The following is a 68,664-nucleotide window of genomic DNA, read 5'->3' on the forward strand; positions in this document are numbered from 1 at the left end:
ATAGAACTATTGGTTTTGAGTTTATGTGGTTTTGTAGGAAACTTAGAGATCAAGGTGAGGTGTTTTCTACCTTTAGATCTATATAGAAAGGTTTTAAATCCTTGACAGGAACCTTCCAGGGGTTTCTAAGTGGGAGCATATGAAAAAGTTAGGTGATTTTCTGTAAATGAGTGTCCTTGTCAAGGTTGACTGGGGTAGTCACTTTCATGGCTTCGTTAGAACAACTCCAAAATCAATGTTGTCTGAGACCACTTGAACTTGGTAGAGAGGGTGCACATCTTTCAATCGGATCCATTCTTGCTTGATTTGGAGGTTTATATCTCCACATTCAAACATTTGAAAGTGCCAACTCAAACAGTGTGGTGACTGAAATTGTAATGCTGGTTAACTAAGGACAAGATGTTGTGGAGATCAATAGAGAATATAGGATGTAAACGTTTGATTTTAAAGGCATGTGGTTGTAGAAATGATGTTTTTCAGTTGAATGGTGGTAATTGCAGCCTTTGGGGTAGTCGGAAACATCATATTCATTCGTCTGAAAGTGCTTATTCGATCAACTAAAAACTGAAGAAGAAGATGCATAATACCTTGAATGGTACAGTTTTGACTAATTCTTACAGATTAAGGTTTTTTTAATATATGATCTGACAATTTTTAATTTGATTCTTATTCTTTTGATTTTGTTTGATTTTACTTGTAATTTCCTTCTAACTTTCTAATTTCGTGCAATTGCGTCCCTACCAGATTCATTTGTCAGCCTAAATTTTGAGCATCTTGTACAAGTTGATCCTTGATATCTGATTTGTTCAATTAGATCCCTAGATGACCACCAAACTTTTAATTATCTTCGATTTGACCCTGATTTCTCCTTATTCAAGTCCTTAAAATCACATGCGTTTTGCAAGTTAATTCTTAGTTTACAAATTATTCAATTAAGTCTCTATTTGCTTATCAGACTTTTCATTTTATGCAATTAAGCCCCTGATTTGTCTAATTAAACTTTTCAAAATCTAACTTTGTTCCCAAACTTCATTTGTTTCAATTGACATCAAAATTAACTTTCAAGAGTTACTTTTTCTTGCAATTAAACCCTCAATAATTTTAATTATACCTTTTAAAATTTCAATTGAATTGTTAAACATTTAAAACGAAAATTTTACTAATAGGCCCTTGTCAATCAAAATCTTGAATTACTAATTTGAACATGTTGATCTATCAATTTTCACTTGGTGTTCTAGTCTTTCATCATTAAACTTGAACAATATTTTTTAGAACTGTTCAAATGTATTTTCTTGTATATATTTTATTTATTATTATTAAAAAGATAGAAACAATATATATACATCAATTTTGAAACGATAATTATTTAATCCATGCTCCTTTTCTTAAACTTTTTTCATCTTAGACGTAAGCAAGAACCAAAAAAAAGAGAGAAAACGTCTCCTTTCTCTCTGTTTCTCTCGCTAACTAGGAGAGTATGGAAACACCTGGATGGAATCTTAGTATCTCCCTCTGTCTCTCTTCTTTGAAACAAAAACCCTAAAAAACTAAAATCCAAAAAAAATAAATTATAATAACAGAACAAAATCCCACTCTAGCCCCACTCTCTCTTCTCTGTCTCTCCCTCTGTCTCTCTTCTTTGAAACAAAAACCCTAAAAAACTAAAATCCAAAAAAAAAAAAAAATAACACACCAAAATCCCACTCTAGCCCCACTCTCTCTCTCTCCCACTCTAAACAGTCGGTAGTACCTGTCGCCTTCAAATGTGACTTTTGCACCACTGACAACATTCATTTTTCTTTTTCTCTATATAAATACTCGGTTTTTATTTTTCAAAAATGACTTCTTCTTCTTCTAATAAGGAGACAACGGAGGAGGAGCAGGTTACGCCGGATATTGTACCGGCTGGCGGTGGTGTTGGTGGAGTGGAGAAGATTGAGCCTGTCAGTAGTGGGGGAGAGGAAGAGAGTGGTGGTGAGAAACTTGACGATTCAATGGAAGAGGACTCAGTGAGTCCGGCTACTGTGTTTTGTATTAGGCTGAAACAGCCACGGTCGAATTTGCAGCATAAAATGAGTGTGCCTGAGCTTTGTCGCAAATTTAGGTCAGTTTTAGGTAGTTTATGAAATAATGGAAGTGTTTTATTCGATTCTTCAAGTGAGTCGTGTTTGTATATGGAAGTTGTTCAGTCTCTAAACTTCGTGGGTTTTAAGCGAAACTTTATTAAGGTTTAGTGTTTTCACCCTGTTGATTGGAGCACAGGCTATTCTTTTATTGAAATTTGATTTTTTTTTCTTCTGCAATTTGAGCTTATCAGATATCGCTATTGGTTAGGGTACTTTTACTTATCAAAATGTGTTTTTTTGAGTAGTTTTATGGAATTTGGGTTTTTTATTTGTTTAAATCTTTAGATACCTGGAGTCCTTCAAGTGGGATTTATGCTTTGATTTTGTTGGTTTTGATGCTCTGTAGTTAGTGTCGGAAGTGGAAGTGAGTTTAGGACGAGTGAGAAATCAAGTTTGGAAAATATATGATAGAGAGAGAGTTTTAGAATTGATTGGTGGATATGTACAGGATACAATGAAGTTATTTGGTATCTGCTATATAGAAGCTTGCTTTTGTGTTTTGATTAAATATTGAAAATCACCATCTTCACACTTGTATCAGGGTGATAAATCTTTCTATTTCTGCAATTTCTAGTGTTGACCTATTATGAGAATGGCATTTTTTGGCAGAAAAAACATGCATTCCAAACATACGATCTGCCATGGGAGGCCAAAATAGAACAGAAGGTAGCACAACGGGAAATTGTAGTTTTTACTTGCAGATTTTCTTATACACGCTTTCTAGTTGCTACAGTGTTTTTTCACTCTTACGTTCTGTGGTCATTCTCATCTATTTTACACTCGAAACATGATGCCATAACAATGAGCGTCACAAACTTGTAGCTACATGCAGTTGATTTGTGACATGGGTATTGTTAAAACATGATACTCCCAATGTAGGTTTTGAGATTCTATTAACAGCTGTCTAAAGTAAATGAGCTGTTGTTATTTAAAGCATCTTTGCTTGTCCATTCTACCATTTTACTGGTCCTTACCAAATTCTTATTTTCAACTTGTGCTTTTCCAGTGCTGTTGCTTGGTGTGGTAAGCTGAACGCGATAGCTTGTGCATCAGAAACTTGTGCAAGAATTCCCAGGTCAGTGGATTTTTGGATTCTAACATGTTTCAGTTTAATAGGGGAGAGCATTGGCTATACATTGTTGCCAATTGGGCTTTCCTATAAATACGCTAATGTGCTTGAGAACAGATGTTGAAACATGATTGATATTTGCTATAGTGAACTATTTCGGGTTCTTCTAATTAAAATATAAGATTGTACCCAAGATGGACTCACATGTTTGCAATTAATATTTTAATATCATCATTTGCTATTTTTTTTTTGTAGCTCCAATGCAAACCCCCCATTTTGGATCCCCATACACGTGGTTATCCCTGAGAGACCGACTGAATGTGCAGTTTTCAATGTCATAGCAGGTATTTTGAGTCACCTTGCACCGTTTACCATGTCTTTCTTTTTTCAAGTTTTAATTAGTCATGTATGCCGAGTGTATTTCATTCATCTATTATATGTTTGATTTCTCGCTGATTTATTACTTCCCTCTTTCTATTGGCCTCTAATTTCCTATTTTCGAGTTATTGAATTGGATCCATTTGCAGATTCTCCTCGTGATTCTGTTCAGTTTATCGAATGGTCCCCTACTTCTTGCCCTCGTGCATTATTAATAGCTAATTTCCATGGGAGGATAACTATCTGGACCCAACCTTCTCAAGTAAGCTAACTTGAGGGATTGTTTAAGCCAGATATAAAATAAGTAGATGCCTTTTTCCACTCACTTGTTCTTAACAACTAAGCTTTTCATGGCTTGCTCAATGTAAGAGGTTTGGGGCTGGCCCTGTTTTGGTTTTTACCCATTGATCTCTCTCTGTATTTATGCATACCACTTGCTTATAATTTTAAATTCTCTTGTTGCTTACATCTTATCTGGTCGTGCAGTGTCCATCTAATTTGGTGCGTGATGCTAGCTGCTGGCAGCGTGAGCATGAATGGCGACAGGACATTGCAGTTGTTACTAAATGGCTATCTGGGGTCTCTCCAGTATGCAGTTATTATGTTTTTGTTATCTGATTCTTAAATTATCCATGTATTATGCTTTGCACATAGGTGGTGGTGGTTTAGTAGTTATCTATATTTCTCGGTTCTCTAGTTTATCTCTGTTTTTTTAAATTTGTGTTGGTATTTGGTTATACTTCCGCTGTAGTCCGACTTCTCTTAAAAAATCAGTACAGGTGGCTTTCGTCAAAGTCTAGTACTCCCACAAACTCAAAGTCAGCTTTTGAGGAAAAATTCCTTTCTCAGTATTCTCAAACTTCAGGTTTGTTTTCATGACTTCTCTTTATAAGCGTTTGTAGAAGCTCAAGTGGGAGCTTTAAGCCCAGTTCCATTTTTAGCTTGTAAGGGCCATGCCTTCTGACTAGCAACTTAACATCCAGTGAATTATATCATGTGGCTGTTGCTTTGAGAAGAATAGTTCAGGTTATTTTCTGAACAGCTGTAAATTTAGAATAGTAATTTGGTTGTAGTTTCTGCTATGGTTTTATTCATTACTGGTTGTAGTTTCTGCTAAGAATTTATTCATTGTTGGATCAACATCTAACTACTGTATCGTGAATGTTCCTAGAAAGATGCAATGTATGGCAAGAACAGAGATTCTTAATTTAAGAATTTTTAATATCTGCCATTTTTTGTCCTAATTACAAGAATGAACTGGTGCTTTTAACCGAATTTTGACCACTGCTGCTAGTGCTAAGTATTCCAATAATGATGTTGATACTTTTGGTTTTCTGTTCTTTCTGCTTTTGACGTACCTCCACTTGACATATTAAAACAGCCCCAAGACCATCACTAACGTGCTTTCTGTTTTTCTTTCAGCTAGATGGCCGAATTTCCTCTGTGTTTGTTCAGTTTTCTCATCTGGTTGTGTTCAACTTCATTGGTCCCAGTGGCCCCCTAGCCAGAATAATACGTCACCGAAGTGGTTTTGCACGAGCAAAGGACTCTTGGGTGCCGGCCCTAGTGGGATTATGGCTGCTGATGCTATTATAACAGATAGTGGTGCAATGCATGTTGCAGGTGTTCCGATTGTAAACCCTTCAACTGTTGTTGTTTGGGAGGTTACTGCTGGCCCTGGAAATGGATTTCAAGCGACTCCAATGGCGAGTGCTAGCAATGGGGTCCCGCCTTCAGTTAAGTCACCCAATTGGTCAGGTTTTGCTCCTTTGGCTGCATATTTATTCAGCTGGCAAGAGCATCTGATGTCCGAAGCAAAGCAAGGGAAAAAGCATATGGATAAAGATTTCACCGACACTGTGTCACTTCATTGTTTGCCAGTTTCAAATTTTTCTGCATATGTGAGTCCTGAGGCTGCAGCTCAATCTGCAGCAACAACCACTTGGGGTTCTGGAGTCAGTGCCGTTGCTTTTGATCCGACTCGTGGTGGCTCTGTGATTGCGGTTGTTATAGTTGAGGGTACCTACCTGTATTCTGAATTGAAATTTTATTTTTTGCCTATTCCATATTTTTCCCATAAGAAATCCTCTTTCAGTATGTTTTTATATGGTTTGTGTGATTATGCTTTTGCAACAGTGTTCTGGGCTCTCATTGTCCCTCTATTCAAATTAATACTCATATTCTTACAGAGATGTGAAGCTAAACTTTCATGTTCGAGTCAGCTGAAGATCCCTTTCTATGCCCGCAGTTATCTGGATTCAATATAATAATAACTAGTTTTACGCCTGCAGGACAATATATGTCCCCTTATGATCCAGATGAAGGTCCTTTAATCACGGGATGGAGGGTGCAACGATGGGAATCGTCCCTTCAACCTGTCGTACTTCATCCAATATTTGGAAATCCCACTTCTGGTTTTGGTGGGCAGGCACCCATGCAAACTGTATGGGTGTCCAAAGTGGATACAAGCATACCACCAACTAATGATTTTAAAAATTTCCAAGCAGCTCCTGCAGTACCAATCTCAGATGCAAGAAATGCATCTGATTCTGGTTCTGGGAAGACGAAAAGAGTCACCTTTGATCCCTCTGATCTGCCCAGCGATGTTAGAACTCTTGCTCGAATTGTTTATTCTGCTCATGGTGGCGAGATTGCTATTGCTTTTCTGCGGGGTGGAGTTCACATTTTCTCTGGGCCAAACTTCACACTTGTTGACAACTACCAGATTAATGTTGGATCTGCAATTGCTGCTCCTGCCTTCTCTTCCACAAGCTGCTGCTCAGCTTCAATTTGGCATGACACTAGGAAGGATCGCAGTATATTGAAGATAATTCGTGTTCTTCCTCCTGCTGTTCCAATTAGTCAGGTGAAGGCTAACTCAGCAATCTGGGAGCGTGCTATTGCTGAAAGGTACTTAGTAAGAGTCATTTGTTTGGGAATTAGTTTGGAAATCCACATGTTAGTGGTTATGGCGTTTCCTTTTGTTAAAAATCAGATGAAGGTTGGATGTGCAGATAATTTCAACATTCTGCTTGGTCATGCTGATATTGTGTTTTGCCAGAGCAGGTTTTGGTGGAGCCTTTTGGTTGGTGTTGATTGGTGGGATGCTGTTGGCTGTACACAGAGTGCTGCTGAGGATGGCATCGGTAAGAATAATTTGATTCTCCAGTTTTACCGTGGCTTATAGAAAAGAAAATATATTGAAGAACAATTTCTTCCCAAGGATTCCTATTCTAGATTTCTTTGCAAGTAATATGAATCCATGGTAAGATCTTATGTTGATGGCTGGTTCTTCGTGTCTTTTCAGTTTCACTTAACAGTGTCATTGCAGTCTTGGATGCTGATTTTCATTCTCTTCCCTCTACACAGCACAGGCAGCTGTATGGCCCTGTATGTTTTTCCGCGCTATTACCATCTCATCATTATTTCTTTTGAGATAGTCTGTCATTATGATATTTGGAATTACAATATTGAAAGAACGCATCTAATTGTTTTTATGTTTGCAGTTCATTTCTCTGAAATTTTCCATGTCAAACTCTTTTTGTTATTTTTTTGGAAATAGTACGTGCCATGGTGGCCCAATCCCCCCCCCCCCCAAAAAAAAAAAAAAAAAAAACAATTTCTAATTTTGACAGTTAGCAAGGGCATCTAGAATATTCTATTGCTGCTAGCCTAAGTCTTGTAAAATATTCGACTTGGACTGGACGTAGAATGGTCTTGTGGCACATTACATAATTTATGACATGTAATGTGCGCCTCATAAGCATACATGGTATATCGTTGCACATTATAACCCAAAAATCCCATGCAAGACATGCATCACAATCAAATTAGGAAATAAGATAAAATAGCATACTTTATTTCTCATCCCATTTGATTAACCTATGACATTGCTTTTCCTTTAATTTTGTGGTGACAATTCAAAGCTCCTGTTACTGGCTGTCCCATTTTCTAGAATGCATTTGGCTGGGCAAGTAAAACTTGTTTTTTAATGATGCAGAGTCTGGACAGGATAAAATGCAGGCTACTGGAAGGTACAAATGCTCAGGAGGTGAGGGCAATGGTTCTTGACATGCAAGCCAGGTTGCTGCTTGATATGCTTGGCAAAGGCATCGAGTCAGCTTTGATAAATCCTTCAGCATTAGTACCTGAACCATGGCAGGCTTCTGGCGAGACATTATCTGGCATTGATCCCGAAGCAATGACTGTTGAGCCAAACCTTGTTCTGAATATTCAGGTTTGCTCTTTTCTCTCTATTATCTCATGTTAAGTTTTGGGTCCTGTTGAAGTTTTTATTACTGAAGATCTACTCCTACCAGCAAGATGTGGCTTACTCATGGCCTGATTGCCAGTGATAAGATGCATATATCTGATACATTAAATGTGTGATGATGGTTGATTGGCTTGGGCTGTACCTTGGCTTTTATGGCCTGGAAACTGATGCCTGAACAAACAATATATGTGTGGCAGTTTAGGCTTGATAGTCTGCTGTATCCACTCAGACTGAGCTGGTTGGATATTTCCCTGCCTCCAGTCAGCTCAAACTTCTGCCCTTGTTGATGCAGGCTTATTTGTTAATTTTCTCTAACTGTGGTAATTTCATGCAGGCTTATGTTGATGCAGTTCTTGATCTAGCTTCACATTTTATCACACGTCTACGGCGTTATGCAAGTTTCTGTCGCACACTGGCCAGTCACGCTGTTACAGCAGGCGCAGGCAGTAACCGCAATACGGTGACTAGTCCTTCTCAAAGTTCGGCATCACCCGCACCAAATCAGGGTTAGTATGCAGTGTCTAGTGTTCATCTTTATAAAGGAGAAAGATAAAATTCCTTTATTCCATAATTTTGTGTTTGCTAGTTTTGTGGTGTCTGCCTTCAAAAGCTTGTGGAGTCCTGTAATATGATCTTTACTGCTTAAGAGGTTACTGCCATAGTCTCTGGGAAAATTCCATAAAAACTCTTATATTCTTTCTCTCACTCTCTAATGGTTATTATGTTTAACACAGTCTTCTAATGCATTTTCTCCAGGTGGTCAAAGTGGCGGTACAAGTTCTACTGGAAGCACTCAGATGCAAGCTTGGGTACAAGGTGCCATTGCTAAGATTAGTAGCACAACTGATGGAGTGTCCACTGCAACACCAAACCCCATAAGTGGTCCATCTTCTTTCATGCCAATAAGCATCAATACTGGAACTTTTCCTGGAACCCCAGCAGTGAGGCTCATCGGTGACTGCCATTTCCTTCACAGATTATGCCAGCTTCTGCTTTTCTGTTTTTTCTTTCGGCGAACTCAACTACCTCGCTTTGCCGGAGGTACACAGAGAAATCCCACTGATACAAATGTGCATAAACCTCAGTCTGGTGCTCCTGGCAAGGTGGAGGAGATCAACTCTGTTTCTTCAAAGCCAGCACCAGCTGTCGTCAGGTCGGATGAAGGACAGGCAGTTCGAGGTAGTCAGGTAGTGCCTGGAGCTAAAGCAGTCGAAGAGGGACCTGCTGGCAGGCACAGGGTAGGCAATGGCAATGCTGGCCAAGGATACAGTTTTGAGGAGGTAGAAACTGGTGCACTTTAATTTCTTCTAGTCTTCACATGCTACAAATAATCTTCATTAGAATTTTGGTTTCTTATCTGGCTAAATGTATTCTTTCTGATCTATGAACTGAGAAAAAAAACTGCTTGACCTTCAAGTCAATTGCGTAGTTTTTAGGCATCCAAAAGGTTTTTTGATAATTCTTTCGGTTAAGGAAACAATCAATCAATCAGCAGTGGTACCCTAGATTAAGATAAAGGCTCACTCTTTGCCGCCATGTAGGTGACGGTCCTTTTCCTCATACTCATGGATCTGTGTCGGCGAACAGCATCTCTGGGACACCCATTGCCGGTTTCTCAAGTAGGAATCAGCAATATCCAGGTGCGGTTGCATTATATTGACGGCAATTATACTGTATTGCCAGAGGTTGTAGAAGCATCTCTTGGCCCGCATATGCAGGTATCTATGCTTATGATTTACTCCTGTAAATGAACTATTGGTTGTTTGGAAGTAGCTTTCTTTCTTTCGTGTTTCTTTTTTGATAGGGATAACCCTCCACTTTTCCTTCTGTATGTTTTTGGACAAACAACTGTTTTGTTAACTTTATGTAACATTTTGTTGTGGAATCAACAGAACATGCCACGACCCAGAGGTGCAGATGCTGCTGGTCTGTTACTCCGAGAGTTAGAACTACACCCTCCATCTGAAGAGTGGCACAGGCGGAATATGTTTGGTGGACCCTGGTCTGATCCAGAGGATATGGGTTCAGACGATACTTCTAAGCATAACTCCACAAATTCACTTGATTTTAGCTCACTGGAAAATTGTGATGTTTATTACGGAGCTCATGGCCTGTGGCCAAGGAAGCGCAGACTGTCTGAAAGAGATGCAGCTGTTGGCTTGAACACCTCTGCAGGCCTGGGAGCATATCTTGGCATAATGGGTTCTCGAAGAGATGTTGTTACTGCAGTGTGGAAGACTGGTCTTGAAGGCGTTTGGTACAAGGTCACTCCATTTTTCTTCTCCCTCTCTTATTTGATTTTTTTGTTTGTTTGGATCTTGTCAGTTATTTTTATTTTTGTTAGTCAGCCATCTTTTCTGTAGGATTACTGAATTAAAAAGGAAAATCCATTTTTTATGTGATTGGTAAGTTTGTGTCATGTTCCTAGAAGAAGGTACTCAACATAATTAAGCCTTGAAGTGAATTTAGTGGTTGCAAGCTAGTGAATTATATTCCCCTGTTATCCCCTACACACTGCTGCATCCATCACAAGATTCTTAAAACCCAATTTCCTTTACTCCCCAGCTCACATAAGAGGAGGACCAACCATGATTACTCACGGATCCCATTTTTATTTGAGTGGAGCAGTTCTCTGGGAGTGCTGAATTATATTTCCTTGGACACAAGGACAAATGGTCAAGAGGTGATTTACTAGGTTTTGGTACTCGTGGTTCATAATATGGGAATGGTCGGACATTATTTTCAATTTAATTGTGGTGCTAGGGAATGAAACAAGTGAACTGCTTTGTTTATGATAAGATATGTTTCTCTTGTATAATATGTTTCCATCAGAGATAAGAATCTGCGAAGGAATAAGCGCACTCATAAATTTTCTCTCTCTTGCCATATAACCATTCATATGTTTATTTCAGTTGCGAATCCTCTGCCCTCTCTGCATGCGTGGATCTGCCTGTAATCTATTATACTTATCTAACATTATTGCTATTAATGCAGTGCATAAGATGTTTGCGGCAGACTTCGGCTTTGGCCTCCCCTGGTGCTGCAAATCCACCAGATCAAAATGAAAGAGAGGCTTGGTGGGTCAGCCGTTGGGCCTATGGCTGTCCGATGTGTGGGGGGACTTGGGTTCGAGTTGTATAGACGAGACTGCAATCACAAATGTTAATTAGATGGAGCTTTCCACTTCCATGACAATCAATTCAAGGTGGTGCATGCACGACTGCAATGTTTATTAGCCTCGGCTTTCCACTTTCATGACAATCAATTCAGGGCAAGCTCATGCAGTAGCTGATGTTGAAGAAAGCAGCACTCTTTGATGGTAGTAAATTATATGTTCCTTTTTGTAGTTGCTGGTTGGAGCTTGGAAGTAAAGAGGGGCCGTTAGCCTTGCAGAAGTGGGAATCCGTCCGTTCTTCCTATGCATCAGCTGTCTGGTGTTTATGTAACAGCGTTTAAGTTCCTCAGCTCGACAGCAACAGTTTTGGAAGGAAGGCTTGTGTTTTGGAAAATGTTCAGGAGAGCTCCATTAGTGAAGGTTCCCAGCATTTCACATAAAACATTTGCTTTTCCTTTTAATGGAAGTGACATTACCTGTACATTATAGATACGAGAAATTGATCAGGATCGCAGGTGTGAATGTAATAGATCCATGTCTGTTTGAGACAACCTTATTTTTTCAAGTTGCAGCATCCAATAAAAAATGTCTAATCTTGTAAACCCATCAAAGAGAGTCACATCCTGTCTTTGTGCAAAATATGAGCTTGTTGTTTTCATCAAACTATCAAATGTTTCATTGGTTGAGCACATGACATGTTGTAGAACGAGAAATGAGATTCAAGAGGTTTCATTTAGGGATATGGCAATGGAATGGATGATCAGGGTGGAGCTGTATCTTGCTTACCCTGTAATATCTGCATTCATTGATTACCCTGCTACTTGTTAGAGAATAATATAAATCATATCCTAGAACCTCACCTAACAGTTTAAGCTTTTGAGTTAAGATGGTTCTTTGACATGGCATCAGAGTCTTGATGACCCAGTGGTCATGAGTTCGAATCTCACCATCCCTATGCTGCTGAGGATGGCATCGGTAAGAATAATTTGATTCTCCAGTTTTACCGTGGCTTATAGAAAAGAAAATATATTGAAGAACAATTTCTTCCCAAGGATTCCTATTCTAGATTTCTTTGCAAGTAATATGAATCCATGGTAAGATCTTATGTTGATGGCTGGTTCTTCGTGTCTTTTCAGTTTCACTTAACAGTGTCATTGCAGTCTTGGATGCTGATTTTCATTCTCTTCCCTCTACACAGCACAGGCAGCTGTATGGCCCTGTATGTTTTTCCGCGCTATTACCATCTCATCATTATTTCTTTTGAGATAGTCTGTCATTATGATATTTGGAATTACAATATTGAAAGAACGCATCTAATTGTTTTTATGTTTGCAGTTCATTTCTCTGAAATTTTCCATGTCAAACTCTTTTTGTTATTTTTTTGGAAATAGTACGTGCCATGGTGGCCCAATCCCCCCCCCCCCCAAAAAAAAAAAAAAAAAAAAAAAAAACAATTTCTAATTTTGACAGTTAGCAAGGGCATCTAGAATATTCTATTGCTGCTAGCCTAAGTCTTGTAAAATATTCGACTTGGACTGGACGTAGAATGGTCTTGTGGCACATTACATAATTTATGACATGTAATGTGCGCCTCATAAGCATACATGGTATATCGTTGCACATTATAACCCAAAAATCCCATGCAAGACATGCATCACAATCAAATTAGGAAATAAGATAAAATAGCATACTTTATTTCTCATCCCATTTGATTAACCTATGACATTGCTTTTCCTTTAATTTTGTGGTGACAATTCAAAGCTCCTGTTACTGGCTGTCCCATTTTCTAGAATGCATTTGGCTGGGCAAGTAAACTTGTTTTTTAATGATGCAGAGTCTGGACAGGATAAAATGCAGGCTACTGGAAGGTACAAATGCTCAGGAGGTGAGGGCAATGGTTCTTGACATGCAAGCCAGGTTGCTGCTTGATATGCTTGGCAAAGGCATCGAGTCAGCTTTGATAAATCCTTCAGCATTAGTACCTGAACCATGGCAGGCTTCTGGCGAGACATTATCTGGCATTGATCCCGAAGCAATGACTGTTGAGCCAAACCTTGTTCTGAATATTCAGGTTTGCTCTTTTCTCTCTATTATCTCATGTTAAGTTTTGGGTCCTGTTGAAGTTTTTATTACTGAAGATCTACTCCTACCAGCAAGATGTGGCTTACTCATGGCCTGATTGCCAGTGATAAGATGCATATATCTGATACATTAAATGTGTGATGATGGTTGATTGGCTTGGGCTGTACCTTGGCTTTTATGGCCTGGAAACTGATGCCTGAACAAACAATATATGTGTGGCAGTTTAGGCTTGATAGTCTGCTGTATCCACTCAGACTGAGCTGGTTGGATATTTCCCTGCCTCCAGTCAGCTCAAACTTCTGCCCTTGTTGATGCAGGCTTATTTGTTAATTTTCTCTAACTGTGGTAATTTCATGCAGGCTTATGTTGATGCAGTTCTTGATCTAGCTTCACATTTTATCACACGTCTACGGCGTTATGCAAGTTTCTGTCGCACACTGGCCAGTCACGCTGTTACAGCAGGCGCAGGCAGTAACCGCAATACGGTGACTAGTCCTTCTCAAAGTTCGGCATCACCCGCACCAAATCAGGGTTAGTATGCAGTGTCTAGTGTTCATCTTTTATAAAGGAGAAAGATAAAATTCCTTTATTCCATAATTTTGTGTTTGCTAGTTTTGTGGTGTCTGCCTTCAAAAGCTTGTGGAGTCCTGTAATATGATCTTTACTGCTTAAGAGGTTACTGCCATAGTCTCTGGGAAAATTCCATAAAAACTCTTATATTCTTTCTCTCACTCTCTAATGGTTATTATGTTTAACACAGTCTTCTAATGCATTTTCTCCAGGTGGTCAAAGTGGCGGTACAAGTTCTACTGGAAGCACTCAGATGCAAGCTTGGGTACAAGGTGCCATTGCTAAGATTAGTAGCACAACTGATGGAGTGTCCACTGCAACACCAAACCCCATAAGTGGTCCATCTTCTTTCATGCCAATAAGCATCAATACTGGAACTTTTCCTGGAACCCCAGCAGTGAGGCTCATCGGTGACTGCCATTTCCTTCACAGATTATGCCAGCTTCTGCTTTTCTGTTTTTTCTTTCGGCGAACTCAACTACCTCGCTTTGCCGGAGGTACACAGAGAAATCCCACTGATACAAATGTGCATAAACCTCAGTCTGGTGCTCCTGGCAAGGTGGAGGAGATCAACTCTGTTTCTTCAAAGCCAGCACCAGCTGTCGTCAGGTCGGATGAAGGACAGGCAGTTCGAGGTAGTCAGGTAGTGCCTGGAGCTAAAGCAGTCGAAGAGGGACCTGCTGGCAGGCACAGGGTAGGCAATGGCAATGCTGGCCAAGGATACAGTTTTGAGGAGGTAGAAACTGGTGCACTTTAATTTCTTCTAGTCTTCACATGCTACAAATAATCTTCATTAGAATTTTGGTTTCTTATCTGGCTAAATGTATTCTTTCTGATCTATGAACTGAGAAAAAAACTGCTTGACCTTCAAGTCAATTGCGTAGTTTTTAGGCATCCAAAAGGTTTTTGATAATTCTTTCGGTTAAGGAAACAATCAATCAATCAGCAGTGGTACCCTAGATTAAGATAAAGGCTCACTCTTTGCCGCCATGTAGGTGACGGTCCTTTTCCTCATACTCATGGATCTGTGTCGGCGAACAGCATCTCTGGGACACCCATTGCCGGTTTCTCAAGTAGGAATCAGCAATATCCAGGTGCGGTTGCATTATATTGACGGCAATTATACTGTATTGCCAGAGGTTGTAGAAGCATCTCTTGGCCCGCATATGCAGGTATCTATGCTTATGATTTACTCCTGTAAATGAACTATTGGTTGTTTGGAAGTAGCTTTCTTTCTTTCGTGTTTCTTTTTTGATAGGGATAACCCTCCACTTTTCCTTCTGTATGTTTTTGGACAAACAACTGTTTTGTTAACTTTATGTAACATTTTGTTGTGGAATCAACAGAACATGCCACGACCCAGAGGTGCAGATGCTGCTGGTCTGTTACTCCGAGAGTTAGAACTACACCCTCCATCTGAAGAGTGGCACAGGCGGAATATGTTTGGTGGACCCTGGTCTGATCCAGAGGATATGGGTTCAGACGATACTTCTAAGCATAACTCCACAAATTCACTTGATTTTAGCTCACTGGAAAATTGTGATGTTTATTACGGAGCTCATGGCCTGTGGCCAAGGAAGCGCAGACTGTCTGAAAGAGATGCAGCTGTTGGCTTGAACACCTCTGCAGGCCTGGGAGCATATCTTGGCATAATGGGTTCTCGAAGAGATGTTGTTACTGCAGTGTGGAAGACTGGTCTTGAAGGCGTTTGGTACAAGGTCACTCCATTTTTCTTCTCCCTCTCTTATTTGATTTTTTTGTTTGTTTGGATCTTGTCAGTTATTTTTATTTTTGTTAGTCAGCCATCTTTTCTGTAGGATTACTGAATTAAAAAGGAAAATCCATTTTTATGTGATTGGTAAGTTTGTGTCATGTTCCTAGAAGAAGGTACTCAACATAATTAAGCCTTGAAGTGAATTTAGTGGTTGCAAGCTAGTGAATTATATTCCCCTGTTATCCCCTACACACTGCTGCATCCATCACAAGATTTCTTAAAACCCAATTTCCTTTACTCCCCAGCTCACATAAGAGGAGGACCAACCATGATTACTCACGGATCCCATTTTTATTTGAGTGGAGCAGTTCTCTGGGAGTGCTGAATTATATTTCCTTGGACACAAGGACAAATGGTCAAGAGGTGATTTACTAGGTTTTGGTACTCGTGGTTCATAATATGGGAATGGTCGGACATTATTTTCAATTTAATTGTGGTGCTAGGGAATGAAACAAGTGAACTGCTTTGTTTATGATAAGATATGTTTCTCTTGTATAATATGTTTCCATCAGAGATAAGAATCTGCGAAGGAATAAGCGCACTCATAAATTTTCTCTCTCTTGCCATATAACCATTCATATGTTTATTTCAGTTGCGAATCCTCTGCCCTCTCTGCATGCGTGGATCTGCCTGTAATCTATTATACTTATCTAACATTATTGCTATTAATGCAGTGCATAAGATGTTTGCGGCAGACTTCGGCTTTGGCCTCCCCTGGTGCTGCAAATCCACCAGATCAAAATGAAAGAGAGGCTTGGTGGGTCAGCCGTTGGGCCTATGGCTGTCCGATGTGTGGGGGGACTTGGGTTCGAGTTGTATAGACGAGACTGCAATCACAAATGTTAATTAGATGGAGCTTTCCACTTCCATGACAATCAATTCAAGGTGGTGCATGCACGACTGCAATGTTTATTAGCCTCGGCTTTCCACTTTCATGACAATCAATTCAGGGCAAGCTCATGCAGTAGCTGATGTTGAAGAAAGCAGCACTCTTTGATGGTAGTAAATTATATGTTCCTTTTTGTAGTTGCTGGTTGGAGCTTGGAAGTAAAGAGGGGCCGTTAGCCTTGCAGAAGTGGGAATCCGTCCGTTCTTCCTATGCATCAGCTGTCTGGTGTTTATGTAACAGCGTTTAAGTTCCTCAGCTCGACAGCAACAGTTTTGGAAGGAAGGCTTGTGTTTTTGGAAAATGTTCAGGAGAGCTCCATTAGTGAAGGTTCCCAGCATTTCACATAAAACATTTGCTTTTCCTTTTAATGGAAGTGACATTACCTGTACATTATAGATACGAGAAATTGATCAGGATCGCAGGTGTGAATGTAATAGATCCATGTCTGTTTGAGACAACCTTATTTTTTCAAGTTGCAGCATCCAATAAAAAATGTCTAATCTTGTAAACCCATCAAAGAGAGTCACATCCTGTCTTTGTGCAAAATATGAGCTTGTTGTTTTCATCAAACTATCAAATGTTTCATTGGTTGAGCACATGACATGTTGTAGAACGAGAAATGAGATTCAAGAGGTTTCATTTAGGGATATGGCAATGGAATGGATGATCAGGGTGGAGCTGTATCTTGCTTACCCTGTAATATCTGCATTCATTGATTACCCTGCTACTTGTTAGAGAATAATATAAATCATATCCTAGAACCTCACCTAACAGTTTAAGCTTTTGAGTTAAGATGGTTCTTTGACATGGTATCAGAGTCTTGATGACCCAGTGGTCATGAGTTCGAATCTCACCATCCCTATGCTGCTGAGGATGGCATCGGTAAGAATAATTTGATTCTCCAGTTTTACCGTGGCTTATAGAAAAGAAAATATATTGAAGAACAATTTCTTCCCAAGGATTCCTATTCTAGATTTCTTTGCAAGTAATATGAATCCATGGTAAGATCTTATGTTGATGGCTGGTTCTTCGTGTCTTTTCAGTTTCACTTAACAGTGTCATTGCAGTCTTGGATGCTGATTTTCATTCTCTTCCCTCTACACAGCACAGGCAGCTGTATGGCCCTGTATGTTTTTCCGCGCTATTACCATCTCATCATTATTTCTTTTGAGATAGTCTGTCATTATGATATTTGGAATTACAATATTGAAAGAACGCATCTAATTGTTTTTATGTTTGCAGTTCATTTCTCTGAAATTTTCCATGTCAAACTCTTTTTGTTATTTTTTTGGAAATAGTACGTGCCATGGTGGCCCAATCCCCCCCCCCCCCCAAAAAAAAAAAAAAAAAAAAAAAACAATTTCTAATTTTGACAGTTAGCAAGGGCATCTAGAATATTCTATTGCTGCTAGCCTAAGTCTTGTAAAATATTCGACTTGGACTGGACGTAGAATGGTCTTGTGGCACATTACATAATTTATGACATGTAATGTGCGCCTCATAAGCATACATGGTATATCGTTGCACATTATAACCCAAAAATCCCATGCAAGACATGCATCACAATCAAATTAGGAAATAAGATAAAATAGCATACTTTATTTCTCATCCCATTTGATTAACCTATGACATTGCTTTTCCTTTAATTTTGTGGTGACAATTCAAAGCTCCTGTTACTGGCTGTCCCATTTTCTAGAATGCATTTGGCTGGGCAAGTAAACTTGTTTTTTAATGATGCAGAGTCTGGACAGGATAAAATGCAGGCTACTGGAAGGTACAAATGCTCAGGAGGTGAGGGCAATGGTTCTTGACATGCAAGCCAGGTTGCTGCTTGATATGCTTGGCAAAGGCATCGAGTCAGCTTTGATAAATCCTTCAGCATTAGTACCTGAACCATGGCAGGCTTCTGGCGAGACATTATCTGGCATTGATCCCGAAGCAATGACTGTTGAGCCAAACCTTGTTCTGAATATTCAGGTTTGCTCTTTTCTCTCTATTATCTCATGTTAAGTTTTGGGTCCTGTTGAAGTTTTTATTACTGAAGATCTACTCCTACCAGCAAGATGTGGCTTACTCATGGCCTGATTGCCAGTGATAAGATGCATATATCTGATACATTAAATGTGTGATGATGGTTGATTGGCTTGGGCTGTACCTTGGCTTTTATGGCCTGGAAACTGATGCCTGAACAAACAATATATGTGTGGCAGTTTAGGCTTGATAGTCTGCTGTATCCACTCAGACTGAGCTGGTTGGATATTTCCCTGCCTCCAGTCAGCTCAAACTTCTGCCCTTGTTGATGCAGGCTTATTTGTTAATTTTCTCTAACTGTGGTAATTTCATGCAGGCTTATGTTGATGCAGTTCTTGATCTAGCTTCACATTTTATCACACGTCTACGGCGTTATGCAAGTTTCTGTCGCACACTGGCCAGTCACGCTGTTACAGCAGGCGCAGGCAGTAACCGCAATACGGTGACTAGTCCTTCTCAAAGTTCGGCATCACCCGCACCAAATCAGGGTTAGTATGCAGTGTCTAGTGTTCATCTTTATAAAGGAGAAAGATAAAATTCCTTTATTCCATAATTTTGTGTTTGCTAGTTTTGTGGTGTCTGCCTTCAAAAGCTTGTGGAGTCCTGTAATATGATCTTTACTGCTTAAGAGGTTACTGCCATAGTCTCTGGGAAAATTCCATAAAAACTCTTATATTCTTTCTCTCACTCTCTAATGGTTATTATGTTTAACACAGTCTTCTAATGCATTTTCTCCAGGTGGTCAAAGTGGCGGTACAAGTTCTACTGGAAGCACTCAGATGCAAGCTTGGGTACAAGGTGCCATTGCTAAGATTAGTAGCACAACTGATGGAGTGTCCACTGCAACACCAAACCCCATAAGTGGTCCATCTTCTTTCATGCCAATAAGCATCAATACTGGAACTTTTCCTGGAACCCCAGCAGTGAGGCTCATCGGTGACTGCCATTTCCTTCACAGATTATGCCAGCTTCTGCTTTTCTGTTTTTTCTTTCGGCGAACTCAACTACCTCGCTTTGCCGGAGGTACACAGAGAAATCCCACTGATACAAATGTGCATAAACCTCAGTCTGGTGCTCCTGGCAAGGTGGAGGAGATCAACTCTGTTTCTTCAAAGCCAGCACCAGCTGTCGTCAGGTCGGATGAAGGACAGGCAGTTCGAGGTAGTCAGGTAGTGCCTGGAGCTAAAGCAGTCGAAGAGGGACCTGCTGGCAGGCACAGGGTAGGCAATGGCAATGCTGGCCAAGGATACAGTTTTGAGGAGGTAGAAACTGGTGCACTTTAATTTCTTCTAGTCTTCACATGCTACAAATAATCTTCATTAGAATTTTGGTTTCTTATCTGGCTAAATGTATTCTTTCTGATCTATGAACTGAGAAAAAAACTGCTTGACCTTCAAGTCAATTGCGTAGTTTTTAGGCATCCAAAAGGTTTTTGATAATTCTTTCGGTTAAGGAAACAATCAATCAATCAGCAGTGGTACCCTAGATTAAGATAAAGGCTCACTCTTTGCCGCCATGTAGGTGACGGTCCTTTTCCTCATACTCATGGATCTGTGTCGGCGAACAGCATCTCTGGGACACCCATTGCCGGTTTCTCAAGTAGGAATCAGCAATATCCAGGTGCGGTTGCATTATATTGACGGCAATTATACTGTATTGCCAGAGGTTGTAGAAGCATCTCTTGGCCCGCATATGCAGGTATCTATGCTTATGATTTACTCCTGTAAATGAACTATTGGTTGTTTGGAAGTAGCTTTCTTTCTTTCGTGTTTCTTTTTTGATAGGGATAACCCTCCACTTTTCCTTCTGTATGTTTTTGGACAAACAACTGTTTTGTTAACTTTATGTAACATTTTGTTGTGGAATCAACAGAACATGCCACGACCCAGAGGTGCAGATGCTGCTGGTCTGTTACTCCGAGAGTTAGAACTACACCCTCCATCTGAAGAGTGGCACAGGCGGAATATGTTTGGTGGACCCTGGTCTGATCCAGAGGATATGGGTTCAGACGATACTTCTAAGCATAACTCCACAAATTCACTTGATTTTAGCTCACTGGAAAATTGTGATGTTTATTACGGAGCTCATGGCCTGTGGCCAAGGAAGCGCAGACTGTCTGAAAGAGATGCAGCTGTTGGCTTGAACACCTCTGCAGGCCTGGGAGCATATCTTGGCATAATGGGTTCTCGAAGAGATGTTGTTACTGCAGTGTGGAAGACTGGTCTTGAAGGCGTTTGGTACAAGGTCACTCCATTTTTCTTCTCCCTCTCTTATTTGATTTTTTTGTTTGTTTGGATCTTGTCAGTTATTTTTATTTTTGTTAGTCAGCCATCTTTTCTGTAGGATTACTGAATTAAAAAGGAAAATCCATTTTTATGTGATTGGTAAGTTTGTGTCATGTTCCTAGAAGAAGGTACTCAACATAATTAAGCCTTGAAGTGAATTTAGTGGTTGCAAGCTAGTGAATTATATTCCCCTGTTATCCCCTACACACTGCTGCATCCATCACAAGATTCTTAAAACCCAATTTCCTTTACTCCCCAGCTCACATAAGAGGAGGACCAACCATGATTACTCACGGATCCCATTTTTATTTGAGTGGAGCAGTTCTCTGGGAGTGCTGAATTATATTTCCTTGGACACAAGGACAAATGGTCAAGAGGTGATTTACTAGGTTTTGGTACTCGTGGTTCATAATATGGGAATGGTCGGACATTATTTTCAATTTAATTGTGGTGCTAGGGAATGAAACAAGTGAACTGCTTTGTTTATGATAAGATATGTTTCTCTTGTATAATATGTTTCCATCAGAGATAAGAATCTGCGAAGGAATAAGCGCACTCATAAATTTTCTCTCTCTTGCCATATAACCATTCATATGTTTATTTCAGTTGCGAATCCTCTGCCCTCTCTGCATGCGTGGATCTGCCTGTAATCTATTATACTTATCTAACATTATTGCTATTAATGCAGTGCATAAGATGTTTGCGGCAGACTTCGGCTTTGGCCTCCCCTGGTGCTGCAAATCCACCAGATCAAAATGAAAGAGAGGCTTGGTGGGTCAGCCGTTGGGCCTATGGCTGTCCGATGTGTGGGGGGACTTGGGTTCGAGTTGTATAGACGAGACTGCAATCACAAATGTTAATTAGATGGAGCTTTCCACTTCCATGACAATCAATTCAAGGTGGTGCATGCACGACTGCAATGTTTATTAGCCTCGGCTTTCCACTTTCATGACAATCAATTCAGGGCAAGCTCATGCAGTAGCTGATGTTGAAGAAAGCAGCACTCTTTGATGGTAGTAAATTATATGTTCCTTTTTGTAGTTGCTGGTTGGAGCTTGGAAGTAAAGAGGGGCCGTTAGCCTTGCAGAAGTGGGAATCCGTCCGTTCTTCCTATGCATCAGCTGTCTGGTGTTTATGTAACAGCGTTTAAGTTCCTCAGCTCGACAGCAACAGTTTTGGAAGGAAGGCTTGTGTTTTGGAAAATGTTCAGGAGAGCTCCATTAGTGAAGGTTCCCAGCATTTCACATAAAACATTTGCTTTTCCTTTTAATGGAAGTGACATTACCTGTACATTATAGATACGAGAAATTGATCAGGATCGCAGGTGTGAATGTAATAGATCCATGTCTGTTTGAGACAACCTTATTTTTTCAAGTTGCAGCATCCAATAAAAAATGTCTAATCTTGTAAACCCATCAAAGAGAGTCACATCCTGTCTTTGTGCAAAATATGAGCTTGTTGTTTTCATCAAACTATCAAATGTTTCATTGGTTGAGCACATGACATGTTGTAGAACGAGAAATGAGATTCAAGAGGTTTCATTTAGGGATATGGCAATGGAATGGATGATCAGGGTGGAGCTGTATCTTGCTTACCCTGTAATATCTGCATTCATTGATTACCCTGCTACTTGTTAGAGAATAATATAAATCATATCCTAGAACCTCACCTAACAGTTTAAGCTTTTGAGTTAAGATGGTTCTTTGACATGGTATCAGAGTCTTGATGACCCAGTGGTCATGAGTTCGAATCTCACCATCCCTATTTATTTGATAAAAATTAAGCACAAGGTAATGTGGGTCTGTGCAAGTTTCAAGCCCAAAGGGCTTTCACTTGAGGGGGTGTGTTAGAAAATAATATAAATCATATCCTAGAACCTCACCTAACAGCTTAAGCTTTTGAGTTGAGATGGTTCTTCGACACTCCTCACCTGGTTTTAATAACAAGATTTTTTATTCCATGAAATTACTATTATTTATTCAACTATATCATATAAACTGTTATAAAATCAAGCAACAAATTAATAAAAATTATTTTTTTAAGACTGTGATAACCTATATGCAAAGCAAAATGAAAAAAAGTTGTGAGATTTAATTTCTAATTAATTTAATGTTGAAGTATTAAATTAAAAAAACAAAAAAAAAAGTTTAATTTGTCAATTCCTTAAACTAGATCAACTAGCCAAACTTGTGAATCAATTTATGAATTCTAAAAAGTTTTATAACATGGTTTTTTTTTTTTAATTATATGATAAAAAATAAATGATCACAAAATTGAGTTTAATTAAACAAAAAAAAAAGAGGTTATTTTGCCAAATCTATGAACCAGTGCAACTTAGGTTACCTTGCTAAACCTATAAGCCAGGTCATGAACTTCACAAAGGTTAAAGAATTTAATTTTTTCTTTGAATCCGTGTTTTATTTAATTATATATTAAAAAAAAATGATCATAAAATTGAGTATTAAACCAATACTAAGATGTTTGTTTGAAACCATGATAATCTTATACAAAGCAAAATAAAATAAAATAAATTATGAAGTTAAATTCTCAATCAACTTAATATTAAAAGATAAAATAAAAAAAATCTAGAAAGAAAACTTAATTAAAAAAACTTGAGACTAAATCAAAGATATTTTTAAAATTAAAGAATTGAATTGAAAAAAAAAAAGTGTCTTATGTGTGCGAAATATACGTTAGAGCGTGAGGAAGGCTTGTAGCCTCTAGGCAGTGCACAAGCATTCCTCTAAGCTTCAATCGATGTTGTTTAGAAATAATTATTTTCTGTTTGATTTAGTTTTTATCTAAAAAATTAACTAAATTGATTTTTTTTAAAAAAAACCAAAACTGGTTCAAACCGATTGATTTTAGTTCGGTTTGGTTATTTTAGAGCAAAAACTGAAAACTAACCGATTGGCTCGGTTTTTTCCGGTTTGGCTCGGTTATTAATTTCGGTTTGGTTTTTTGATTTTAGATTTATAAAATTGAGTCCGAACCAAACTGATGAATTTTTTTAAATATTATCGGTTTAATTTTTTTTTTTCTGAGTTGGTTATTTTAGTTATTATTTTTTCCGGTGTTTAATTTATTTTTCCAATATTTTTCTCACCTGTGATATTGTTTTTTATTCCATTGAAATCTTTTGTCGTCTTTCTTATAAGGTGACACGTGGTGCAAGAGGAGGTTCAATGGGGCCTGTGGCAACCTATTCCTCTCCTTTTCATCGCTTCAGTTCTCGTGACTGGCTTATGCTACTCTTCTCTCTAGACTTCAATATTTTTCTATTCTTTAATTTTAGTCCTTTTACTTTCAATTGTTTTTAAAAAATGAAGAATCCCAACAATATCTTGAAAAATTAACCATCAAACTGATATTGGGATAATTATTTGATACAATGGTGAGCACAATAAAAGTAGATTAAAATAAATTATCAACAAAAAATCTTAATAAATACAACATCAAAAAATAAAATTAAAATAAAAAAATTTAATAGCCAAAGAAAATAAAAAATAAAGGACTAGATTTGAAAGTACCTTTTTTGAAACAACAAAAGGAGCGTTCGTTCGTTTTTTTTTTTTTTTGATTTATCAATTTAACATATTAATTATATAAAAAATAAATTAAAATAGGTTATCACTCTAAATATTAATAAGCACAAAATCTAGTATTAATCTTTTAAAAAATAATAATAATAAAAACTAACACTAATCCACAGTTTTTTTCTTATTTAATCTTAAAACTACTAAAATAAGAAGCACCCTTTGCTAATTTGCTCGATGCCATTTCAAACTGAAAACGACACCGTAATAGCTAATGCAAAATCTTATTTCCAGTTTCTTCTTCAACTTGCTTCTCTTTCTGCAGTTGTTGCTCTTCTTTCTATTCACCTCTCCCTTCCTCGTGGGCAAAATATTCTCATACAAAATAATTAATCCAGTGCAAACAAAAACAATCTCCAAATCATGAGCACGCCACCAGCTACCCAATCACTAGCCTTCCGTGTAATGCGACTATGCCGTCCATCTTTCCACGTCGACACTCCTCTCCTTCTGGACCCCTCCGATCTCATTCTCGGTGAAGACATCTTCGACGATCCTCTCGCCGCCACTCACCTCCCTCCACTCATCGATACCCACCTCACCAATCCGATCGACTCCTCCGATCTAAGTTACCGCTCTCGATTCCTCCTCCAAAACCCCTCCGATTCCTTCGGTCTCTCTGGCCTCCTCGTCCTCCCTCAATCCTTCGGGTTCCACTCCCTCCTCCCTCCCCCTGTCTCTCTAAAATTTCTCTATCTCCGTCTAAAACTAACTTTTTTTTTTTAAATAATTTTATTTTCGTAGGGCGATTTATCTGGGAGAGACGTTTTGCAGTTACGTTAGCATTAATAACAGTTCTAATTTTGAAGTTAGAGATATTGTTATTAAGGTTAGTAGTGTGATTAACTTTAATTTATATGTTAATTACTTGTGATATTCCTGTAATTTTGAGCTTTTTAATAACGCAGGCTGAAATGCAAACGGAGAGACAAAGGATTTTACTGCTAGATACCTCAAAAACACCTGTTGAATCAATTCGAGCCAGCGGCCGTTACGATTTTATTGTTGAACATGACGTGAAAGAACTCGGAGCTCATACGTGAGTTTGTTTGGTTTTTTTTTTTTTTAATTGAATGCGAGTGTGTAATGCACGCACGCACGATACTAGACTGTGGATGTTTTTAATGGTTGTGTGGTGTTTGTTGTGATTTGTAGGTTGGTTTGTACTGCTTTGTATACTGACGGTGATGGTGAAAGGAAATATCTGCCGCAGTTTTTCAAGTTTATTGTTGCAAATCCGCTTTCGGTTAGGACTAAGGTATGTTTCTTGTTCTGCGAATGTGTGAACAAAATCATTTCATATGAATGGTTGCACATGGTTAGTGCTAGACGTAGTGTTGCTTTGCAGTATGGTGTTTTTAGAAACTTTCATGTGTGTTTAGGTTAATTGTTTCTGAATTTTGATTTTAATATATTTGTCTTTGTGCTGTTTTCTTGGCAGGTCCGTGTAGTCAAGGTATGTTCAGCTTTTTTCTACTGTAAGTTAAGATCTTGTCTGGATAAATATGTGATACTTTTAGATTTCATTAATGAATATTGGAGTAAATGGAATGGAAACCGACAAGTAGTTTCAGAATTATAAATTTTTTTATTAATTTTGCAACACTGGAGAAATCTTTAGTTTTTTCTTTCTTTACTTGTTTTTGAAAAACGAATATCTAATGTGGCGGTTAGTATGTGAATGATGTATGTTTGAGGTAGCTCTCGTGAAAGAGGGCTATTTTTCGTGCCAAGATGGTTTTATACATGTTAATCCTGGATTAGAGCAAGCTAAAGTTAGCATAATTGTGATGCAGAGATCCCAATTATGCAATCATATATTTTTACCTGAAACTCTTCAGTTATGCTACTCTTGAGTCTTGACTTGAGGTCAATTTACCACTCTTGTACCAGTTTGTACACGTGTATTGATCCAGATTAAGCTCACTAGTCTTCCTTGCTTAACAATTCTATTATCAATAATGATTCTTCAAAGATTTTGAAATACTTTCTGAATTATGTTGGCATCATTTGGATATACTGTATCTACAAGTTTTGCAAGGCCGTTTGGGTATGTATTCATGTTAGTTTATTCTTCCTGTAAATGCTGTTTCTTGTATCTCAGGAAACTACATATTTAGAGGCATGCATTGAGAATCACACAAAAACAAACCTTTACATGGACCAAGTTGAGTTTGAGCCAGCTCCAAATTGGAGTGCAAAAATTCTAAAAGCTGACGAACACAAATCTGAGGATAATTCTCCATCCAGGTGTGTAACAGGTGTATTATTTGGGACGGCTTCCCTCAACTCAACACATTATATGCTTCATTTAATTTTCGTTGTGTGTGATTGCATTTACTCATGAACTTTTCAGAAGCTTGAGTGAAACTGATCTTATCAAGCTTTAATTTTTGCTACTATCGATCATACACTGCTGACAGGGAAATATTCAAGCCACCTGTCCTTGTTAAATCTGGTGGAGGAATTCGCAACTATCTTTACCAACTGTCATTGTCCTCGCATGGTTCAGCAGAGAGTAATGTTCTTGGTAAGCTTCAGATAACATGGCGCACAAATTTAGGTGAACCTGGTCGCCTACAGACACAGCAAATACTTGGCACTGTAAGTATGCTGCAATGGTATTGAAAAAAATTGATGCTTCATTTCTATGTTGACATGCAATCACTTGCTAAAAAAACTTTCAAGAAATTTAGTTTTTCAAAATTTTATTACACCTGCATCTTTTCTCTTCTCTTACTGTATTGATTTTACTTGTACATTGTGATACGATTATCCATAGAAATATGTTAAAAATTGCTTCTTTTGGGGTTCTATTCACATATGTGCATTCACACACGTTGTCCTTGTGTCTGCTGTGATAGGAAACATGCATGTACATATTGCTTCAGTATTGTAGAGCCCGTTTGGCATTGCTGCCAAACCGGCGTTTTGTAAAAATTCAAATTTTTTTTTTTTTTTTTTTTTTGCTAAAATTGAGTGACGGTTGTACTTTCTGGATCGTTTTGATGTGCTGATGTCAAAAATGATTTTTAAAAAATGAAAAAACATCATTTGCATGCTTTTCGGCACGAAAAGCTATTTGAAAAGCAATCGCTACCACACTGCCAAACACGCTCTTAGCATCTGGGAATTTTCTTCTGCAGTCCATCACGCCTAAGGAGATAGCGTTACATGTTGCTGAGGTTCCATCTGCCATCAACTTGGATAGACCATTTTTGGTAATTCTACTTCTGTTTTTGCTATTTTTCTTAGTAATTTTTTGTCAGCTAGAATTCATCCCTTTTGTCATGCACTTTTAAGTTCACCATATAGTTTCCCGTACCAACTTTCATTTTCCAAATGTTGCTTTATATAAACTTTTCAACTGTTTATATAGTTTGATTTGGAAACTAAAGCAGTCAGTTTTCTTCAGGTACACTTGAATCTCACAAACCAGACGGATAGAGAATTGGGCCCTTTTGAAGTTTGGTTGTCACAAGATGATACTCTTGATGAGAAAACTGTTATGATTAATGGTCTCCAAACAATGGTAATGCTTCATTTGGGCTTCAAAGAGTCTCCTTTACCAAAGCTGACCTTATTTTCAGTGCCATGTTCTGTTTAGATACAATTTTTGGCTTAAGATGTGTATTGATCAAACGAAACTCACCTATCAAGTATTGCTGTTTGTCATGACAACTTGTTGAATCATCATGATATATATATATATAGGTTTGAACCTGTGACCTCAACTTAGTAGCACAGCTCAACAATTTATTTTATTATTCAGTGCAAGCAAACATCAGCTTGCTCCATTCATGTTTGTTTTGAATTTTAAGGTGTTAGGATAAATTTCTTGACATGAGTTGATGAAATATTTTTAGGAACTCGGATGGCTGTAAAGAAACTTCTATGCTATGATAATTGATTTTTTTAAGTGCACAAAAGTCCTGATTTTTTTAGTTACTGATCTGAGGATATGGCATTGTTCACAGGAATTATCCCAGTTGGAAGCATTTGGTAGCACAGATTTTAACTTGGTATGTAGAATAATTCTGACCTGTAAATTCTACACTGATTTAGTTTCTGGTGATGGATTGTGGCCCTTTTTGCATGTAATATTTTTTTTTAGTTTATTCTGCACATCTTTGATCAGGTAACCTTTGCAGTGCATTATATTAATGACACTTCTGCTCAGTGTTGTCAAGAGGCACTTAGGTGCTCACCTTGGCGCTCCAGGTGAGGTGAGGCCACAACATCTTTATTAGCCTCAGGCGATGAATTTCAATGAAGCGCTGCCTAGGCGAGTGCCTCATGAGTGGGTGCTAGGCGTTAAAGGGAGCACCTGATTGAAATACTTCCTTTTCTATTGGATTTCTCTTACTTTTTTTTTTTTTAAAAAACTGATTTATGTTTTGACCTATTTGTCCTTTTTTTTATCACAAGAAACAACTTAAGGAATTTTTTGTAAAAAACAAAGATTAGGGTAAAAAAAGAATAAAAAAATCATTAAAATGGGAGACATATAGTCAAGGAAGGACACTTGAAGAGAATTCTTCAACACCGGTCACACTTTGCATTGACCAGAGTTAGAGAACAACAACACAAGTACAGAATAGGAAAGCATGGATGGAGATTTTTTGAAGATTAATGAATAATGATGATGATATTTAAGTTTGCTTCTTAATCTATTAGTGTACTTGTTGCTTTAAATTATTTTATTTTGTTTTAAGGTTGAAAAATATAACTTTATACAACTATGTTATGGTTTTTGTTTTTGTTTTTTTTTTGTTTTTTTTAATTTTCTAATATTCTAATCTTAATTGGGAAGATATATATTTTAGATGTATATAATATTATACCTATATATTTTCTAATCTGTAGCATATCACCTTGGTTCATTCAGGCGCGCGCCTCGGGCATTTTACAGGCTTGGTGCCTTTTAGTGCCTTTGACAACACTGCTTCTGCTCTAAAAAGAATTCACACAATATTTACCAAACAGGACTCTGAAATCACTTTTTTCATTGTTACGAGTAGTAGACTGGTATTTATGTTCTTTCTTGCTGCTTTTATTTCTGCAGAACGTTATTGCTACTAAGCTTGGAGTCCAGAAAATAACAGGCATTACAGTATTTGACAAATCAGAGAAGAAAACTTATGCCCCATTGCCTGATTTAGAGGTCAGTTATGTATGCCAATTTGTCGTGTTTTTAGTGACCACTAGCATTTTGAATATCCTTTGATGTTCCTTAATTTTGTTTTGCCTGTGATGCTCTAAATATTCTCTTTAATAAATGGTTATTCAAACAATCAAATTAGCGAAATTCCCGAACTCAGTTTAGGCTAGATTGAACTAAATCTTTATCTTTAGCCCTATCCAAGTTTGGAATTTTACTACAATTGCCCTGCTGCCTTTATTATATATAAAAATGCATTTGTTAGTATTTACTATTTATCCTCTAATTAGATTTTGTTTCCCAAAGCTGTAATTTTTATCCCTGCTGACCAGTTATGTGGATGTATAACATACGGACCATGAGTTCTGAATCTAGCTTTGAATTATTTTTCTTGTTCTACTATTCACTTGACCGGTGAGTGGGGTGAACTGGTTTGACTTGATCCATTTCATAATTTATGGACAGTTCAGGTTTAATGCATAATCTAATTGCTGCTACTTTGAATCCTCGCATAATCATTGATGCTCGCACTTGTTGCAGATATTCGTGGACATGCATTGATCAGTTGGACCTCCTTATCCATTTTCGATGCTGCGAGGAGCTGTCCATCCATGGAGCAAAACGTGTTAATATATCCAGTCATTCACTAGACCAAGCAAATTTTATACTGAAAGCCCTTGTTCAACTACCTTCATGGAATATCATTTGTTCCAGCAGCTCCATTGACTCGCTGCTGTGCTTCACTAATCTCTCCGTCCCCAGGAGCAAGTCCAGATGGATTCCCTATAAAATGATCCCAGAGGATTGGGGAGGAGGCTAGAAACATCTTTTCCAAGCATTTCCTGTGATGACTAGATTTCAGCTTTGTTGCTTTTCAGTTGTAGATAGTGAAACTCCTTTTGCCATGATCCACGAAACTAAACTGTATCATGAAAATGAGGCATTTCAAATTAATGAATTAAAATAATTTTAGTTTGTATCCATGGCATTCACTGTTAATCTACTTCCAGAACATGATCTGCTATGTTAGAATTGCGACCTAGCGTATTTGATGATGATACTGAGAGGCTGAGGCCATCAATGACGGAATTTTCTACTAGGAATCCATTAAAAACCAATGTAAAGTTGAGATTGCACCTGGGTAGATTCAAGATTTGTTGATAATGCTTATACTTAGAGAGTAAAAGAAGGATCGCAACTCCACATGTGCTTCAGCAGTGTTTTTTCGACGCATGGAGAGAAACTAGTTGATCTCTTTTTTTTTTTTTTTGGGCTCGCGTATTTTGGAGAGAGAGAGAGAGAGATTAATTAACACCGATTCTTCCCATTAAACTTGATCGGCAAGCTTAATCAAGTTGAGAAATACAGGAAACTGATAACAAAAACAAGAAAAACTGAATCCAGCAAAAGATGTGAGGGGGGAGATTCTTAGGGCACTAATTCTCCCGAAATAAGCCGATAATGGAACCAAATCAAGGCAAGGGAATGATATATACAGGAAGCTGGGAATAAAAACCAGAAAGCTGGAAATTCAAAGAACAGAGTAAAAGAGGAATCATCAGTCATCACATAATCCCTCTAGGCGCGTGAGCCTCCCAAAGCCCAGTTGGCTTCACTACCAACACGAGGCATGCTGCCAATTCTGGAATGGACATCAACCTTGAAGTTAGCCCCACACATTGTTCCCTCACTGTCAATCCTAGGCAATGCCTTCATTTTGCTACTTGGATGCTCGAAGCTCATCAAGCCCTGTTCACTGTGGAACATGCACGCCAATGGAAATGGAGCAAATGATTTAGCACAACTCCCCTTTATCACCTCCAAGTTGTCCGAAATTACCACTGACCCATCACCTGCAATCCCCCAGAATAGCTCAGCACCTTCATTTGCACCCTGCATTGCAAAACAGTGAACAAAATCATTTCCCATTTCTACCTAGAGTTTAAACATGTCCCTTTCTTTCTTCAGGGATTCTAGAGCAGCTCACCAGTGCAGCAAAGACCTGTCCAGCCTTGCTATCATAGACCACAAATCCAAACCTGCCATCCATGTCCTGAAGAACCTTGTGAGCTGGATATGGGCCACGGTCACGGAGGGTCCGGTATGCTTCAATAATAAGCATGGCCTCGTTGGCGCCCTTCGATAGCCCGTACTGTTTGTTGAGGCTGCACAGGTTGTTCAAGCTCCCCAAGAAAATGCAGTAAATGCCATCCAATCCACAGAACAGCCTGCAATTACATCAGATCAGAGTATTCAAGATCAGTTCACATGGGCAATGCCTAACCCTAACAGGAAACAAAAACAGAGAGTGAAAGACTGAAGAGGGAGATCGGGAATGTAATGTACCTCTGCTGTCTGGGATAAGAATTTCCTTGTGAAATACAAGCAAGCAATGCAGAGTCTCCAAAGCTCATTGTGAAAGCATTAGAAGGATTGGAAGATACAAAATCCTTCACAATCTCCTCAGGAAGCTTTGGTTTTCTTGATGAACATAATGAAGCTGGACTGTACAGCTCCTGGGGTGGATTCACTAACCCTTTGTTGAAAATTGCCAACATCTTTCTCTCTTTCTAGGAACCCTTTTTAACACACAGAAATCTTTGATCAATGAGATTGGAAGCAGAAAAACAACGAACACGATCAATAAATTGTGATGCGAATCTTAAGAAACAAATGCTATGGAGAAAAAGGAGCGACGCCCTCTTCTATATATAGTCGTGGGAGGAAGATGTGGCATTGCGTGGCAACATAATCCAAACTCGAGGATCTAGGCTTGGATGACGCCCTATTTTTTGTTAGAGAAATCTACTTCTGTAAAGGGGAGTCCAAGGACATAAATAGGATAAGATTTCCGTAAATATAGCTCTAAATATATTTAATGATTTAATTCAGGAAGAACATGTGCTGGTGATGGTGATGCTGCCTTTTTCCTGCAAGGAATCAGTATAAAAAATTTATGATACAAGGGAATTGGTCTTTCAGTCTTATCCATAATAGGAGGTGAGTTGACTATGAGTTAGAAATGAGTCAGCAAAATGATGGACGGTGGTGAAAATGAGTCACCAAACGATTGCCATGTCTCTGCCACGTCTCCGACTTGTATAGAAGGATTGTGTCTAAAATAAGCAGTTTTTAGATCCTTAGTTGTTTAATCGCCCCTTAGATCCGAATCAATTAAATCCGATGACCTAGGCTTGGTCTGGAAACGTAATTTGCGTGTCTTTAGAATTTCAATGCAATTGATTTCTAAAAGTATTTTAGTTTTAATATATATATATAATTTCTTTTATATTTAATATCAATATAACCAAATTATTAAAATTTATTAATTTAATATTTTTTTCAAATAAAATATATTTTTAAAATGTATACAAAAATATAAATTACTATACTCTCAAATACTTAGGTAGTGTTTGTTATTATGGCAACGAATATTTTTTAAAGTTTTTTTTTTTATTAAAATATCAATTTTTTTTATTTTTTAATATTTATTTTAGACATCGGTATATCAAAACATTAATAAAAACATTAAAAAATAAATTTTAAATAAAAATAAATTTAATTTTTTTGTAAAGACACGGCTAGCTACATTGTCAAACGCTATCTTAATTGTCAATCAAAGTTTCTACAATAAAAATTAAAGTTACCAAACCTAGTTAGACCTGATTTAAGATTTGGTTTATAAGTCAAGTGAATATGAATTCAAAACATTATTATTTTATTTTAATAAGGGGAGAGTTATTTCTATAACAATGAATAGATCTAGATCTAGATAGAAAAAAAAATATTTTATTTTGTTTTGTTTTAACATTAAATTTACTATAAATAAAGAAAGAATTTGAAAAAAAAAAAAACATTTAAAAAGAAGAGAGAAATAAACAACGGTGTATAGAAATGAAAAAGAGAGCAACCCAAAGATACTAAAAACACAACACATGGCATTATGATAAGACAGAGTAATTTTGATAGATATAACTCAATTGATCAGGTTCTAAATTTATTTTCTAGAGATTATTAGTCCATGTCTCATAAACTTCAAGGTCATTGAAGATTTATATGGATATTAATTTTAAAACTCGTAAAATTAATCGAGATATTTATAAATTAACCGAACAACAACGTTAATAATAATAATAATAATAAAAAAAAAGGTAAACAGAGTTGACAGCAAGTATTAACGATTTGGTGCCTAATGTCTTCCTCTCTCGTTGAAAGCAGAGGGAAGATGATCAATGGAGGTCCGAGAAGGGATGCTTGCCTCTTTCACAGCGAGTGCTGAGCTCTGCAAAAAGGATAAAGGGAAGAACAGAAAAAAGAGAGGAGCAATACATATTCTTCATTTTCCCTGCACTGTCTCTCTGCTGCACAATAACCAGTCCAAGTAATCATCCGACCGTAGAACTTCAAAAGATTAGGGTAGAAAATGTCTGCATTAATTTCATATGCTAAAAATAAAACCATAAACGCTATCCTACAAAAGAAAAAGGTCAGATGATTCTGCAAGGATGTTTGGAATCCAGTTCATGGTATGGCTGTCATCTCAATATTCTTTTTTAAGTATTGATGGTCATTTAAGAGTAATCTTAAAGTAATAGTCATTTAAGATTTGAGCATTGCAATGGTATTAAACATATTCAATTTCTTAATTATTTTCTTTAACTTGTTCAAATTATTTAATTCTTATTTTTAATTTTTTTCTTATTGTATCAACAATATTACTTGATAATTAAGCTGACAAGGATAATAATGTCTATTTTTTTTTAAAATAAAAATAAAAGAGATGTTACTTTGCATCGCTCACAAAACATTATTCTTAAATGTTTAAACTTGAGATTTTCACCGATCAGGTATAAATTATCAACAGCAAGAGAGAGGAAAATAATTCCTTAATTACTCCTAGCTTCAGATTTATTTAAGAAAAAAATACACGATAAAGGATTACATCATGCCTCACTTGTGAAGATCACAATTAATACAATTCAGTGCCTATTTCTTGAGAAATTCCGTGAACCATTTGGCTGAGAGCTTAGGATGTCTTTTGAGTCCATCTTTATGATCGATATAATTCAGACCAAAACGTGATGTGTATCCTACTACCCACTCGAAGCCATCCATTAACGACCAAGCAAAATATCCTTTCACCTTCACACCATCCCTACCAAAACGAACAGATAAAGTTAGATTAATACTCTGATCTCAAGAAACTATATGGAGGCATGCATGCATCCACCCATAGAGAGAGCTGCACTGAGAACTTACTTGATGGCTTTCTGCACAAAAGAAAGATGCTGATGGAAATAATCGATCCTTTGGTTGTCAATGAGGGCTTCCTTTAGGGGCAATGTTGGGTTATCTGTCTCGTCAACACCTTCAGCAGAATAGGGGGGAGAGATATATTTCATATCAAAACTCAAAAGGGATCTATGGAACAAAAACTGGCTTACAACAGGAAATTAACTAGTATAAACTATTTACCATTCTCGGTGATGTAAATAACTGGATCGTTGTATGCCTTCTTAATGTAAACCAAAAGATCATGAAGTCCGCTTGGGTAAACAAGGAGCCAAAATGAGCCTGCCTGTAATTTCATGAAATCATGAGTAGGGTGCGAGTTCCAAGAATAGGGTTTGATTTCTTTTTCTTGCTAAGATTTTATGAAAAGAAAAACTAGTAAGAAGTCTCTCTCTGTGTGTTAAAATCACAAATCACAGCTTACATTAATTAAGAATATGAAATTAGGGGCGTATTGAGTAGATGATTCATACCTTTGGACCGATGGGAATTCCATCACGTTCAACTGCACGCACAACCAAAAGCCACTTGTTACTATGGAATTATTAAGGAAAAAAAAATTCTAAACCATCTTCAAGTTGTTCGTTCTTACAGAATGAAGCAACATGGGAATCTGTCTCATAGCTTGGGTGTGTGTCATTAGATTGAGACTTATGGGCCACATAATTGGCAGAATAGTAATTCAATCCAATAAAATCAAATGATCCCTTTATAGATCCAGCTTGTTTCTTGGAGAATTTGGGCAATCTTTCCCCTACAAGAGATCTCATTGAACTTGGATATTCGCCGCTGGTTAATGGACTCATAAACCTACAAAAAATGACCCAAAATAGTGCTATAACAAATATTCATCAGTGAACGAGTAGAGATGCGATGAAATTCAAGCAAACACATACCATCCAAGATTGAAATCGAGGGCTCGGCTGACAGCCTCAAGGTCTTCTTTAGAATTAGACAATGGCACAAACCAATTTGATTGTAATGTAATCCCTATCTTGCCCTTTTGTTTTGCCTACAAGTTCATATTTTAGCCAGTTAAATCACAATGTATAGGCAATTAAAAAAAAACTAGGAAGATGGAATCGTTATACAGATCAAATTGAGTCATCCCTTCTTCCAAAAATAATAATCGGAGAATGGTGTAGGAATCATGAGACAAACCTGAAACCTTGTCCTGTACAGTTTCACAGCAGCAGCATGAGCAAGGATTTGGTTGTGCGACACCGTGTATGGTTCTGCTCCTGCATCTCCACCAGTGCAGTTTTTTCCCATCCAAGCAGAACATCTACCTGGTGGGAACATGCCCGCAATATAGCCTTGCATGGTAAACATGGTTGGCTCATTCAATGTGATCCAATGTTTAACTCGATCTCCAAAATTTTCGAAACAAATTTTCGCAAAGTCTTTGTAATCATTGCTGCATAATTCAGCAGATCCTGATTAACTCCGAGTGTTTAGTATTAGAGGAAGACGAAGGCAAGGAGATTTACTTACACGATTCTATCACTTAAAAATCCTCCATACTCGTCCTCTAGAGCCTGTGGAAGATCCCAGTGGAAAAGGGTGACAAATGGTTGTATGCCTGCAAATGATATAATTAAGAAACATGTGACTTATTTCTGCATGCACATGATTTAATTATTTATATTTGTTGAGAATTACAAGCTATTAGGTAGAATCATAACCATTGGCCAGGAGTTCATTGATGAGATTGTTGTAGTAATTAATTCCTTTCTGATTCACACCCCCGCACTTTTTTCCTTCTGAAAAAAAAACAAAAGAGGAAAAATTTCTAGTAAGAATTTGAGCCTTCCATTTTTATCTTACTTTGTCGTTACATTTTAGATACAAATCAATGAACATTTCAATGCAATTGAGTCTTCTTACTTGGCAATATTCTAGGCCAAGAGATTGAGAATCTGTAGAAATCAAAGCCCATTTTCTTTATAATCTGAACATCCTCCTGCAAGAACATCATCGAACAAAAAAACACAAAACTAAGCTAACAGTTCGTAGCTCGGACCTCATATTTTGATGAAAAATAGGTACCCGAATGCAATATCATATAAATTTCTAAATTGAATGCATCTCTCGTATAGAAAAGTAAAAAGATGATGTCCTCCTAAGGCATGGAATATTTTTGTATGTCTTTAAGTCATATAATTCCTTTTCAAGCCTAAATAATTACAGAAACTGTTTAAAGAATACGATGATATTTGGATATTTGAATTCTTAGAACTCGGTGACTTGAAACATTTCAAAAAGCAAATTTGCTGGCTTCACATCCTATTTAAAACTATATGGTGACTTGAAACATTTCATAAAGCTGCTGCTATTTGGATTCTTTTCACAGAGATGGATATACTACACTGTAAGAACCTATATTAGTTTTCAGTCTTCCCTCGTCCTTACCTTGTACCGATGATATGAATCTAGGGCGACATCTCCATTGCTTCCATTTGATATCTTGCCTGCATTAATTTATGCTTGGATAACTTCAAAGTGAAAATCTTATAAACAGTGAAACATACTACGAGGTCACCCTAATTATGATCCTTCAATAAAGAAAAATGAGTGAAAGAAACAAATTAAAGAATTAGAAGAGGCAGAGAGAGAGAGACTTGGAAATTTATGTGTGTACTCATCCCATATACTTGGTCCCTTTCCATCTTCAAATGCTGCGCCCTCATACTGATCATAAAACAATCAAGATGTTGCTTAACACACAAATAATCAAGTCTTGCAAATGTATAGAGTCTTTGAAAAACCCAATTGAAATTAAGGAACCCAAAAGTTCTGACCTGGTATGCCGATGATGCCACCCCAAAAACAAAATCTTGAGGAAAGCTCTTGCGATTGAATGAAGCTGTGTCACTTTGGGTAGCAGCTAGGCTATTAAAACAAGAGCCAAAAACCAGCAGGAGGCTCAACAACAAGTAGCTTTGAAGGGCCATATTTCAACTTGGTTTTGATTAGCAAAAAGGATGCCTAGCCTTTATATAGATGTTGGATGCGAGAAAACATCTCAAGGAAACAAGACGACTGTTAGAGATGACGAACACGCCATGGATCTCCAGAAAAGATACAGATGTTTTATGTGAGAAAACAGCTCCACAAACTAGATAACATTTAGAGATAGTTAGATGACGATGATTGACTATATATAGGAATATCTAGATGGAAGCCTTACTGTTTGAGGGCGTATCATTTTGTTGAAGATCGAATTCAGCTGTGAGATATAGGCATACGGAAATAGCCATGCCTTGCTCAATCTACCTGCAAGACACTGCGCCAAAATTATGTTTTATTTATCAAAAGCAAAGTAGCCATTAATTGTTCTAATACACGAGAGGTGTAATAATACAACTAAAAAAAAGTTGCAGAAGCTGTGTTGATGAGACGAGGGCAATAATTACCCCAAAATTTTTGTATTTCAGTCCCTCCATTAATTTTTATTTAATGGTAATTAATTGTGATATATTTTCAAATAAATTTTTATCTGAAAAACCTTTATTCCTAGCAATAGTTATAATTATGGTACTGTGATTTTTTTTAAACAAAATAAAGTGCATTAAATGCTAGAAAACTTATTATTTCATATTTTTTTTATGTTCTTTTATAATCCACACTTAAATAGAAATTATACTTATTGATGGTTTTTTGTTTCTTGTTTGCAAATTCAATTTTTTTGCATAATATTTAATCAAAGAATATTCATTCAATAATGGCAGTATTTTATTTTATTTTATTTCTGTAGAGTTTAAATAGCCATCATTGAAAGGTAATCCATGTTTTTTCTCTAATCAAATTCAATCTTAAATTCATCACAAAGTGACTTTAATAAGGAAAAGAATATAATTTTAATCATGTATTATTACTAAATTATTAGAATATCACAAGGAATATCGTTTGTCGAAACTCGTTGTTTTGCACACCTAATTGCTCAAGTTTGTCATTATGAAGGCATGATAACCAATGACATGGTTATGGTTTGAAATGTTCAGTCTAAAAAATTATGACTTATGAGAGTATATCTGATTTACCTAGTGACCTAAAATATTTATATTTCTTGTTCATGCCAGCTCATATTGAGAGTTGTATGAAAATGAATTGGTGAAAATATTAATTAGTTACTACCATTTGAAGTAGTATTTGACATGGTATTGGTGAAGTGTTTGTTGAAGGTTGGTGATATGTTAGCTAAAATAATCATTGGTCGAGATAGGCTAAGAAAGATGGTGTCAACCTTGCATGAAAGTGTGTACCTGCAAAGAATATGTCAATAATAGCATAAAAAGTTGGTGTGCGTGTGTGTGATGTGTGAGCTGCATTATGACTCCTCATGACTATAAAAAGATTCAGTGTGTTTAGAAAGGTTATGGAGGAAAAAATCGGTCCTTTGAGGCTTGGTCCAAATGGCGAGCCATGGTTGGTGGCCACAAATGATGTAGGTTGGTGTCCACATGTAGTGTGGTGGTGCGATTTATTTGGGATACTACTAAAAAAACTACTCTCTTTTAAAAAAATAAAATTGCACCATCATCCCCCACTTAAAGTCTTTTTAAAAAAACATGTTTTAAAGGCTTAACTAGTAAAAAAATAAGGGAAAAGGACTTACTCATTAATTTGATACAAGTAATGTTGCATGTTATTCCTACGAGAGTGTTATTATGGTTAGGTGTTTGAATGTTGACCTTTCATATCTTGTGAACTGTTTGTATGCAACTTTTCTTCATGTAAATTTTTACTAATGTTTATGTAAGAGAGAAGAGTTTAATTGTCTTGCTTTTTTAAAATAAACTATGCAGTAATAAGAAGTGAGTGTAAAAGTAAGTGATATACTGTATGCATTCAGGGCCTAAAAAAGGGTCTTGTGAATAATTATAGAAACTTGGAGAAGGATCCCTAATTTTTTTAGAGATAGATGGTATTAGAGACTTGGAGAAGGATCTATGATCCTTTTGGAGACATTTAAAACACGTATGAAAATTCAATGCAAACATGTTTGGAGACATAAATATCTCACCGTAGAATTTTCATGGAGATATTTGGAGACATAGAAATCTCACCATGAAGATTTTCATGGAGACACATTTGAAGATTTTAATAAACATTTTTGTTAGAGGAATTGTTGATATGGAGGAAAACTACTATTTTTATTGAAATGCTTAAAAGATGGAGATACAATTCATTTAGCTAATTTAGGGATTATTGGATCTCATGTAGATTCAAGTGTGTAGACTTCCTTCATTTCATACTAAATTTTTGTTTTTTTTTTTCATGAATTGGTAAAGGTATCCTCTAGCGATAAATATTTATATTGTTTTTTTTTTCAGGGCATGGCATTCATAAATTTCATTCTTATAGTTATGGTGAAAAAAGTTGAATTTATTAAGGTTTCTCATTCCGCGTTATTTGTCAATAGAGGTTGTTTATGAGGTTTTTTTCCTTGATGATGGTTAATACCTTAACTCGTGTGGTGGTGAAAGGGTTAGTCAAAAGCTCGAGAAATATAAAGAGATCATAAATGTGTTTGTTGATGCTCTTTTTAGATGCTCTAATTGGACACTAGTGATGTTAGCAAGACTTTGCTCAGTGAAAACGTGGGTGGCTATGTGTGGTCATGATGGTTTATTACACTCTAATATAATTTTTCATTACCTGTTTAATGCTCAAAAGGGTTTTATCATGCAATATATATAGGTGTTCCTATAATTAGTTCTAAAATCCACTTATCAGGGTCTCAGTGGCAAATGGTTCGAGTAGATTTTTCACATTGAGCACTTCCTCGTTAAATCTCTAGAGATATGCTATGGTGCTTTTATCTTTTTGTTAGGTGATGCTGAAAGGTTTTGTCATGCTCTTTTTAGATGAGATTGATAGTGTTGAAACAAAAAATAAGCTTAATATAAAGGTCATAAAGGCCAGTGATTGAGGCATGTTCAAGGATATGATATCATACCCTAACAGATACATAAAAGTATACTCTATTTCAGTTGCTATTCAAAGGACTTTAGGTAATTTGTTTGAGCTATGATCCAATCACATAACTTTTTATTTAACATGCAAGCGAACCTATCTGATATTATTTTTTTATTAAAAGATTTGAAAATTATATATTTGTTAAAAAAAACTATTAAAAGAGACAAGTGAACCTATATATCTCATAAAGTTTTTTTTTTTATGACTTTTACATCATCAGCTAGAGCATTGATAAAATGATCATTATCAAAAGCATCTGAAAAGTTGCTGCTTAAAAAAAAAAAAAAAAAAACCCCGAAAGAAAGAAAGAAAGATAGAGCTATGGCATCATGACATAAGAGGGCCCAACAACTTGAGATTTTCACTGATCAGATATAAATTATCAACAGCAAGAGAAAGGAGAATAATTCCTTACTCGTAACTTCAGATTCATTTAAGATCAAAATACACGATAAAGGATTACATCATGCCTCACTTGTGAAGATGACAATTAATACAATTCAGTGGAGATTTCAACTGGGGCCATGTGCCTATTTCTTGAGAAATTCCGTGAACCATTGGGCTGAGAGCTTAGGATGTCTTTTGAGTCCATCTTTATGATCTATATAATTCAGACCAAACCGTGATGTGTATCCTACTACCCACTCGAAGCCATCCATTAACGACCAAGCAAAATATCCTTTCACCTTCACACCATCCCTACCAAAACGAAGAACAGATAAAGTTAGATTAATACACTCTCAAGAAACTATTAACTTCCATGCTATGGTGCTTATAATTCGTCATTTCAGAACAAAGTTTTCTATAGCTCCTATATGGAGACATGCATGCATGCACGCATAGAGAGAGCTGCACTGAGAACTTACTTGATGGCTTTCTGCACAAAAGAAAGATGCTGATGGAAATAATCGATCCTTTGGTTGTCAATGAGGGCTTCCTTTAGGGGCAATGTTGGGTTATCTGTCTCGTCAACACCTTCAGCAGAATAGGGGGGAGAGATATATTTCATATCAAAACTCAAAAGGGATCTATGGAACAAAAACTGGCTTCCATTGTATATTACAACAGGAAATTAACTAGTATAAACTATTTACCATTCTCGGTGATGTAAATAACTGGATCGTTGTATGCCTTCTTTATGTAAACCAAAAGATCATGAAGTCCGCTTGGGTAAACAAGGAGCCAAAATGAGCCTGCCTGCAATTTCATGAAATCATGAGTGGGGTGCGAGTTCCAAGAATAGGGTTTGTTTTCTTTTTCTTGCTAAGATTTTATGGAAAGAAAAACTAGTAAGAAGTCTCTGTGTGTGTGTTAAAATCACAGATCACAAGTTACATTAATTAAGAATATGAAATTAAGGGCTTATTGACTAGATGATTCATACCTTTGGACCGATGGGAATTCCATCACGTTCAACTGCACGCACAGCCAAAAGCCACTTGTTACTATGGAATTATTAAGGAAAAAAAAATAATTCTAAACCATCTTGAAGTTGTTCGTTCTTACAGAAGGAAGCAACATGGGAATCTGTCTCGTAGCTTGGGTGTGTATCATTAGATTGAGACTTATGGGCCACATAATTTGCAGAATAGTAATTCAATCCAATAAAATCAAATGATCCCTTTATAGATCCAGCTTGTTTCTTGGAGAATTTGGGCAATCTTTCCCCAACAAGAGATCTCATTGAACTTGGATATTCGCCGCTGGTTAATGGACTCATAAACCTACAAGAAATGACCCCAAAATAGTGCTATAACAAATATTCATCAGTGAACGAGTAGAGATGCGATGAAATTCAAGCAAACACATACCATCCAAGATTGAAATCGAGGGCTCGGCTGACAGCCTCAAGGTCTTCCTTAGAATTAGACAATGGCACAAACCAATTTGATTGTAATGTAATCCCTATCTTGCCCTTTTGTTTTGCCTACAAGTTCATATTTTAGCCACTTAAATCACAATGTATAGCCAATTAAAAAAAAACTAAGAAGCCACTTAAATCACAATGTATAGCCAATTAAAAAAAAACTAAGAGGATGGAATCGTTACACAGATCAAATTGAGTCATCCCTTCTTCCAAAAATAATAATCGGAGAATGGTGTAGGAATCATGAGACAAACCTGAAACCTTGTCCTGTACAGTTTCACAGCAGCAGCATGAGCAAGGATTTGGTTGTGCGACACCGTGTATGGTTCTGCTCCTGCATCTCCACCAGTGCAGTTTTTTCCCATCCAAGCAGAACATCTACCTGGTGGGAACATGCCCGCAATATAGCCTTGCATGGTAAACATGGTTGGCTCATTCAATGTGATCCAATGTTTAACTCGATCTCCAAAATTTTCGAAACAAATTTTCGCAAAGTCTTGGTAATCATTCCTGCATAATTCAGCAGATCCTGATTAACTCCGAGTGTTTAGTATTAGAGGAAGACGAAGGCAAGGAGATTTACTTACACGATTCTATCACTTAAAAATCCTCCATACTCGTCCTCTAGAGCCTGGGGAAGATCCCAGTGGAAAAGGGTGACAAATGGTTGTATGCCTGCAAATGATATAATTAAGAAACAGGTGAACTATTTCTGCATGCACATGATTTAATTAATTATATTTGTTGAGAATTACTAGCTATTAGGTAGAATCATAACCATTGGCCAGGAGTTCATTGATGAGATTGTTGTAGTAATTAATTCCTTTCTGATTCACTCCCCCGCACTTTTTTCCTTCTGAAAAAAAAAAAAAAAAACAAAAGAGGAAAAAATTTTAGTAAGAATTTGAGCCTTCCATTTTTATCTTACTTTGTCGTTAGAATTTAGATACAAATCAATGAGCATTTCAAAGATACTGGAATGCAATTGAGTTTTCTTACTTGGCAATATTCTAGGCCAAGAGATTGAGAATCTGTAGAAATCAAAGCCCATTTTCTTTATAATCTGAACATCCTCCTGCAAGAACATCATCGAACAAAACATAAAAGAAAATTAAGCTAACAGTTCTTAGCTCGGGCCTCATATTTTGAAGAAAAATAGGTACCCTAAGGCAATATCATATAAATTTCTAAATTGAATTGATCTCTCGTATAGAAAAGTAAAAAGATGATATCCTCGATCCACAGTCATCTAATTCCTTTTCAAGCCTCTATAATTACAGAAATTGTTTAAAGAATACGATGATATTTGGATATTTGAATTCTTAGAACACGGTGACTTGAAACATTTCAAAAAGCACATTTGCTGGCTTAATTCCACATCCTATTTAAAACTATATGGTGACTTGAAACATTTCATAAAGCTGCTACTACACTGTAAGAACCTATAATAGTTTTTATGAGTCTTCCCTCGTCCATACCTTGTACCGATGATATGAATCTAGGGCGACATCTCCATTGCTTCCATTTGATATCTTGCCTGCATTAATTTATGCATGGATAGCTTCAAAGTTAAAATCTTATAAATAGTGAAACATAATACGAGATCACCCTAATTATCATCCTTCAATAAAGAAAAATGAGTGAAAGAAACAAATTAAAGAATTAGAAGAGGCAGAGAGAGAGAGACTTGGAAATTTATGTGTGTACTCATCCCATATACTTGGTCCCTTTCCATCTTCAAATGCTGCGCCCTCATACTGATCATAAGACAATCAAGATGTTGCTTAACACGCAAATAATCAAGTGTTTGAAATGTATAGTCTTTGAAAAACCCAATTGAGAGGAACCCAAAAGTTCTGACCTGGTATGCCGATGATGCCACCCCAAAAACAAAATCTTGAGGAAAGCTCTTGCGATTGAATGAAGCTGTGTCACTTTGGGTAGCAGCTAGGCTATTAAAACAAGAGCCAAAAACCAGCAGGAGGCTCAACAACAAGTAGCTTTGAATGGCCATATTTCAACTTGGTTTTGATTAGCAAAAAGGATGCCTAGCCTTTATATAGATGTTCGATGCGAGAAAACATCCCAAGGAAACAAGACGACTGTTAGAGATGACGAACACGCCATGGATCTCCAGAAAAGATACAGATGTTTTATGTGAGAAAACAGCTCCACAAACTAGATAACATTTAGAGATAGTTAGATGACAATGATTGACTATATATAGGAATATCTATATCGATGGAAGCCTTACTGTTTGAGGACGTATCATTTTGTTGAAGATCGAATTCAGCTGTGAGATATAGGCTCACGGAAATAGCCATGCCTTGCTCAATCTACCTGTAAGACACTGCGCCAAAATTATGTTTTATTTATCAAAAGCAAAGTAGCTATTAATTGTTCTAATACACGAGAGGTGTAATAATACAACTAAAAAAAAGTTGGAGAAGCTCTGTTGAAGAGACGAGGGCAATAATTACCCCTAAATTTTTGTGTTTCAGTCCCTCCATTAATTTTTTTTTAATGGTAAATGTGAGATATTTTCAAATAAAATTTTTATCTGAAAAACCTTTATTTCTAGCAATAGCTATAATTATGGTACTGTGATTTTTTAAAACCAAATAGAGCGCATTAAATGCTAGAAAACTTATTATTTCATAAATTTTTATGTTCTTTTATAATCCATACAAATTATACTTATTGATGGTTTTTTGTTTCTCGTTTGCAAATTCAAATTGTTTGCATAATATTTAATCAAGATTATTCATTCAATAATGGCAGTATTTTATTTTATTTTATTTTTGTAGAGTTTAAATAGCCATCATTGGTTGGTAATCCATGTTGTTTCTCTAATCAAATTCAATCTTAAATTCATAACAAAGTGACTTTAATAAAGAAAAGGATGAAATTTGAATCGTGTATTATTACTGAATTATTAGAATATCACAAGGAATATGTATATATATGTTACAGGATGCATCAAGAGTTAATTTCTAATGCAAGAAAAAAAAAATATTCTATAGGTATTTTTACTGTTTTTTTATATCAATAAATATTTTTGAAAAATAAAAAATTATGTGTGTTTAATAACACAAATAAATTATTATATGCATCAATAAATATAAAAAAATATTAATGATAATAAAAAATAAAATCGAGAGATTGAAAAATAAATGCATATTAAAATATTTAATGTATCACAGCAAGTTATTCAATCTTTCTCATTTAATTATATGTCGATATTCTTTCAAAAAAAAATAAGTAACAATTTGTATTGTATTGAAACAAAATAATATGCTAGTGAGATGAAGTCCTGAAAAAAACTTCACATTAAAAATGGGCTATTAACGGGCTATGATTCTGACCAAAACATGTATGCTTTTGTATATGGGCTTGAGCATGCCATAAAAAGTTGGTGTGTGTTTGTGTGTGATATTGTGTAAGCTGCATTATGACTCCTCATAACTATAAAAACATTCGGTGTGTTTGGAAAGGTGGTGTTGGAGGAAAAAATCGATCGTTTGAGGCTTGGTCCAAATGGCGAGGCATGGTTGGTGGCCACGAATGGTGGAGGCTAGCATCCACACGTAGTGTGGTGGTGCGGTTTATTTGGGATACTGCTAAAAAAACTGCTCTTTTTTAAAAAAAGAAACTGCACCATCATCCCCAACTTAAAGTCTTAAAAAACAAAAAAAAAACATGTTTCAAAGGCTTAACTAGTAAAAATAAAGGAAAATGACTTGCTCATTAATGTCATACAAGTGATGTTCCATGTTATGGTTACGAGAGTGTTATTATTGTTAGGTGTTTGAATGTTGGCCTTTCATATCTTGTGAAGTGTTTGTATGCGACTTTTCTTCGTGTAAATTTTTGTCAATGTTTATGTAAGAGAGAAGAGTTTAATTGTCTTGCTTTTTTAAAATAAACTATGCAGTAACAAGAAGTGAGTGTAAAAGTAAGTGATATGGTGTATGCATTCATGGCCTAGAAAAGGTCTTATAAGTAGTTATAGAGACATGGAGAAGGATCCTTGATTTTTTAAAAGATAGATGGTATTAGAGACTTGGAGAAGGATCTATGATCCTTTTGAAGACATTTAAAACACATATGAAAATTCAATGCAGACATGTTTAGAGACATAAAAATCTCACCATAGAGATTTTCATAGAGATATTTGGAGACATAGAGATCTCACCATGAAGATTTTCATGGAGATACATTTGAAGATTTTAATTAAGATTTTTGTTAGAGACATTGGAGATATGGAGAAAAACTACTATTTTTATTGAAATGCTTAAAAGATGGAGATACAATTCATTTCGCTAATTTAGGGATTATTGGATCTCATGTAGATTCAAGTGTGTAGACTTCCTTCATTTCATACTAAATTCTTTTTTTTTTTTCATGAATTGGTAAAGGTATCCTCTAGCGATAAATATTTATATCTTTTTTTTTTCAGGGCATGGCATTCATAAATTTCATTCTTATAGTTATGATGAAAAAAGTTGAATTTATTAAGGTTTCTCATCCTGCGTTATTTGTCAATAAAGGTGGTTTATGAGGTTTTTTTTCCTTGATGATGGTTAATACCTTAACTCGTGTGGTGGTGAGAGGGATAGTCAAAAGCTCAAGAAATATAAAGAGATCATGAATCTAGCGTTACTAGTGTTCATTCTTAGGAATTGATCTAGTATTACATCTTGGTCTTTTTTTTTTTATCAGGGTACAAGTGAGAGTTAAAGGAGGATTTATGAAGATAGCCACGCATATGACTAGGATCTATGAAAAAGTGCTCTTTATAAGGAGAGCTACTACTTTAGAGCGAAGAAATATCGTGCAAATTTTGCATGTCATTTTATCCCCTTCTTTTGTGAAATCATAGTTTTGTTTTTGCATCTAGTGTATGTAATGGAGTTGTGTGATGAATTTCTTGTTAATAGAATAAAAGAGTGTGATGTTGCTCTTGAACCATCATTGTTAAGCACTTGAACTTGTTAAGTAAGTTATTAAAGATATAGGGAAATTAAAGTTTTTGTGGGAGAGAGATCAATTACTCTCCCTTGTCTTGGAGTTTTTTTTTTTTTTCCATGAAAAGAGTTTTGGTGAGTAATAAAAGGTGATGAACTGATTTTTTGTTCAATTCTTATGAAAGTTGTGAAAAGACTTCACACGGAAAATTAGCTTTTCATTAGCTGTGATCCTGGACCAAGATGTGTGGGCTTCTAAATATAGGCTTGTGTCTAAGCTTAAGTGTCCGTCGTGGAATAAAGGACTCTTCAATGCTTAAGTTGGTGGGTGTATCTGGAGAAAATTATGTATGAATGAAGATAAATTTTATTGTGTTAGAAATGCTCAGTTTGAGAAATTGTGACTTATGAAAACATTTCTCATTTACCTGGTGATCCACTTTATAGACCTTGTTAGCATCAGCTCTCCTTGGGATTTGTATGATAATTGATTGGTAAAAACATTGTTTTTCATTATCCAAGTTAAATCTTATGTGCTTGGACGGTGTGTGGTAGTACTCCTTTTAACTCAAAAGGTGTTCATTGTTTTTGGAAAAGGTAGGAGAAGGAGAAGGAGAAGGAGCATGGTTGGTGGCTACAAACTGGTAGGGTGGTTGGCCACTAGTGACATGGGAGTGCACTGTATTTCGGCTGCTATTCAAAGGACCTGAGGCAATTTGTTTGAGCTTCGACCCAAATGCGTAAATTTTTATTTAACATGCACCATTACATCATCAGCTAGAGCATTGATAAAATGATCTTCATCAAAAAAATCTGAAAAGTTGATGCAAAAAAAAAAAAAAAAAAAGAAGATAGAACTATGCCATGATGACATGAGAGGGCCCAACAACTTGAGATTTTCACTGATCAGATATAAATTATCGACAGCAAGAGAAAGGAAAATAATTCCTTACTCCTAACTTCAGATTTATTTAAGAACAAAATACACAATAAAGGATTACATCATGCCTCTCTTGTGAAGATCACAATTAATACAATTCAGTGGAGATTTCAACTTAGGCCATGTGCCTATTTCTTGAGAAATTCCGTGAACCATTGGGCTGAGAGCTTAGGATGTCTTTTGAGTCCATCTTTATGATCGATATAATTCAGACCAAAACGTGATGTGTATCCTACTACCCACTCGAAGCCATCCATTAACGACCAAGCAAAATATCCTTTCACCTTCACACCATCCCTACCAAAACGAAGAACAGGTAAAGTTAGATTAATACTCTGATCTCAAGAAACTATTAACTTCCATGCTAGGGTGCTTATAATTCGTCATTTCAGAACAAAGCTTTTTCTAGCTCCTATCTGGAGGCATGCATGCATGCACGATAGAGAGAACTGCACTGAGAACTTACTTGATGGCTTTCTGCACAAAAGAAAGATGCTGATGGAAATAATCGATCCTTTGGTTGTCGATGAGGGCTTCCTTTAGGGGCAATGCTGGGTTATCTGTCTCGTCAACACCTTCAGCAGAATAGGGGGGAGAGATATATTTCATATCAAAACTCAAAAGGGATCTACGGAACAAAAACTGGCTTCCATTGTATATTACAACAAGAAATTAACTAGTATAAACTACTCACCATTCTCGGTGATGTAAATAACTGGATCGTTGTATGCCTTCTTTATGTAAACCAAAAGATCATGAAGTCCGCTTGGGTAAACAAGGAGCCAAAAGGAGCCTGCCTGTAATTTCATGAAATCCAAGAATAGGGTTTGTTTTCTTTTTCTTGCTAAGATTTTATAAATAGAAAAACTAGTAAGAAGTCTCTCTCTGTGTGTTAAAATCACAAATCACAAGTTACATTAATTAAGAATATGAAATTAAGGGCTTATTGACTAGATGATTCATACCTTTGGACCGATGGGAATTCCATCACGTTCAACTGCACGCACACCCAAAAGCCACTTGTTACTATGGAATTATTAAGGGGAAAAAAAATTATAAACCATCTTGAAGTTGTTCGTTCTTACAGAAGGAAGCAACATGGGAATCTGTCTCGTAGCTTGGGTGAGTATCATTAGATTGAGACTTATGGGCCACATAATTGGCAGAATAGTAATTCAATCCAATAAAATCAAATGATCCCTTTATAGATCCAGCTTGTTTCTTGGAGAATTTGGGCAATCTTTCCCCAACAAGAGATCTCATTGAACTTGGATATTCGCCGCTGGTTAATGGACTCATAAACCTACAAAAAATGACCCCAAAATAGTGCTATAAGAAATATTCATCAGTGAACGAGTAGAGATGCGATGAAATTCAAGCAAACACATACCATCCAAGATTGAAATCGAGGGCTCGGCTGACAGCCTCAAGGTCTTCCTTAGAATTAGACAATGGCACAAACCAATTTGATTGTAATGTAATCCCTATCTTGCCCTTTTGTTTTGCCTACAAGTTCATATTTTAGCCACTTAAATCACAATGTATAGGCAATTAAAAAAAAACTAGGAAGATGGAATCGTTACACAGATCAAATTGAGTCATCCCTTCTTCCAAAAATAATAATCGGAGAATGGTGTAGGAATGATGAGATAAACCTGAAACCTTGTCCTGTACAGTTTCACAGCAGCAGCATGAGCAAGGATTTGGTTGTGCGACACCGTGTATGGTTCTGCTCCTGCATCTCCACCAGTGCAGTTTTTTCCCATCCAAGCAGAACATCTACCTGGTGGGAACATGCCCGCAATGTAGCCTTGCATGGTAAACATGGTTGGCTCATTCAATGTGATCCAATGTTTAACTCGATCTCCAAAATTTAAGAAACAAATTTTCGCATAGTCTTGGTAATCATTCCTGCATAATTCAGCAGATCCTGATTAAATCCGAGTGTTTACTATCAGAGGAAGAGGAAGGCAAGGAGATTTACTTACACGATTCTATCACTTAAAAATCCTCCATACTCGTCCTCTAGAGCCTGTGGTAGATCCCAGTGGAAAAGGGTGACAAATGGTTGTATGCCTGCAAATGATATAATTAAGAAACAGGTGAGTTATTTCTGCATGCACATGATTTAATTAATTATATTTGTTGAGAATTACTAGCTATTAGGTAGAATCATAACCATTGGCCAGGAGCTCATTGATGAGGTTGTTGTAGTAATTAATTCCTTTCTGATTCACTCCCCCGCACTTTTTTCCTTCTGAAAAAAAAAAAACAAAAGAGGAAAAAAATTTAGTATGAATTTGAGCCTTCCATTTTTATCCTACTTTGTCGTTAGAATTTAGATACAAATCAATGAGCATTTCAAAGATACTGGAATGCAATTGAGTCTTCTTACTTGGCAATATTCTAGGCCAAGAGATTGAGAATCTGTAGAAATCAAAACCCATTTTCTTTATAATCTGAACATCCTCCTGCAAGAACATCATCGAACAAAAAAACACAAAACTAAGCTAGCAGTTCGTAGCTGGGGCGTCATATTTTGATGAAAAATAGGTACCCTAAGGCAATATCATATAAATTTCTAAATTGAATGGATCTCTCGTATAGAAAAGTAAAAAGATGATATCATAAAACAAATAATTACAGAAATTGTTTAAAGAATACGATGATATTTGGATATTTGAATTCTTAGAACACGGTGACTTGAAACATTTCAAAAGGCAAATTTGCTGGCTTAATTCCACATCCTATTTAAAACTATATGGTGACTTGAAACATTTCATAAAGCTGATGCTATTTGGATTCTTTTCACAGAGATGGATAGACTACACTGTAAGAACTTATCATAGTTTTTATGAGTCTTCCCTCGTCCATACCTTGTACCGATGATATGAATCTAGGGCGACATCTCCATTGCTTCCATTTGATATCTTGCCTGCATTAATTTATGCATGGATAGCTTCAAAGTGAAAATCTTATAAATAGTGAAACAAAATACGAGATCACCCTAATTATCATTCTTCATTAATACAATTATCTTGTATGGCCAAACCTTCATAAGAAAAATGAGTGAAAGAAACAAATTAAAGAAATAAAAGTGGCAGAGAGAGACAGACTTGGAAATTTATGTGTGTACTCATCCCATATACTTGGTCCCTTTCCATCTTCAAATGCTGCGCCCTCATACTGATCATAAAACAATCAAGATGTTGCTTAACACACAAATAATCAAGTCTTGCAAATGTATAGAGTCTTTGAAAAACCCAATTGAAATTAAGGAACCCAAAAGTTCTGACCTGGTATGCCGATGATGCCACCCCAAAAACAAAATCTTGAGGAAAGCTCTTGCGATTGAATGAAGCTGTGTCACTTTGGGTAGCAGCTAGGCTATTAAAACAAGAGCCAAAAACCAGCAGGAGGCTCAAAAACAAGTAGCTTTGAATGGCCATATTTCAACTTGGTTTTGATTAGCGAAAAGGATGCCTAGCCTTTATATAGATGTTGGATGCGAGAAAACATCTCAAGGAAACAAGACGACTGTTAGAGATGACGAACACGCCATGGATCTCCAGAAAAGATACAGATGTTTTATGTGAGAAAACAGCTCCACAAACTAGATAACATTTTGAGATAGTTAGATGACGATGATTGACTATATATAGGAATATCTAGATGGAAGCCTTACTGTTTGAGGACGTATCATTTTGTTGAAGATCTAATTCAGCTGTGAGATATAGGCATACGGAAATAGCCATGCCTTGCTCAATCTACCTGTAAGACACTGCGCCAAAATTATATTTTATTTATCAAAAGCAAAGTGGCCATTAATTGTTCTAATACCCGAGTTTTTAATGCAATGATGAACTCTCTAATATGCTTAAGTCAATAGATGTACGAGAGGAGAAAATAATGTACAATTGAATTGAGATTGTTATGGTTTGAAGCTTTTGAATTGTGTGAAGCAATAGATGTCATGCCAGTCTCGGAGTATCCACTTCCGTAAACCTGGAAGCAAATGTTTCACTCCACTTTCATACCATAAGAAACAAAACACTGTACACGTTAATTAACTGTGCAGACAAAATTAAACAAACCATAAAGGTGAAGAAAATTATACGAAAGCTTACTATATCGGAGACTGTTTGTTATATCGGTTCCGTGTTGCCGAAAGTATTTTGTTGCTAATTTGTTCACAAGGCTGTCAAGGGCATCAAAGATAGTCTTGTTGTGGCCACTCAAGCCCTTAGAATCCCATCTGTCAAAGTAATTTTGGGAGCATTGGGAGTTTGATCTCCGTTCATAATCTTTCATTTCTCTGTATAGACACATTAATTGGTTGATCTTTGAACTGCTTTTGTGAATTTTTTCAATTCATCAAGAGAGCCTTTCATATCATAAAAATCATCAGCAACTGTGATAACTATATATAGCACTCTTTGCTACCATCATTCTGATATCAGAATCATGAGGTAGTGATGTGCTAGCAGCAATGACAAGGTAGCAATACGCAGTTTTCTCTCGGCCGAACCCCATGTCACCAGCTCTTAGACCACCTGTCTCACACAACCAAGACATTAATTTTCTTTAATTATCTAGAACTACTTTATAAAAAATTAACTTTCCATGTGTGTTACCTTGTTAGTTCTTCCAATTCACTCTTGTACGTCGTTTGTCGAAACTCGTAGTTTTTCATAGCCAATTGCTTAAGTTTGTCATTAAGAAGGCATGATAACCAGTGACATGGTTATGGTTTGAAATGATCGGTCTAAGAAATTGTGACTTATGAGAGCCTATCTTATTTACATAATGATATAAGATATTTATATTTCTTATTCATGGAGAGTTGCATGAAAATCATTTAATGAAAACATTTATGTCTACCATTAAAAGTAATGGTTGACATGTTAATGTGACTTATTGTTTGAAATGTTCAGTCTAAGAAATAGCTCATGTAGATTCAAGTGTATAGACTTCTTTTATTTTATACTAAATTCTTGTTTTTTTTTTCATGAATTGGTGAAGGTATCCTCTAGCGATAAATATTTATATATTTTTTTCAAGGCATGACATTCATCAATTTCATTCTTATAGTTATGGTGAAAAAAATTGAATTTATTAGGGTTTCTCATTCTGTGTTATTTGTAGTGGGAGGTGGACTATGAAGTTTTTTTCCTTGATGATGTTTTAATATCTTAGCTTGTATGGTGGTAATATAAAGAGATCACGAATGTGTTTGTTGGTGCTCTTTTTAGATGCTTTGATTGGACACTAGTGATGTTCGCAAGACTTTGCTTGGTGAAAACATGGGTGGCTTTGTCTAATCATGTTAGTTTATTCCATTCAAATATAATGCTCAAAAGGGTCTTATCATGTAGTATATATAGGTGTTCCTATAATAAGTAGTTGTAAACTCCACTTATTAGGTTCTTGGTGGCAAATGGTTCAAGTAGATTTTTCACAATGAGCACTTCCTCTTTAAATCTCTAAAGATATGTTACGGTGCTTTTATATATCTTCTTTTTAAGTGATGGTGAAGGGTTTTGTCATGCTTTTTTTAGATGGGATGATAGTGTTAAAACAAAAAATTAGCCTAAAATAAAGGTCATAAAGGCCAATGATGGAGTCATGTTCAAGAATGTGATATTATACCCTGGCAAATACGTGAAGTTATAAGGAAAATTTTATACATGGTGTCATTCTTTTGTATGACAAACTTTAGGATGCTTATGATATTTTGCATATGCTCTCTATTATTTGTAAGGTCATTATGGTTATCCTAATTGGCCTTCATAATGACACATTCTTTAAAGAGATAAGTGTGTAACACTTTATGATAAAATAGAGAGTTTGGTGGGACTAGTGTTCATTCTTAGAAATTGATCTAGTATTGCATCTAGGTCTTTTTTAATCGAGAAGCATACAAGTGAGAGTTAGAGGAAGATTGATGAAGATATTCACGCATATGGCTAGAATCTATAGAAGAGTGCTCTCTATAAAGAGAATGATTACTTCAAAGAGCGGGAATATCATGCCAACTTTGCATGTCATTTTATCCCTCTTTTTTTTGTGAAATCATAGTTGCCTCTTTGCATCTAGTGTATGTAATGGAGTTGTGTGTTTAATTTCTTGTTAATAGAATAAAACAGTGTGATGTTGCTCTTGTATGGTCAAACCAACATTGTTAAGCACTTGAACTTGATAAGTAAGTTATTAGAGATATAGGGAAATTAAAGTTCTCGTGGGAGAGAGATTAATTACTCTCCCTTATCTTTGAGTTTGTTTTGCTATGGAAAGAGTTTTTATGAGTAATGAAAGGTGATGAACTGACTTTTTGTTCAATTCTTATAGACAAACCCACTAATAAAGTTATGAAAAGACTTCACACAAAAAATGGACTTTCCATTGGCTGTGATCCTGGACCAAGATGTGTGGGGTTTTAAATATATGATTGTGTCTAAGCTTGAGTGTTCTTGAAAAAACAAGTCCATCATGGAATAATCGACTCTTTAATGCTTAAGTTGATAGGTGTATCAAGAGAAAATAATGTGAGAATGGACAGAAATTGAATTGTGTTTGAAATATTTAGTTTGAGAAATTATGACTTATAAAAACATTTCCCGTTTACCTGGTGACCTAAGTTATTTATTTACCTTAATAACATCAGCTCACCTTGGTTGCATGATAATTGACTAGTAAAAACATTGTTACCCACTATTAAAAGTAGTGTTTGACAGGTTATTGATGAAGTGTTTGGTGAATATTAGTGGTATGTTGGCTAAAAGTAATCATTGGTCAAGATTGGCTGAGAAAGGTAGTGTTAAACTTGTATAAAAGCGTGTACTTGGAAAAAAATATGTTTGTAAAAGCATAAAAATCTTATGTGCTTGGGCGGTGTGTGGTACTCCTTTTAACTCAAAAAATGTTCTTGTGTGGTACTTTTTTAACTCAAAAAATGTTCTTTGTTTTTGGAAAAGATAGAATAAGGAGGACAAGGAAAATTTTGGTTGGTTGAAACTTGGTTCAAATGGCGTAGCGTGCTTGGTGGCTACAAACTAGTAGGGTGGTGGCCACGAGTGACATGGGAGTGCAATTTGTTCCGACTGCTATCCAAATAACCTGAGGCAATTTGTTTGAGTTTTGACCCAAACACAAAACTTTTTTTTTAACATGCACCATTACTTTACATAATCCCTCCTTTTTTTATTTTTTTTATTTGTTTCATTTATTTAATAAAAATGAAAAACAATTAAATCAATATCCAAATAATTTTGGATGATTTGAATTAAAAAAAAAAAAAAAAAAAGGGCATCCCTCTAATTAAAACCCTCTTTATCTTATTAATGAGTTTCCTTTTTATCTATATTTTTTCAACCAGAATATTTTTTAAAACATCTTATCATAATTATAAAAGCAAGTCTAAATTAAATAAAAATAATATTATAATAATTCTAATGTGAATGTACTAAGAAATATAACTTAGGACACCACCCAAACATTGTCATGGGGAATGTTTTGGCAATGTTATTAAACCTAACATTATCCACTAGATCAACCTCAACACCTTCTATCTTAGAGCCTTGCTTAGTTCAATTTTAAAATTAAACATGATTTGAGTTGATATTATACAACTTAGTCTACCAAGCATATTCAAAGTTAAATCGGTCAACTCATTTAAAACCCAATTTGAACCTAACGAAGTTGAAGATGGCATTGTTTCAACCTTTTTTAATACTAAATTGACAATGATCTAAATTGACTTCACATTCAATCGGGATAATCAACTAAAGCTACAACCCGGGTCATGGATTTGATTGTTTAATAACTTATTTTTTGAAACATGTTTTTTATTTAATTAAATGATAATTAAAAGGAAATATACTGAAGAAGATAATCAAATAAAATTTGAGGGGGGAACTAAAAACACATCATGGAGATTGTACAAAAAAAGCAATTACTAATATTAAAAAGGGAGGGAGGGAGGGAGGGAATGTTATAACCTTATTAAAAAATGAAGTAAAAACTGAATGGTATTTCATAAAATAAATATCAAGTATGTTTTAGTATTTAATAAAATAATATCTCAAATAAATTTATATTTAATTTATTTTAATGGATTTTAATTAAAACTGAAGACATATTGGGATTAGCCCTTGCTTGGCCCAAGTCCTAAATTAAACTAGGCTATAGTCCATTTTATATGACCTGATCAACTAAGCGATTTCATTCACCACCTAATCGATCTAGCAATAAATCTAATTTGACCTTGAAAAAATTTCCATGCGACTTCTTAACATTTCTTAACTGAATCATCATTTTAAAAGGGCAATCAATTCGTTATTGACCCACAAGGTTGAACAAGTCATGCCAAATTATTTTTTTCATTTATTAATAGATATTATGGTTGATTTAAGATTTAATTCAATGCTCATATTGTTTTTTATTCAATAATTAGCTTATGATTTGACCCATGATGATCATAAGCATTAGGCCGTAGAATGTCCAAAAGCATAAATTTATAGATTTATTATTTTATTAATTTTTTAACCATAAGTATTTATGACAAAAATGTCAAAGTTTATCCAGAAATATTGATACATTTTATCTATTGCTATATTTTTATAAGCTTGGTATATTTGTGCGTGTATTTATATGTCATCCACATGGCTTGCACATAAATATTCAGAGTACATGACTTTTTACTTTGAGTCATAATTCAAAAGTTATTTTTATAAATAACTTACAACAAAAATAAATTAAAATATCTTTTGTTAGAAACATATTTATTAAAAATAAACCAAACAACTGATTTGAAGGGAAAAAATATTATACAAGTCATAATCAATAACTTAAAAGTTCAAATTTTTAATTTTTTTGATTAAATCAAAATTGTGACTGAAAATTGGGTTAATTTTAATTTAATCAAAAGTTAAAACAAAGAATGTAACCTAACCAAACAGTTCGTTAAGTCAGAAGGGTAAAGCACAATTTAAATCAATTTGTGAAAAATACATCAACTATAACCTTTAGCCTGACTTTAGGATTTTAATTTAAGTTAGTTTTTAACATTTGAAACAAAGAAAAGTCATGAATATATTCAAGTAGAAACAATTCTTGACTTAAATCAAACATTTATTATAAAATTAAATCAAAAGTGTACTTTCTTAAGAAGTTCATTGTTTTTAACTTATAAGTTCTCATTTACGCTACCTCCATTCTTCAAAAAAATATATTATTTTAAATAAATTTTACCAAACATATCTCTAACTTGACTTATTTCTATCATATATTATTTATGAAAAAAGAAATGCAACTCGAAATCAAGACTTCTATAAATCATGTCAGACGTAAACTAAAGCTCTCTCGTTAAAATTAAATGAGAAATTCTAATTTTATCTATCAATTGCATCACCCTCCTTAACAAAAACTATAATTTCTAGCTTCTGAAAACAATTCTATCCTCAAAAGAAACAAATGAAAAACCTGTTGATGATGAGATCAGATCGAGAGTGCAAAAGAATTATAAAACTACTCAGAACCAATAACATTTACACATGAACTAATGTTATAGACAAGACATGTCCAGAAATGCGATCACACATAGTAAACACCATTTCTCACTTCCTCATAATTTGAGATTTCTTAACATACAAAACAGTATTGCTTGGAATCTTAAAAATTGCAAGGTAAAAAGTCTTAGCAATATTGCGTTTCATCAAGAAACAGAAGTTCCCGCTGCTCAACCAACCCCTTAAAAAACCACTGCCAGTATCTACTTTTGGAGGTCCAACACCAAAATTAGCATAAATACTTGCTCATCAGGAAAGAGAAATGCAGGTTGCCTTACAGTACCTATTAATCCACAAGTTGCTCGTAACAATGGAGCACGAGGTATGAAAGAGAATGAACAAGGAACAAGCCACCTTAACTAACAGATTATGCTTTTTGTTGCTGACAGTTGACACAAAATTATATTTACATACCTGAGATATCTGTGCAGGAAGTAGCTGCTGACAGTTGACAATAAATGATTCGATAATATAATATAAACTGTGATACAGAACTTGAGAAAGGGAATTGTGTTCCTAAGTTTCTTATGCGCCATAATCTCCATTAGAATACTTCTCTTCTGGATAATAAAACGCATTCACAGTATTTCCTCCAAATTTCCTCCCATTTAGTGCATTTCTTGCGTTTGCGCAACTAATGGTATCAGAATACTCCAAGAAAACCTGCAAGAAATAAGAGTACAAGGTGCTATTAGTACAAAATATCTATTACTACAAGGTGCACCATAATCTCAGATTCTCTGATATTACCATCTCCACGCAAATAGTTCCCTTTGTTTTCAAACTAGGCAGCAAGTACAAAATTGGAGGAATGAATGCAGATACTTTCAGAAGTATCAGGAAAAAGTGAGACAGAGCTCAGCAATAAATACATAGGTTAAAAACAGGTACAAGGAAACCACATACCTTTCCAGCGCCAGGCATTTTCTCTTCATCCTGACTTGGGCGAGGAATAACAACATTGATCAAGGTTCCTAATCACACAACCAAGATATATTATAAGCAGTGATAAACTGCACGTACCAAAGAGCTGCATATTAGAAACAAGGAGAATAGCAATTTCCATGATAAGATCCCGGTAAAGCTACATATAGTCTGTCACTAAAGAAATTTTTTATCCAAAAGAAGAATGCAATGAAAAACAACAACAGATTAAGAATTTGCATCTTACAAATAGTTCTAGGTCAAATTTTCAATGTAGAAAAGGATAAATAGTGATGCACATGTAACAACTGTGTGGGCACAGATGCACAGAGATGTACTTGCATGAATGCACAAGTGCTTGCGCATACCAGACAAACACGCAACCATGCATGGGTACACTCATGCACACCCCCCACAGGCAAAAAGAAATAACAAAGAGGTAGAATATAATTAAATCTTTATGAACATACCAAATTTACAACATTCTTCCCGCATATCTTCTAATATTTCTTCATACTCTTCATCATCTGCTAGTACTTCCATGGTAATAGCCTTTATCAGAAAGGGGATAGAAGAGAATTAGATTTATCAATCATTAAATCAGCATAAATCCACTAAACAAAAGATAAAAAAAACTGATCGTGAAACAAAACTGTATGCAAAAACAGATGGGTGATCTAAGCTCACAGTTGCAATATGCAATGATTATATATTAGAATAAACATTTGGAATATCATGGCATACTTCAATTGGGGATGAAGGAACAGGGACAAGTAGAGGAAAATCATCAGAGTGCTCACAAAACAAGCTTCCCTTCTAAGCATTTTGGAACTCTCATTATTTCCTCTCGTTCTCCCCATTCTTTAAATAGCAGGTAGTGATAGTGGTAATAGCAGCAAAGCAGAAAATAAAACCATGAACTAGAAAAAGGTTGTATGGCACCTCAGTCAAGCATAAAACTTTAGATGGAGTGTATGCAGATTCTGCCAACGGTATCCCTACTCCAGGAAGATTCATAACACCAGCTTGCAAGGCCATTTTCTGCAAGCAAAAACCATATGTGAGCCTATACCATAGATTTAAAACTGAAAAAAATATAACAACAGACGTATTCTTTTACCTGGATAGCTATATGCTGTTGAGCTTGAGCCAAAATATTTTCCTGTTCTGACTTGGACTGCCCACCACTGTTTCAGGCAACATGCATCAACTAAAGCGTGCAAAGTCATGAATTCAAACATTGATGTAAAAGTATCATCTGAAGCCACACACGCACATTATCATAGCTTAGGGTCTATGGAACAAACAGCATTTAGGCGCAGAACAAAATAATAAATTTGTTTTTCCCTCCATGCTTTTTTTTTTTTTCTCAAGTTCAACGAATACAACACATTCTTTCATTTCATTCTTGATTGTGGCTAGTTTTCACATCACCCACAAAACATGTAAAACAACAAAGAATGGGAAGGAATTTGATTGACAGAAATGCATCGATTTATTGCCGTCCTTCAACTTACATCCACAAATCACAATCAGTCTGGTTTAACTGACCTCAACATATGGATTTTCAAAATGTAGAAACTTCAACTTAAATAAAAATGTCCATGGCTTAATTAATGTCAAGCCCCTTACCCCCACATCCCCACCTCTCCCAACACACGCATGTACATGTCTTTTGTCTCAGTCATTTAGTGGGACAAGATATTCACTTATAACCAGTGAACTTCATGAATTTGAGGGGCTAGTCAAAAGGTTCACCCTTTGCTTATAGCCTTAGACAACAGATGCAATGCACAGGCAACAGTCAGCTACATCATCAACTTTGGGCCCTCCACAGGTCCACACAATCCTACCAATTAGGTTTGTAATGGTAGTAAGATTGAATGGATAGCAAAAAAGAGCAATGGCACCTCAGGGAGGGTTAGTTTTTTTCATAGGGTCTCGAAAAGGGTCTTCAACCATTCAACTGTATCTGGATCTAAATACCATGTATATATATTATGGATCTGCTAATTTATGCATATCTCATGTTGCAGTCATGTCTGGATCGTCCTTGAGCTTCATTTTATCTTCAGTGACTTATTTTGCCTCTGGTGTATTATAGGGGATTAAATAAAGCTTAGAAAGGTGAGGACAAAATCAAGGCCAAGGAAAGCAATAATTTCTTGCTTTTTCACTGAAAATATAAATATAAAGGCCAAATAAGAATATAATTGCTATTACTGATAGAGAAACAATAATCTCATACCGCCTTGAAACCAATCAAATTTATCTGAATAATTGTAAGAGGATTGTTTCTATCACTGAAAGAAAAAGAATAATTCCTAGACTATTTTATGTTTCACACAACCCACTAAACACCAAAATATATTCACTGGGCCACACTCCAAACACCAATCAATCTCTACTAATTCATTGAAGAGCTACTAATTCATTGAAGAGCGATGTGAAGGCAGAAAAACATGAAACAACTCTTGTTCTCCCTGTAAAAGCACAAATTTCAATATTTGTACTTGTATAAACATACACACTTGTGTGTAAGCGTGCAGGCGCTCTGTTCCCAGTCCATACTTTCAACATTAGTGAATCTCATGTCACTTGTGAATTTGGAAACTAGAAGTCCCAAGTCTAGAATTTATCATACTGTTGAAGTACGTGGAAATCAGCAACACAATAAGAAGACTGAGCTTCCAGAAAGCTCAAGAGAAAGGATAAGTTTTGAATGAAACTCGTGTCATCTACAGGCATGATTTCCACCAGTGCCAATTTTAGAAAGAAAATTGGGGCTAGGAAACTTTACAAAAAGAAAATTTGCAAAAACTGGCAAGGCTACCATATAAAAGCATGGCAGTAAAAGTATATGCAAGGTAGCATAAAAAGGGAGTGTACCATTCTGATGCATGCGGGAGGAATGATAATATAAATTCCAGCCAAATCCAAGCTCATTAGATTAAAAAGACTGACCTTTCAGTAGCACGTCGCACAGTTAGAGTTTTATCTCCCATTTTCAAGCCATTTAGAGCAGCACATGCAATATCAGTCACCGCAGGATCCTGAAGTACTTTCACATTACTCACCATTTAGAGATAAAAAAAGGACACCCCAAAATTATACACTCATAACTATACATTTGATCTAAAACAAGCTTGAATAGCAGGTTTTTAACAGTCAATTCTAAATCCAACCTAAGACGCAAAAAGCTTATGTTGAATTTCAGCAGCCCATATACTTTTAAGATCAAATCATAATATGTTTAGCTGTTGAGACACATACCAAATGATTATAATGTTTCAAATCACTCACCTGATAGACACAGAAACCATATCCTTTTGAGTTCCCAGTGTCTCTGTCCTTCACAAGGTCAAAACCACGGAGAGGTCTGTGTAGATCAAGAGCATACCATTGCAACAGTTAAAACATCTATATCGCATCCAAACTACTTAAAATTAGATTAATGAATATGAGGAGCCAAAAACACAGAAAACAACAGCTGTGGCAAGAAAATTGTAAATGAAAGACAAGTATGGTAGAGCTTCATACCCAAAAGATTCTAGCAACTCTCTAATCTGTAACTCAGTAAAGTAATATGGCAATCCACCCACAAAGACACGATCAGGTCCTTCTGCTCCGCTAATTGTACTGAAAATCAGATTATGAATAAGCAAACCACAAGTCAAGGAAGATCCTTCAACTGAATGTAAAATCCATCTATGCTGATGCAAATGGACAGACAGTAGTGTATTATATCAACAATAACAAAAACACAATTAGTAAGACAAACTCCAACTGAAATTAAATAATCATTGATGCCAGAATAATGGAAAGAGATGCTTAACCAATCTTCAAATAAAAAAAAAGGAAGCACTTGCGTACCCTGGTACAAGACCAACAGCAGCTAAGTTAAGGAGAGGACTTGGTTGACTAGGACCAAGAGTCGCAGCCAATGACGGATTGTAGTCAGTAGGCCTCCGAACTCTCACAGCAACCCCCTAGAGATACCAAATATGCATGTCAAGCAAATAAGTAGTACCAACACATAGAGCATGTGCCAATTTAAATGCACTTTATGAGATCCACATCCATGAAAATGAATGCAAAAAATATTAAAGCATATAGGAATCTCTTTACCCAACTCTTGCCATAAACATCTTAAAATTAAAGCCCCAAATCATGAGGATAAACAAACCACCAAAACCACTCAGTATCCTAACCAAAGATTCTTGAATAGTTCATTCTTGTCAAATACCACACCAGGTTTATGAATAGTTCACTGTTGACAAAGGATACACAAAGAGCCATTATACATCTATAAGCACATTTTCCTGATGAATAAGTTAACAAGTTACGACCTACTAACCATCTCCCACTATTACTACAGCTAGCTAAAGCCCAAAGTCTCCCATGTAACAGAAGTTAATGACAGTCAACAACAAAAGGTTTGGCAAGCATGGGTTTTAGAAAACTAATATACATATAATCTACATCCATATGCTAATGAGTCTTATCCGTCAAACTACCATTTTCCATTTAATATTCTATACATTGGTAGTTAGAGGAAAAATTTACATAATAATCCAAAATATCACGTATTACTCCTTTGCTAAATGTGACAAGAAATAATGAAAATATAATTTTTGCCTCAAAAATAATTCCATCTAAAGCCATTGCATTGCTTGCTTCTTCAACAGTTCTCATCTCCACGAATGCGAATTTCTTCTCGTGATTTATGTATACATTCACCACTGCATCACCTGCAAGAGAAAAGATTGGATTGTGCACCACAATTAAATAAAATGTTTGAAATACGTCCAGATGAACTCTGGTAAGGACATTAACAAGATGAACTACCTGGACCAGCAGCATTTCCTCCAATGGAAGCCATAATATGGCTAAAGAATGCTGCAATTGTCTGTTTCAAAACATAAGAAACCATATAACGTTCCAATATTGCAAGGAAATCTCCCTAAATATTGGTAAGATGCAAGAAAGGAGATGTTCAAAAAATTCAAAGTGATAAATCCAATACCTTGACTGTAGCCAGTCATAGAACATCATGAATGGACAACCTTAATAAAATATAATATTGTATCCCCTCAATACATAACAGTTAGCAAGTTAGACCCTGACAGGTAACTGCATCTACAAAAATTTCTGAAAGAACTCATGTGACATAGAGCTAATAAAAGAAAATGTCTTCAAAGATCCACTTATTAAACTAAATTGTAACAAAATAATACTGCTTGGAAGATAAATAGCACTTTGAATGCTACAAAAGCCTTTTACAGCATTCATCTTAGAATTCCTTATACATTGATCTTTACTAGATTTTTAATATCAAATATCAAGAGTGATAACTCCTAGAACGCACTCACAATATAATACCATAAAAATTCCAAAAGCAGTAACAAAAAAATTGCAGTTTCACATAGGAAACAAAGATGGTGTGAAAAAGACAGCGTGAAGAAACACAATTCATGAACTTATAAAAGCATTTTGCAATGCTAAATTACAAGTTTTAAAATGTTGAAGAATGTTAACAGTCAAAAAAAAATTCAAAAAATTTTGAGTCCATGATAAATTTTTTATATAAGTATTTAATCACACAAGCAGGAAACCAAAAACTGAGGTTGAACCTGTTCATTAGCCAGGGGAGGGAGACCACCAACATAAACACGCCGTGCATGCCTTGTTGCCTGAAAGAAAGAAACACAAAGAATAAGATCATGGTGAATCCATAGATACATACTTTTTATAGGTAATACGAATAAGCATCATCGTATATCCACCTGCTGGGTCATGGCCTGGGCAGGCATTAATGGAAAAACTCCAAACTGTAACACGAAATAAGAGAAATTATATGCACACATGCACAAAACGTATACATCTATAAAAAAAAATGCAAGAAATTTGACATTTATATATTCCGAAAGAAAAGGTGCACCTGTGTTGTTCCAAATTGTAAAGCGTTCTGTACCACTCCTGGCATTGTTTGAGGAAGACTTGGCAGTTGTCCAGCATCATTAACTAAAAGGAACATATAATTATAGAGGAGTGAGTCATGGAGCTAAAAAAGGAAGATATATGCTAACTACATATATATTGATCAAAAAAATATCCTGCTGATAAATTTAATAACATCAGATGTATGGAAGCTCAGAACTATCAACCTCATCATAAAGCTAGATAAAGAAGCCTATTTCATACCTAAAGTACGACTCAAATAATAAAGAAATGAATTCCATCACTGGAGATGCTAGGGAAATATTTGTAAGTCTACCAAATGGCACTCTTTTCAGTTGAGGACGAACAAGATCCAGCTAATTGATGCATTGTTTCTCCGTTGAACATTAAATCTACAGTGGTCCCTCCGATGGGTAGGACGGTGGGACATGTAGCCCAACATTGCCTTCTTACCCAAATGATAAACACAAACACAAACAAACAACAGACAACAACCAAAAAACAGAATGATGCTTCTCAGTTTCAGTAGTAAACAATAGATAAAAACTAAAAGGAAAGGAAATAAGTTTCTTTCAAAATAAAATTTATAAGTTTACTTGAAGGTGGCGTCAATAGCAGACTGAAAATGCTATCCTATAAGAAACTACTGTACTAGAATGGTAGAACCTATGTATATATAAGGCAGAGACTAGATCCAAACCTGCCACAGCAGCACCAGGAAGCATGCCCACCTCAGATGGAGCCATGTCAAAACCACTTTTCCGCTTGCTGTCAACAAAATTAATCTTAAGAAGGTCATGATGAAACAATATAATCTTTAAGAAATATTATTTTAATTTTGACATTTCAAAGAAATTAGATTAATTTTCAATACAAGAAACGTAAGATAATCAAGAAAAGGTAATTACTCAGAGGAACAGGAGAGAAAGGAAAGGAAATAACAATAAATTAATAAGATTATGATAATCAGTAGTAGTGCCGTGGAAATTCATCTGGTAGAAGCAGATTAGAAAGGTAATCATAATAAAATTGTAATGGTTTGCTATGTGAAGGTGAACCAAGTGCAATTCTAACCCCAACAGCAACACAAATTGCAGTTATGTTTCTCTAATAGTCGAGAGCGTTTGGAAACTTGGTTTTACCCACATTTCTAAAAAATTTAATTTTTTTTTTTGCTAAAAATTAATATTTTTTTGTATATTTTAGATCGTTTTGATACGTTGATCTCAAAAATAATTTTTAAAAAATAAAAACACATCATTTTAATGCATTTCAGCACGAAAAGCACTTTGAAAAGCAACTACAACCACACTCCCAAACAGGCCCAACGCCATGAGAAACTTCAATTATACTGCACAATGACAACCTCATAGCGGGTTTACAAACTTGGATAATTATTGTCCTAAGATGCCAAGATTGTCCCCACTTGCGTAGAGTTATTGAAAATAAGTAGGACTAGCTAACCAGTCTACAAGCAGGCAATCTATCAGCTACATTTCATTACAAGGTTCAATCACAAAAAAAAAAAAACATATATAAAATTTTGCACACTAACGTTAAAAGATCAATACCTTTTCGAAGGAGATCGTGAACGAGAGCGTGACCTAGATCGATTCTGAAATCTACCCTGAGAATAAGAACCTGATCTGTTTCCATTCCTTCTTCCTCTATCACCATCATAATCACGGTGCCTACATAAAGAACAGTAATTTTCATAATCACAATATCATTCCCACTCCCCAGCACCAACAACCATATCTAAAATGGATAACTAAAAGTAAATTCACATTTGAGAAGCTCGAAAATCAATAAAACATATCCAAAAACCACAAAATACCACGGTAATGAACTTCAATAGCATAAGATAAATAAATAAATAAATGAGAAAACTATAACCTATGAAAATTACGACCACGGCTACTCCTTTCATGACGGTCAAAATCACCGAATTTATCTCTTCTTCCATCATTCCTCACACTTCCATCTTTATACCCGCCACGATAGCGGTCATGATCTTTTCCCCTGCCTCGAGTCCTTGACCTATCATGTTCAGATTCCCGAGAACTGTACGTCTAACATGAAAAAAGGGCATAAACTTTCTATGGAAAGAGGAGTGTACTTCTAGCGATGTTAAAGTCTAAAAATTTGTAGAGAAACAAAGAAGAAATGCGGTACCTTGTGACGGGAGACACGATCAGTCTGAGAAGTGTAATCTTCGTCATTATCATCGATTCCTGTATCGTTGTAAGACATTGTAGCTTAAACTTTGAGAAATCAAAAACCCTAATTTCGATTTTGATTTCAATCTTGGCTTAAATTGGAAGAAGCGATGTGAAGAAGAAGAAGAAGAAGAAAAGGAGAGAGCTCGTAGCCGTTGCCCAGTGTTTTATAGGCCCGGAAAAAAGTTAAACTGGAAGCCCATATTCAAAGGCTTGGTTTTCTGTTTTAATGGGCTCAATAGTGAAATGACATTCCCTATTTTGTTAGTTAATTAATGGCTAATTGCCCGCGCGCAATACAGCGAGGGAACTCTTCCATGATATTAAACTTATCTGATCACATCAAATCATTATGGTGATCTGTCAAACTACACTTAGGTCTTGGCCAGCGGTTGAAAAGACTTATTCCTTCTCTTTGTATCCTGGGTTCAAATCTCACCGTGCACGCCTGTCACCCCCACGGTGTCTTACATGCTCATTGCGTTTGCAGGATGTTCAGTGAGCCGTGGGATTAGTCATGATGCGCGCAAGCTGACCCGGACATCCACGTAAATTAAAAAAAAAAAATTGTCACATGGACTATGCCGAGTTTCAAAGTAAACTGGATGAAAATTGATTTAATATGGCTAACTGACTCGGAGGTATAACATGACTCAGTTAATTTGGATAAAATTTAGTTTAATTTTTTTAAGAAATAAAAATAATGTTAATTTAATGTTTTTTAATTAAAAAATTAAAATATATATATTTTGGATAGATTTAACTTAAATTAGATTAACTCCTTCAATCCATAACATCCAGTTTTAAAAACTTTACTTTATGGAATTTGTTTTTATTTAATTAAAAATTATAAAAAAGATATTTATAAGAAAGATGGAAAGAAGAAATGTATTTCTTCACTCCAAACTCATTTTTCTTATTAAGGTATCTTTTTATAGTTTTAGTAAAAATATGTTTTTTTGTTTAATGTAAACATTCTATTTTAAATAAAAATCTATCATGGTATTAAAAGCAAGTTTAAAAAAATATTAAAACAATATCCCTTTATTTTGTATGTGAGTGGAGGAAAAAACTGATAAATGTTATAAAACCATGTCAAAATTCCAGCAAAAAAATAAAGAGCAAATTTTTATTTTCATGAGCAACTCTTTATTTCTTACTTCTGCATATTAAGTACAAATAACTGAAAAAGAAATTTGTTAATATGCACATAAAAACATATAATATTATTTTAAAACCATAGAAAAAATTGAGTAATAATTTAAATATTATATCAAGTATTATATATATATATATATATAGTTGATTTCAATAAAGATTAAAACAAATCTTGTAAAAAAAATTATAGAAAAAGGTCAGGAGTTTAAGCTAATAAGATGCGAGTTCACACTAAAAAAATACAAGGCGTGAACACCTAACCCAATAAGATTAAGCTTCATGGACTTGACCTTTATTTTTTTTTGGTGCAAAGACAAACAAATTGTTGTTTGTCACTTTATGTTTTTTTAAAATATAACTTATCATTTATTTACCCAAATTATTTTCAAGAATTAAATGAAATAATATTGGAGCCAAAAACTTTAATAAGTTGAATGCA

General features: G+C 35.8%; 8 protein-coding genes across 12 annotated transcripts; 3 read left to right on the forward strand and 5 right to left on the reverse strand.

Annotated features, from left to right (window-relative positions):
• Positions 1–1,391: 1,391 nt before the first annotated feature.
• LOC118047260 (mediator of RNA polymerase II transcription subunit 16-like) lies at positions 1,392–16,872 on the forward strand. Its single transcript, XM_073408693.1, has 27 exons — positions 1,392–2,104; positions 3,133–3,201; positions 3,451–3,539; positions 3,723–3,835; positions 4,060–4,161; positions 4,348–4,438; positions 4,996–5,592; positions 5,865–6,483; positions 6,640–6,719; positions 6,881–6,963; positions 7,574–7,810; positions 8,181–8,352; positions 8,603–9,126; positions 9,388–9,564; positions 9,739–10,110; positions 10,841–10,985; positions 11,296–11,381; positions 11,451–11,476; positions 11,666–11,750; positions 11,885–11,936; positions 12,098–12,180; positions 12,796–13,032; positions 13,403–13,574; positions 13,826–14,349; positions 14,609–14,785; positions 14,960–15,331; positions 16,062–16,872. The coding sequence occupies exons 1-27, from the start codon at positions 1,839–1,841 to the stop codon at positions 16,206–16,208; spliced, it is 5,697 nt and encodes a 1,898-aa protein (XP_073264794.1). The 5' UTR covers positions 1,392–1,838; the 3' UTR covers positions 16,209–16,872.
• Positions 16,873–16,924: 52 nt separating this feature from the next.
• On the forward strand, positions 16,925–22,090 carry LOC118047258 (mediator of RNA polymerase II transcription subunit 16-like). Its single transcript, XM_073408694.1, has 9 exons — positions 16,925–16,956; positions 17,109–17,158; positions 17,320–17,402; positions 18,017–18,253; positions 18,624–18,795; positions 19,046–19,569; positions 19,829–20,005; positions 20,180–20,551; positions 21,281–22,090. Exons 1-9 carry the CDS (start codon positions 16,925–16,927, stop codon positions 21,425–21,427), a joined length of 1,794 nt encoding a protein of 597 aa, XP_073264795.1. The 3' UTR covers positions 21,428–22,090.
• A 2,284-nt stretch (positions 22,091–24,374) lies between these two features.
• Positions 24,375–30,328, forward strand: LOC118047329 (uncharacterized). Its single transcript, XM_035056596.2, has 12 exons — positions 24,375–24,838; positions 24,933–25,017; positions 25,097–25,227; positions 25,344–25,446; positions 25,630–25,644; positions 26,293–26,438; positions 26,612–26,792; positions 27,335–27,409; positions 27,604–27,720; positions 28,166–28,210; positions 29,254–29,352; positions 29,890–30,328. Exons 1-12 carry the CDS (start codon positions 24,552–24,554, stop codon positions 29,908–29,910), a joined length of 1,305 nt encoding a protein of 434 aa, XP_034912487.1. The 5' UTR covers positions 24,375–24,551; the 3' UTR covers positions 29,911–30,328.
• Positions 30,329–30,653: 325 nt separating this feature from the next.
• On the reverse strand, positions 30,654–32,220 carry LOC118047330 (stem-specific protein TSJT1). Its single transcript, XM_035056597.2, has 3 exons — positions 31,696–32,220; positions 31,337–31,577; positions 30,654–31,242 (listed from the first exon to the last, which is right to left on the reverse strand). Exons 1-3 carry the CDS (start codon positions 31,905–31,907, stop codon positions 30,928–30,930), a joined length of 768 nt encoding a protein of 255 aa, XP_034912488.1. The 5' UTR covers positions 31,908–32,220; the 3' UTR covers positions 30,654–30,927.
• A 1,892-nt stretch (positions 32,221–34,112) lies between these two features.
• LOC118047328 (beta-glucosidase 24) lies at positions 34,113–37,985 on the reverse strand. Of its 2 annotated transcripts, none has more exons than XM_035056595.2 (14): positions 37,832–37,985; positions 37,443–37,712; positions 37,263–37,332; positions 37,054–37,112; positions 36,529–36,604; positions 36,327–36,404; positions 36,136–36,223; positions 35,803–36,058; positions 35,538–35,653; positions 35,234–35,451; positions 35,115–35,146; positions 34,825–34,927; positions 34,609–34,717; positions 34,113–34,504 (listed from the first exon to the last, which is right to left on the reverse strand). In XM_035056595.2, the coding sequence occupies exons 2-14, from the start codon at positions 37,593–37,595 to the stop codon at positions 34,336–34,338; spliced, it is 1,527 nt and encodes a 508-aa protein (XP_034912486.1). In that variant the 5' UTR covers positions 37,596–37,712; positions 37,832–37,985; the 3' UTR covers positions 34,113–34,335. The 2 variants fall into 2 exon arrangements, with proteins under 2 accessions (XP_034912486.1, XP_034912485.1); XM_035056594.2 differs by having other exon boundaries at positions 37,443–37,759.
• Positions 37,986–40,907: 2,922 nt separating this feature from the next.
• LOC118047327 (beta-glucosidase 24-like) lies at positions 40,908–44,930 on the reverse strand. Of its 2 annotated transcripts, none has more exons than XM_073408539.1 (14): positions 44,745–44,930; positions 44,352–44,621; positions 44,178–44,247; positions 43,969–44,027; positions 43,490–43,565; positions 43,269–43,346; positions 43,078–43,165; positions 42,745–43,000; positions 42,435–42,550; positions 42,130–42,347; positions 42,008–42,039; positions 41,718–41,820; positions 41,490–41,598; positions 40,908–41,322 (listed from the first exon to the last, which is right to left on the reverse strand). In XM_073408539.1, exons 2-14 carry the CDS (start codon positions 44,502–44,504, stop codon positions 41,154–41,156), a joined length of 1,527 nt encoding a protein of 508 aa, XP_073264640.1. In that variant the 5' UTR covers positions 44,505–44,621; positions 44,745–44,930; the 3' UTR covers positions 40,908–41,153. The 2 variants fall into 2 exon arrangements, with proteins under 2 accessions (XP_073264640.1, XP_073264639.1); XM_073408538.1 differs by having other exon boundaries at positions 44,352–44,668.
• A 3,408-nt stretch (positions 44,931–48,338) lies between these two features.
• LOC118047326 (beta-glucosidase 24-like) lies at positions 48,339–52,247 on the reverse strand. 2 transcript variants are annotated; one of them, XM_073408541.1, is made up of 14 exons: positions 52,083–52,247; positions 51,694–51,963; positions 51,514–51,583; positions 51,274–51,332; positions 50,793–50,868; positions 50,577–50,654; positions 50,386–50,473; positions 50,053–50,308; positions 49,788–49,903; positions 49,483–49,700; positions 49,363–49,394; positions 49,092–49,194; positions 48,864–48,972; positions 48,339–48,694 (listed from the first exon to the last, which is right to left on the reverse strand). In XM_073408541.1, exons 2-14 carry the CDS (start codon positions 51,844–51,846, stop codon positions 48,526–48,528), a joined length of 1,527 nt encoding a protein of 508 aa, XP_073264642.1. In that variant the 5' UTR covers positions 51,847–51,963; positions 52,083–52,247; the 3' UTR covers positions 48,339–48,525. The 2 variants fall into 2 exon arrangements, with proteins under 2 accessions (XP_073264642.1, XP_073264641.1); XM_073408540.1 differs by having other exon boundaries at positions 51,694–52,010.
• Positions 52,248–57,899: 5,652 nt separating this feature from the next.
• On the reverse strand, positions 57,900–67,205 carry LOC118047324 (splicing factor U2af large subunit A). 2 transcript variants are annotated; one of them, XR_004687305.2, is made up of 19 exons: positions 67,024–67,205; positions 66,745–66,920; positions 66,420–66,539; positions 65,549–65,616; positions 64,829–64,911; positions 64,674–64,718; positions 64,521–64,580; positions 63,736–63,796; positions 63,526–63,638; positions 62,761–62,876; positions 62,428–62,526; positions 62,191–62,266; positions 61,852–61,940; positions 60,008–60,074; positions 59,830–59,928; positions 59,358–59,439; positions 58,870–58,937; positions 58,378–58,626; positions 57,900–58,246 (listed from the first exon to the last, which is right to left on the reverse strand). XR_004687305.2 is itself a non-coding variant. In XM_035056590.2 (18 exons), exons 1-18 carry the CDS (start codon positions 67,099–67,101, stop codon positions 58,489–58,491), a joined length of 1,638 nt encoding a protein of 545 aa, XP_034912481.1. In that variant the 5' UTR covers positions 67,102–67,205; the 3' UTR covers positions 58,193–58,488. The 2 variants fall into 2 exon arrangements, 1 of the variants encoding a protein (XP_034912481.1); XM_035056590.2 differs by having other exon boundaries at positions 58,193–58,626.
• Positions 67,206–68,664: the final 1,459 nt, after the last annotated feature.

This window comes from Populus alba, chromosome 4 (assembly GCF_005239225.2).
Source record: "Populus alba chromosome 4, ASM523922v2, whole genome shotgun sequence".
NCBI classification, from domain to species: Eukaryota; Viridiplantae; Streptophyta; class Magnoliopsida; order Malpighiales; family Salicaceae; genus Populus; species Populus alba.

Coding starts and splice junctions, on each gene's coding strand:
- LOC118047260 (XM_073408693.1), top strand. CDS start 1,839: ATGACTTCTTCTTCTTCTAATAAGGAGACAACGGAGGAGGAGCAGGTT. Junction 7,811..8,180: donor ACCTTGTTCTGAATATTCAG/GTTTGCTCTTTT, acceptor AATTTCATGCAG/GCTTATGTTGATGCAGTTCT. Junction 8,353..8,602: donor ATCACCCGCACCAAATCAGG/GTTAGTATGCAG, acceptor CATTTTCTCCAG/GTGGTCAAAGTGGCGGTACA.
- LOC118047258 (XM_073408694.1), top strand. CDS start 16,925: ATGGCAATGGAATGGATGATCAGGGTGGAGCT. Junction 18,254..18,623: donor ACCTTGTTCTGAATATTCAG/GTTTGCTCTTTT, acceptor AATTTCATGCAG/GCTTATGTTGATGCAGTTCT. Junction 19,570..19,828: donor AAGGATACAGTTTTGAGGAG/GTAGAAACTGGT, acceptor GCCGCCATGTAG/GTGACGGTCCTTTTCCTCAT.
- LOC118047329 (XM_035056596.2), top strand. CDS start 24,552: ATGAGCACGCCACCAGCTACCCAATCACTAGCCTTCCGTGTAATGCGA. Junction 26,439..26,611: donor GAGGATAATTCTCCATCCAG/GTGTGTAACAGG, acceptor CACTGCTGACAG/GGAAATATTCAAGCCACCTG. Junction 28,211..29,253: donor GTAGCACAGATTTTAACTTG/GTATGTAGAATA, acceptor TTATTTCTGCAG/AACGTTATTGCTACTAAGCT.
- LOC118047330 (XM_035056597.2), bottom strand. CDS start 31,907: ATGTTGGCAATTTTCAACAAAGGGTTAGTGAATCCACCCCAGGAGCTG. Junction 31,578..31,695: donor TCTTATCCCAGACAGCAGAG/GTACATTACATT, acceptor ATGTAATTGCAG/GCTGTTCTGTGGATTGGATG. Junction 31,243..31,336: donor GACAGGTCTTTGCTGCACTG/GTGAGCTGCTCT, acceptor TTTGCAATGCAG/GGTGCAAATGAAGGTGCTGA.
- LOC118047328 (XM_035056595.2), bottom strand. CDS start 37,595: ATGGCCCTTCAAAGCTACTTGTTGTTGAGCCTCCTGCTGGTTTTTGGC. Junction 35,452..35,537: donor CTCGATTTCAATCTTGGATG/GTATGTGTTTGC, acceptor CATTTTTTGTAG/GTTTATGAGTCCATTAACCA. Junction 35,147..35,233: donor TTCCCATGTTGCTTCATTCT/GTAAGAACGAAC, acceptor TTGTGCGTGCAG/TTGAACGTGATGGAATTCCC.
- LOC118047327 (XM_073408539.1), bottom strand. CDS start 44,504: ATGGCCATTCAAAGCTACTTGTTGTTGAGCCTCCTGCTGGTTTTTGGC. Junction 43,347..43,489: donor TTGGCCTAGAATATTGCCAA/GTAAGAAAACTC, acceptor TTTTTTTTTCAG/AAGGAAAAAAGTGCGGGGGA. Junction 41,323..41,489: donor TTTGTGCAGAAAGCCATCAA/GTAAGTTCTCAG, acceptor TCGTTTTGGTAG/GGATGGTGTGAAGGTGAAAG.
- LOC118047326 (XM_073408541.1), bottom strand. CDS start 51,846: ATGGCCATTCAAAGCTACTTGTTTTTGAGCCTCCTGCTGGTTTTTGGC. Junction 50,474..50,576: donor CAATGAGCTCCTGGCCAATG/GTTATGATTCTA, acceptor TATCATTTGCAG/GCATACAACCATTTGTCACC. Junction 49,195..49,362: donor GAATTCCCATCGGTCCAAAG/GTATGAATCATC, acceptor ATGAAATTACAG/GCAGGCTCCTTTTGGCTCCT.
- LOC118047324 (XM_035056590.2), bottom strand. CDS start 67,101: ATGTCTTACAACGATACAGGAATCGATGATAATGACGAAGATTACACT. Junction 64,581..64,673: donor CCCAGGCCATGACCCAGCAG/GTGGATATACGA, acceptor TCTTTCTTTCAG/GCAACAAGGCATGCACGGCG. Junction 59,440..59,829: donor AAGTTTTATGCTTGACTGAG/GTGCCATACAAC, acceptor TTTCTGATAAAG/GCTATTACCATGGAAGTACT.